Below are 72,089 nucleotides of genomic sequence, written 5' to 3' on the forward strand. Positions count from 1 at the left end.
TGTGTGCATGAGAAGGGCACGGGGATGATGTCACACAGTAGGACCAGATGCTAGACTATGAATCCTAGCTTTCCATCTGGGAGCTGAGGCTAGGATTTGACAGACTGTTTCTATGATGTATTGTGAAGATCATGGGCACCACAAAGGATTGTGAGAGGGCCACCATTTCTATCATGTTATTTGGAAAGTCCTGGGGTATCAGGCACCTGTCCACAGTAAAATATTATATTTGCTGTGGATGTTTCTCATTCACTACTGGAAGCAAAGACCTGTGTAATCTAACTTAAAGCAAGATAACTGAATAGAGAAGCTGAATTATAATGCCTGTAATAGACTCACGTTCTGTCTATCCAACCCCTGATCTGGCTTGATAAATGGTCTCTGCAGATAGAATCCAGTTACAGATCTTGAGATGAGACCATCTTCTTCTAAGTTACATTCTTTATGTTTATTTATTTTATTGCTATTATGTACTTGTACAAAGGGGTTTCAGTTACCATGTATCTTGATCAATGCCACCCCTTCTCTCCTTCTCTATTTTTCTAAGTTTCTAAACTTCTGTATCTCTGCTGAATGTCGGATTCACCCTGCTTTCAGTGTCCTTCCCTCCTTTTGACTCACCACAATTCGGCTTATCCCTAAAAAACCACCTCAAATCTCACTTTCCTCAGAGATATGTCTTTGACTTTCTAGGCTCCTATAACTTCCCCCTGCTCTGTATGAAATCATAGAATGCTTCAAATTGCTTGGTGTTGATGTGATTCCTTGGGTTGCCAGTTCCTTCTTATTCTAAGTAGATTAAACTCTAGAGGGAAGAGGTACATCTGTCCTTTTATACTTCTCCACAGTGTCCCCCCCTACCCCACTTAGTAAGAGTGCCTCCTCGTGGATTGAGTCAACTCCCACTGTGACTTCCATCTCTCACTTGGAAAATGACTAACCATAAAGGTGCATGGCAAGCCCTCTTTTTCATTCTTTCCTCAAATTGTTCCAAAAGGTTGACACAATTTTGAGATGGCCTAAGTTTTCTTCATTGACAGTTACAGCCTACCTAGTTTTGTTTAGCACTAAATGGTACCTGATCTTAGCAAAATTAGGTTAGCAGGCTATGTGGGTAGCTAGTTTTCAGTCACAGTCTGTACCACCAGCAGCCCTGTTGTCTAGATGTCTTTACTGCCTAGCTCATGGTGCTGTGGTTACTCTTGAAATGGAAGTTGAGTCTTTCCCTTTTGACTTGGCACAACCCTGAGGAATCAGAAAATACTAAGCCACTGTTCCTGCCCTTGAGGGCTGCCGTGTGTGTGGATATGTACTCTTTCAGGTGGTGGAGGGGATGTATTTCTGGGGTTGGGGACAGAGAATGAGAGCTTGGATAACATAATGGCCTTGAATCTAGGGCTAGAATGACTGAATTTCCATGAAGATGCTATTTCTCACTCAGTTCTTAGCTTCTTTGGTTGGGATGTCCCTCATTTATAGCACATAGAATTATAATGGTCACTTGCTACAAGTTTGAGTATTAAAGGAGATCATGGGCATAAAACTCTTAAAAGAGATCTGATCCATAGCAAACATAAATGGCCACATTGAACTCCAGTGTTCTTATTTTATGGACTCTTGGGTGTCTTTCACTACTCCCACTTGCCTAGTCTTTTCTATTTTTTTTTTTTTTTTTTTTTTTTTGGCCAGTCCTGGGGCTTGGACTCTGGGCCTGAGCACTGTCCCTGGCTTCGTTTTGCTCAAGGCCAGCACTCTGCCACTTGAGCCACAGCGCCACTTCTGGCCATTTTCTGTATATGTGGTGCTGGGGAATCGAACCCAGGGCCTCATGTATATGAGGCAGGCACTCTTGCCACTAGGCCATATCCCCAGCCCCTCTTTTCTATTTTTTTATGTGTGTGTGTGTGTGTGTGTGTGTGTGTGTGTGTGTGTGTGTGTGTCTCACAGTCTTGAGGATTGAATTCTGTGATTCATGTTTACTATTCTCCATCATTTGATCTATGCCCTCAGATCTTGTTTTATAAGTTATTTCTCAGAATGAGTCTTACAAATCTGCCCAGGCCAACCTCAAACTACGATCTTCCTTCCTCTGTCTCTTGAGATGCTGGGACCACAGGAGTATATCAGCATTCCCTGCCTGACCTTTTTGTACAATTTTCTCTCTCTGACTCACACCTTGGCTTTGTTATTTGCCTCCCATAACTGCCTGCTATTGTCCTTAATTCTTGGACCGCCTTCCTTCATTTGGCATCCTTTTGGTAATCCCTGCTTCTTTTCTGGTCAGAAAGCAGTCATCCAAGGGTGAAAGTCACCCCTTAGTCCTACTCCTCCAAACAGACATTTGCATAAATCTGTTTCTCTGGTGCAAGGGGCCCGCCACAGCACCCACTTTTGAGCAGGAGAGCTTCGTCTCAGTGGGGGTTCAATTCCTTGTCAGTATTCAAATATTGTCATCCCAGCATCCAGAGAAAAGCAACAATTTTCGGTCTATTTTGCCCTAAAAAAATTACAGCTTAATACAATTTAAAAAAAAAAACACAAACGTGTGCAAGCAGTGATAAAAAGTTCTAATCTCTACCAAGCATGAGAAGGAGTGTTAATACAGTGTGGGAAAATACCCGCACGTCCTCAATTTCCTGGCACGCTCCAGTTCTTCCCCAGTGCACAGCTTATCTCACAGAGGCAGCAGATGCCAGAGTGACACTTTATAGACCAAGCAACGGAATCTATTTTGTCTTTGCCTACAATTTTCAGTTGGATTCTCACAGGGAGTCATTTTAAAAGATTGGGCAAGTTCCTCTCTCCCTGTTCTTCCCTGTTTTATTTTTTCTTTTCCTTTTGGGGGGGCAGTTTTGCTGGTGACTGATTTTATAAGGGAATCTAATTGTTTTCAGAGACAAGAGCGAATGTGGAGAAGTTCTTCCTAGAAGGAAACTGCAGTATGTCGCTGGTGAAGAGTCTTCATTTTGGGTGTTTTCTCCTTGTAAGGTCTCAGAGACTATTTAGCCTGTGGAATTAATCTCCTGGGTGGTGTCAGGAAGAGTGGGGAGCGTGTCTTATTATTTTGTGAAACTCCCACATCTAGTCTGCCAGGGAGGCTTGTTGAGTGAATAAGTAAATATTGAGTTGGAAATTTACCACCAGCAGGTTTTTGTTTAGACTCAATGACCTTTCTGGTGGTGTCAAAAAGTGTTTAGGTAGATGCTTATTTGTGAGATATACTTGGCTGTTCCTTATGTGATAAATAATTTTCCCAATGCAGAGTGAGCGAGAGAGAGCGAGAGCAAGAGTGAGAGCGAGAGCGAGCGAGTGAGAGAGAGGTGAAAAACTGTTCTGAGATATTTTTTCCATTTTCCTCAAAACTATTTCAGATCTACATAGTTTCTCTTTAAAATACTTTTCTCACTCTTTTAAACAAAGAAATTCAGTTCAAAGCATTATAATAATTATAAACGCTGGCAACATTTGGTTATATTTACAAGAGCTAAAATAACTTCCAACTTTAAATTCTACTCCTATATGCATAGATTTAAGAGTTAAAGGATTAAAACTAAAATCATTGCTTAGTATTTATACTTAAGTGCATGAATCATACAGTATTTGACAGGCATGGTTGTGCATACCTGTAGTTCTACCAGGTGGGAGGCTGAGCTAAGATCATTGCAAGTTTATGGCCATTCTGGGCTACATAAGTAGCCTGTGGGGAGAGACAGGGTAGTGTGTGTGTGTGTGTGTGTGTGTGTGTGTGTGTGTGTGTGTGAGAGAGAGAGAGAGAGAGAGAGTTGGAGGGAGAGAGGGAGGGATGGGGGAGAGAGTAAGGGAGGGCAAGGGAGAGAAAGAGAGAATTTCAAATTGCAAAACCACTAAAGGAATACTTTGGGATAAATGCTCTATGACATTGTTCTGAGCAAGAAAATATTTTTGGACAAGTTATAAAAGCATAAGTAATGAATAAATAGACATAAAACTCAAAAGCTGCTGGACAGTGAAAGAAATAATCAGCAAAAAGATAGCCTATAAAATTGGAAAAATGTTTGCAAACTATTCTCATCTAGCAACATATTAATATCTAGAATATGTACAGAACTAAAAATCTTAACAACCAGCAAAGTTCCCAAATAACCAAATTTAAAAATGGGCAAAATGATCAATATTCACTGTGTTCATATAGGACTTTGGGGAATGGCAACTCATTTTACAACTACTTAAAGATAAAAATAAAATTGAAAAAAAGACTACTCAAATGGCTTTTCTTGACCTCTCCTTTCACCCAGGTATTTTAAAAGAGAAAATATGAAAATGACCAACAAATATATGCAACAAATATTCAACATCAGTAATCATCAGGGAAATGCAAGCCAAAATCATATCACCACATTCTAGTTAAAATGATTATCATCAAAAAATGACATGCTGGTGAGGCCATAGGAAGGGAAACTCTTCTACACTATCAGTGAAAAATGTAAGTTGGTACATCTTCTATAGAAGCTCCTCAAAAACAGAAAAACAGAGCAGGCATATGACCTTGGAATCTTACTATATCGCCAAAGGAAATGAAGCCAGCATTTCACCAAGACAAATGCAATTTCATGTTTATTGAAGCAGTATTCACAATGACCAACACATGGAATCACCCTCCATATCCATCAACAGAATGCAACACTAGTGAGCCTTAAAAAAAGAAGAAAATTCTGTCACGTGGGACATGGATGAGTCTGGAAGACATGTTGAGTAAAATAAGGCAGGTAAAAGACATAAACCGCATTCTGGCACTCACATAGGAAAGCTGAACTCGTGGAGGTGAGGAGAATGGTGGCTACTGGGGAGGGAAGATGAGGGGTGGGAGCTGAGAGAGTCTGGTTAACAGATACAAAGCCATTTCACAGAGGGTGATTTTGGTTAATGATACTGAAGCATGTAATTTAAACTAGCTAGCTGGGATTTTAAATGTTCTCTTCACAAAGAAATGATAAATGATATGCAACCCAAGTATTCTGTGTTGATCAATATAGATATGTAAATGTACCCCAACATCATACTGTACCTCATAAAGATCTGCACAAAAATTTAATAGCATCCTCCCTCCCCTCTCAGTAAAACAAAATTCTATTTGAACCATATTTCTACATACAGAATATATAAGCTCAGAGAAAAGATGGATTTCTGACCATTTACCAGATAAAATATAGCTGTGAAATTATACTTCCTTGAAAGCCCCTGGTTTAACAAGAATACCGATGAACTCAAGTATATTTGAGGAACAGTAATTCTTGTGTTGAAGGCATTGCCAGAATATTCTAAGACAACGATGAAAGAATTAGAGACTGTTGTAAAAGGTGATCAATTAAATTCTGACATTTGTGTGGGTGTATATATATGCTGGTCCCTGGGCTTGAACTCAGGGCCTGAATACTCTTTCTGAGATTTTGTGTTCAAGGCTAGTGCTCTGCCACTTGAGCCACAGCTCCACTTCTGTTTTTTTTTTTTTTTTTTTTTGGTGATTGACTTTCCTGCCTGATCTGGCTTTGAATCTTGATCCTTAGATCTCAGCCTCCAGAGTAGCTAGGATTACAGGCATGCGTCACAAGTGTCCAGCTAGATTCTAATCTATTGAGGGTCAGAGATCCTGTCTTCTTCTTTAGGTCACAGTACCATATACCTGTTATGTTCATGAATGCTCTCAGAATAACTAATAACCTTCAAGGTCACCTGATCCCACTCATCCCATACTTTTTTTTTCAAATGAGACATCAAGGGGCAGACTTTCTTTAAGTTAAATACTTCTAATGAAGTAAACCCCAGTTGCTCTGGGAGAAAGGTCTTTCATCTTTGAAGGCTCTATTTGCTAGAAACGTTTTCCTTATATTCAGCCAAAGGATTTTCTCAGAGTTTGGAGGTTTTAAGTTGATGGTGAGCACTAGATCTCCAGGATTTTCTCTGTATTGCTGTTTGTAGGGGGTGTGGGAATGAGAATCAAGGAAAGTGAAGCAAAGAAATTGGGACATGGAGTGAGAACCCCCCTCCCCCAAAATAATATCGTTCCTATGACTCCTGGAGCAACCAAGTAGCCATCTCATCCAACCCACTGAAAACAATCCCTCTGTGGTTTCTGCTGGCATTGATGAAGATGTCTCCTGCTTGGAATAGCCAGTTCAGTGCTACCTGGAAATGCTGGATGTCACTGGCAGAGGAGAAGACAGTGAGATTACTACATGGTTACAAATCTTCCTCTTGGCAGTTCTGCTCCTCCCCAATTTCCTTTCCTGTAAATTCAGAGGTGTGAAGCAGTATGAAACTCTCCAGAAGGTTGGTATATTTATTGCTACTGCAGTTGCTGAGAACTCTGCAGGGAATTCCTGTGAACATTGTCCACTTGCACATTCCTTGCACATTGTCCACTTTTCTCCTGTCACCTTTCATGTGCCTTTGTAAGGAGAAGAGATATTTATAGAAAGGAAACATCTTTTGGGCTCTTGTACCTTGCTTTCCTGGGCTCTCTTTCCTGCCCATTTATCCAGAAGGTTTAAGGACCAAATGTTACCCCCTGTCTCACCTGGGTTCCCTCAGAGTTAGGAGGTGGGTAGGACAACATAACCAGGGAAGCTTTTAGGAGAAGCCTTCTTTGTTTATGAGCATTGGACAACATTTTCTTGGGGAGCCAAGGAGCTGCAGTGAGTTTGTGAAGCACGCACATGCATTGTCCACCCAGGTGTGTCCAGATGCTTTGGAGTGTGCAGTAGGACAGAGGATAGGTCACATGACTTCCAGGCAAGAGTCTAGAAAACTTCATAACTGAAACTTATACTGTTGTTTTATGACTCACAGGCTGCTGCTCAATCATGCTATTGGGTAATGTATAATAAAATCCCTTTCCATATGCCTAGGCATTTAAAACATCCCCATCTTTTATTCACAGATGCCCTGTGAAGCAGATGCACATGATGTCACTCCATCTAAGAATTATGTCTACTTGAAAGGCCAATTACTTCCCAAAGCAGGGTCGATATCTCTAAAGAAGTTTAAATGGACACCTTAGGTTCCAGTTGCGCAGGTATTCAGAGAAACATACCATTCATCATTCCAGATGGCCATTTTGATAGCCAAAGGGAGTGTTTTGAGTAATAACCTTAAGAAGGCAGGTGCAAAGCAGGACTATTTCATGAAATTGAAATTTCCGGTCATTCTCAGTATTAGCATAAAGGAAACGGAGGGAGAAAGGAAGGAGGGCAAAATCAACATTTCAAACAGTGTTAGATGTTGCTTGTGCTAAAGATTGTACACAATGAAGCTTATGAGACAGGTACAGATTTAGATAAATCAATTGACAACAGACTACTCACTGTTGTACAGTCAGTAGATGAAATTCTAGGAGGCCAGTGCTGGAATGTAGTGAGCTAGAGAGGGTGGGAAGAGATTGAATGTGAGATGAGACCAAGGTCTAGATTGCTAGAGGCCCAGAAGTACTAGATTGTACATCCTTAGCTAGAAAGCTGTTGGGATGTTTGAGCAAATAATAGTGGATATAATTTGCAAGTTCTCAAGAAAAACTGGCTGCTGTGTAGAGCTCTGGCCCATGGTAGGAGTGCATAGATTCTGGATATATTTTGAAATTAGAGCCAATATGTTCTGCAAGTAGACTGAATTCTAATTACAAGAAAAAGATAAGAATCAATGTTCCAAGACTTTTAATCTAAGTAATTTGAAGGCTAATATGATCATTTCCTAAAATGGAGATGACTATGGAAAAGCTGACTTAGGGGGCCAAAATCAGGAGTTTTGTTTGGGCAAGGTAATTCCTGGTTGTACACTATGTTTCCAGATAACAAAGTCAATCATTTGCTTCATAGCTATTCTTTAAAAAAGTATTGCATTTGATATATTTTGAAATACATTTAATTGTCCATAGTAGCTGATTTCATCATGTTTCCATACATGCATATACTGTACTTTGATCATATTCTTCCTCTGTGTTTTTTCCTTAAGCTGTAGTTAGACAATTCATGTACTCTCCTCCATATAAAACACAGCTCCAATAAAACAAAGAGAACAAAACATCAGAGCAAGGTGAGCAGAATTGGAGATGATGACAGACTATGTTCTCTAGAGATTTCCTATAAGGGAGGGCAGAGAAAGGAGTGGTTTGTTGGAAAAGCTTGTGGGAAGAGGGTTATTTTTCCTTCTATTTTTTTAAGATAAGAGGTATGTTTGTGCAGAATATATAAAGAGACTAGGGACATAGCTCAGTGGTAGAGTGCTGCCTTGCATACAGAAAGCTCTAGGTCTGTCCTGGATTTGAATTACTGAACACACAAGCAAGAATTATTGATGCAAAAGCATTAACGGCAGGTTGCTGGAGCCATGCCCATAAATAGACAAGAAGGATGGGGGCCTAGAGGGCACCGTGAAGTGTGAGAAAGCAGATCCACAGATGTATTAGATGCAGATAATATGTAGTATTATAGGAGAAATTTCCAGACATTCAGTTCTGATTGCTTTAGTTGTCTCTGTACAATACGAACCAAGTTATCAACTGACTGAAGAGCAGGGAGGAAATAGAGGTTAGAGGTGAGTGGAGGGTTTGGAATAGTAATTCAGAAGAGTAGGAAGATTAATGGGCTAGATTCACAGAGGAGCCCAAGTGAAGCTAAGGCATATGCATTCAGTATACCTGTGTGTGTGTGTTTTCCTCACCATGTGCATGGAGCAGCACAAAATAAGTATAGAGTTATATTTAATCAAGTTTGAGGTTTTGCCAGGTAAGAGATGGGCCAGGGAAATGAGAATCTATTCAACGGAGTAATTACAATCTCATGTTTGGTGAGAAGTAAGCACATGAGGTGAGCATGGAGTGATGGAGGCTGGTGATGGGGGCACAAGAAAAATGTAATCGATTACCCTTCTCAGTGGCTCACAACACTGTTGGAGCACGGGATTAGTATGAGGGGGCATACACAGTGAGTGTAGGTTGCCTGTAATTCAGATCATGTCAGACATGTAGTTAGGGGTAACAACAAGATTTATATCATAACCAAGGGAGCTGATTAAGTGAGATGAAGTAAAAGATAAGATAGTGAAAGGTGAAACAAGGAAAGAATTGAGACGCCAGGGATGTTTTAATGCAACAATTAGAAGGATTATGTCTATACTATTGAAATAACGAGGAATGATGACAGAAGCACTGTGCTTGAGTTAAAGACAGTAACCCAAGTAATAAAGTTATCCTGAGAGTAGGGAGTGATTCAGACTTTCAGTTTTGTTGGAGAGACCAGGGAGTGTGATAGAAATGCCAAAATATCCCCCGGCCTCAGCATCTACTGAAGCATAGCCTGTAGTTTCCCAAGCTCTCCAAGGGCTTCACATGCACATGGAAGTGTGAGAAGCGCCTCTCCACACAACTCCACCAAGGAGAGAGTCATGGTATCAGCATCAAAACACTTGAAAATTGCAGGAAGGAGAGAACTATCGTCTGAAAGCCATGGATAAGGTCACCTATCCCAATTCTACAATGAAGGTAATTGGGGGCACAGAAGAGAAAAGAAGACACAGCTTATGAAGGCTGTGGGCAGATTCCCATCCTTAGTGAGCAGATCTGGGGTTCACTTAGGCCAGCCATAGATGTCTGAAATATAGGAGAGTTTGCTAATGATTAACGGAATTGGAGTTGGAAGATGGATGCCAAAGAGAGGCAAGTGGTGGGAGGGGATTTGATGAATCTGGAGATACAAGAGCAAAGGCTAGGGCTGAAAGATGATGGATGGTCTGAGGCTTTGTGTGAATGAAGGAAGTAGAAGTAGTAGCTATTACCAGATAAAGCCCAAATGCTTCTGTAGGTAGCTGTGGATACTAGGATTGAAGAAGCACATGTGAAGATCTTGGCTAGGAGCTCAATGGGTTCATCTGCATATTCCAGCATGGCATAGGGATGCTTATACATGTAGACTTGTACGTAGGTATGTTGAGAGAAGTATGCATATTATATCAGAATCAGAGGGAGTACCTGCATTTCATTTCTGGTCCTCCTCCTTACTGGCTGTATATTACTGAGTAGAAGCATTTCACCTCTCTTAGTTTCACTTTCCTCAATTGCCCAATTGTAATTCTAAAGAATAAAATTGTATTGTTCATCATAACATTGTACTATGGCATTTTATAGGACAACAATAGACCTTGAGCATCTACTTTATGATACATGTTGTGAGCTATAACTGTGAATTAGCACTAGTTCTTTCTCCTCAGATGTGATGGAAAAGCTTTGGCCTAATTGAGCAAACTAATATACATGACCCTGCTGTGTACTGCCCTGTGTAATTGCAAGGTGCAGTAACTAATGGAGGGAGAGAAGAAAGTGAATCGCCGTTTGAGATTAGCAGAATGCGTTGAAGAATTGATTTGCCAATAGGCAATTTCTTATTCATTAGGATCACCTAGAGAGTTTTGTTTTTAAAAATTTGAATTTATAGATGTAAATCCTAGGCATTCTAATAACTGGAAAATGGTTTAAAAATAGGCAAAACCACATCAGATAATTCCAGTAGAGTTGAGCCCTGCTTTGCTTAATGATTTGCCTACATGAGAGGAGAAAGGTTGTGTTACCGGGTCCTGGAATCATATTTAACCAAGAGCTCACATGGACTCTTATCACCTGACTTTAGGCTTCTGACCCTGAACCCCAGGCCCCTGTGGGCATAGGAAAGGTGAGGATTTTCACTGACCCTTTGAGTTAGGAAGATGTCAAGAATGCCTGAAGAGCCAGTTGATTAGGTACAGAAGTTTAAGGCAGATGGAGTACTTCCGAATAATTCTCCCCAGCAGCTGAGCTGCCACGGGAGGCAAAATGAGCAAAATTAGTCAGCAGCAGGAAAGGAAAGGATGTTCTGGAAAAAGCGGTTGGAGACATGTTTCTGATAAAGAGTGAGAGGCTCTCATAGCAGCTGCTGGAACAACCTGAGGATTCAGCAGATCTGTCTAGCCGCACTTTCTCTTGCTGGGGTCTAAAGAATCTGGGAACCCCAACAGGCAAAGAGTGACAGCACATTCTGAGTGATGCTTTGCACCCTTCTGTGAGAGACACTGCTCCCCGCCCCAAGGCTCTCCCAGCTGCATTCCCAGAGTACCCTGCCTGGATTAGGAAGGATGGAAGCAGACAAGTAAGAATCAAGATGACAAGTCACCTGCCTGTTCTGGCTGGCCCATCTTTACCTGCTTCCTGTCAGTTCACTTTATTGACCCTGGCACTTGTTTTGGTGTTTCTCTCACCCACCTGTCTGTTCTGACCTTGCCTGTGGCAGTCTAGAAAAAAAGGTACCACATTTCAGATTGCTCCCAAACCAGACAACTTCATTGCTGTCACCAGGACCTTTGCCCTCGGCCTTTCCATCCACTTGAAACACAGTCCTTCCATGCAGTAACCTTATTGAAGTCTGGAGTCTCTGTGTGAAGCATTCCCTCGTGCCTACCTCTGCCTCTTCCATATTTCATCTGTTTTCATCAAATTTATCACTACTGGACATATACAGATGTCTGTGGAGGCTATGTCCTCCTCCAGGAGACTGTAGGGTACTTGGAGGTCAGACTGGATGATCAGTGCTTACAACAGTGCCCATTCATTCCTCAGTAAGTCCTTTAGTGGCTGCTTACTGCTGTCACTACATGATTGAATGAGTGGATCCATTTTGAAGATAACAACACCAAACCAGCTTCCTAGCCAGTGGGTGCTGAGACCAGGACAGGACTGAGCAGTTCTCCCAGGTTAGTCCATCTTGGATTGTCTAGATTTCTTGCTTTAAATGATTTCCAAGAATGTGTGTGTGTGTGTGTGTGTGTTGTTGTTGTTGTTGTTGTTGTTGTTGTTGTTGAATGCATTCATTCAGCCCACATTCTACCCAGGTTTCTTTTTTTTTTTTTAAATATCCATTTATTGTTTGCATAGCATAGGACCCAGAACTGGAACTGGTACATTGTCATTTCCACACATGCCATCTTTCATTATTTTTTTTTAGCTAAACTAAAATTTCCAACTATACTCCAGGCAATGTGCGGACCTTTCAGGTCTATTTGGAGCCATTTCTTTTTTTTTTTTTCTTCAAATTTTTATTATCAAACTGATGTACAGAGAGGTTACAGTTTCATACGTTAGGCATTGGATACATTTCTTGTACTGTTTGTTACCTTGTCCCTCATGCCCCCCTCCCTCCCCCCTTTCCCTCCCCCCCCAGGTGTTCAGTTCACTTACACCAAACAGTTTTGTAAGTATTGCTTTTGTAGTTATTTCTCCTTTTTTACCCTGTGTCTCTCAAATTTGGTATTCCCTTTGAATTTCCTACTTCCAATACCAGTAAACACGGTTTCCAATATACTCAGATAAGATTACAGAGATAGTGTAGGTACAACCATAGGAAGGTGATACAAGAACATCATCAATAATAGAAACTACACATACACATGGGACGTTGAAAGTAGTTACAACTGTGATATAACAATTGTTTCCATAACATGGAGTTCATTTCACTTAGCATCATCTTATGTGTTCATATGGGTATAGCTATTGGGCCTTGTGATGCTCTGCTATGGCTTGCCTAAACCTGTGCTAACTATTCCCAATAAGGGAGACCATAGAGTCCATGTTTCTTTGGGTCTGGCTCACTTCACTTAGCATAACTTTTTCCAAGTCCTTCCATTTCTTTACAAATGGAACAATGTCATTCTTTCTGATAGAGGCATAAAATTCCATTGTGTATATGTACCACATTTTCCTGATCCATTCATCTATGGAGGGGCATCTGGGTTGGTTCCAGATTCTCGCTATGACAAATTGTGCTGCGATGAACATTGTTGTGCTGGTGGCATTACTGTGATTTTGTTTGTGGGCTTTTGGATAGATACCCAACAGTGGGGCTGCTGGGTCATAGGGGAGTTCTATATTGAGCCTTCTGAGGAATCTCCATACTGCTTGCCAGAGTGGCTGAACCAGTTTACATTCCCACCAACAATGAAGTAGGGTTCCCTTTTGGCCACATCCCCTCCAACAATTGTTATTATTAGTTTTCTTGATATATGACATTCTTGCTGGGGTGAGATGGAATCTCAATGTTGTTTTGATTTGCATTTCCTTTATGGCCAGTGATGTAGAGCATTTTTTCATATGCCTATTGGCCATTCTCATTTCCTCATCAGAGAAGTTTCTTTGTAAGTCTTTAGCCCACTTGATGAGGGGGCTATTGGTTCTTTGCGGTTTTGTTTTGGAAGAAGGTAATTTTTTTAGTTCTGCATATATTTTAGATATGAGGCCTTTGTCTGTTGAATGTCCGGTAAAGATCTTCTCCCAGTCTGTGGGCTTTCTGTTTATCTTGAGAGCTATGTCCTTTGCCGTGCAGAAGCTCTGCAGTTTGATGCAGTCCCATTTGTCCAACCTTTCTTTGATTTGTAGCCTTTCAGGGTCTTTGTTAAGGAAGTTCTGTCCTGTGCCAAGGAGCCCAAGTGTTTCTCCTACTCCTTCCTTTAGTGTTTTCAGGGTGCCTGTTTTGATTTCAAGGTCTTTAATCCATTTCTACCCAGGTTTCTTGCCAGGTTATACTGTCATACTCTTACAGATAATGTGTGGCTCTGAAGCAAACCCCATTATACCTTCTTCTTGGAGGTACAGACTTAGAAGAATGGAAGAGAAGGATGAAGTGGTTCCATCCTTCTCACAGGCCCTCTGTCAGGAAAGCTACAGTCCCATCTCTTCGCAATGGAACCAAAGGGCACTTGGACTTGGGGTTTATGTATGGTTCTGGGTATTACAGTGGAGGAAGAAGTTATTCTTGCTTTTGCTCTCCAAAGGGGTGGTGATATCACTGTCAGAAGACATCAGTGGACCCCAGACCACACTGCCATTGAGAGCACCTGCTATTAGAGTGTATGAGATTGAGTTTCTGGCATGAGTCCTTCCATGAAGTCTTCATATAGGACTACATAGCATTGGGGCATTTATGGAAGGGTGCCACATGGGACAGAATCTATGAGAGCATTTACCTGGAACATTGAACAAATACTCTATTGCTAGATTACTTTAAAATGGTCTGTTCTTGTTTTCTGCTTATAGCTCATCTCTCTCCCTCTCTCTCTCTCTCTCTCTCTCTCTCTCTCGTGTGTGTGTGTGTGTGTGTGTGTGTGTGTGTGTGTGTGTGTGTGTGGTTTCAGCCACAACAGATGCAAATCGTTGAGAATAAAATAGCCATGACTAGGCAGTGTCATTGGTTGTCTTAATAACTGCTTTCAGTCATTAGGATGCCCGAATTGGATTTATCACCAATGATCCCATCGATTACTTGGTGCTCAACTGCAATCTAAGTCTTTCTGTGTTTTCACTTTAGTTATTTCATTAAGATGGATGGGCTGGTAATGCTACCTTCTTGAGAGGCTGGGCTAGAAAGTTGTGCCTGAATGAAGCCTTAGAAATAAAAATAATCTGAGTGTATAAGGGGCAAAGCAGTGGAGAAACAGGGCTCTTTGTTCACACTCTCTGATGCCTAAGAAGCCACCCATTCTGCAGCTAGTGGGGACAGCTTGTCCAGAGGGGCTGATGGCTTTCAGGTAGGAATTCTATGTTTGTTGATTGTGAACGTTTCGTGGATGTTGTGAAGATCTGTAGAACTCTGTTTATTTTTTCAGATCTGTATTGTCTTCCTGCACAAAATTTATCTTTGTTATGATATGTGTAGGCCTCTATCAAGTATGTGGGACCATCCTGCTATGATCAAGAACTGACTTTTACCAGAGAAACTAAAACCTTCAGGTCAGTAGCTTGTGCCTCCTACCAGAGGAAGCCACCTGCTCTAGACTCTTGTCTTTAGGACTTGGAATCTACCAATGTGGTGTTCTGGTGAGGTTCTTGGCCATTGCAATAGAGTGACCCATCACTTTTCACTAACCATTCACCACTGGGACACCCTGGGGACCTTTGCTGCATTTAAGCTATGGCTTACCTCACTTCACAGGATTTAGGGCTCTAAGAGGCTCCATGCTCCCAAATCACACAGTTCCACTTTGGGTGCACTTGCACTTGTGTAGCCCTGAGCAGCCCATACGGTATCCAAAACAGTAGAATTTCTCACTAATTTTCAACAGTCTTGCTAGTAGTTTAGGGGGCCTTGGCCACCATGAGATGATATGATACTATCTGTATTTGTAAGGATTTTAATACAGCTTAAACTTGCTATAAACATTTCCAGCAATTTTATAGGCCTTTTCATCCAGGATCAGCCATAACCCTTAGCACTTTGTTCAGGGCCTTTTTGCCCAAATAACTTTCCTTCCTTGCATAGGCCCTAGACTTTTGACTCTTTTTTCCCTCTCTTTCACTTACATTTTGTTTTTAAGTTATCTTTAGGTACAAAGAGGTTTCAATTCACCATATCATTCATGAGTCCAAAGTGTCCTGATTAATGTCAGTCCTTGACTTTTGAGAGAGATATCCATTAAAAACTTCCTGTGGATATTGTACTTCTCACCCTTCCTTTACTGGTAGCCTACCTGTCGTGGTGCCCACCCTCAAAATGTTGTTGTTGGAGAATAGTAGTATAAGTAGATATCAATAGTAAAGATAGACAGAGCCATATTTAATCCATATATTTACTTCTGGTTTGAATGTGTTGCACCAGACTGAACCAAATCACATCTTCCATATTTGTGTTCTACCTTGCACGTGTTTCTAGCATAGCACTTGCTTGAGACCATGAATGGATAGAAGGAGGCTTCATTCTGATCACTATGAATTGCTCTATGTGCTGGGTCTTTTATAGAAGGGAGAGCCTGGTCACACCCATGTGCATTCTTTTACTCAGTTACAGACTGAGATATTTTTCTTTTTGTCCCCCCCACCTAAGGAACAGAGTATTTAATTTTAATTCTCTCACCAAAATGTATAAAATATTGATTATAAAAAGCCATTTGATATTCACAGAGCCATTGGAAGGTTTTAATGAGATTTTAAAAGTTTTCTGGACCGCAGAGATTGTATCTCACTGAATTTGAACAGTCTCATTTGAAAACGGCTAGAAGATTGTTTCAGCTGAGGTTCTTCTTAAGCCAAGTAGAGAGATGATTGCTTTTTATGGACATGGGCATACTCTTCTGTGACTGGAGGTGGCCATAACTATGGCACAGTTGTGCACTTGTCACAGGCTGCTGCTAGTCTACGTGCTTTACATGTAAGTTATCTCACAGAACCTTTTTGTCATCCCCAGTCACAAGCTAGATGTCACAAGATTGAGATTAGGTCCTTTCCTTACCATACCTATAACTCCTAGTTCTCTGACTAAATGACATGGAAATTTGTCCAAATGTTTGTCACATGAATAATTCTTTCCTCTCAAAATCCAAGTAAGCATAGTTTTAGAAAAAATAGATCACAATGAAGGAATTTCTTCAAATACTAGCCTTGCTACTTCCTGGCCAGGTAACCTTGGGCAAGGCACTTAGTGTTTCAGAAACTTGTTCATTCCTAATGCCATTGCTGAATGCTCTCTATTTAAGGAACTGGGCCATGGACTTCATAGATACTTGGTAAAGAAGCTTTTGATAGGTATCATTGCAGTTACCACTTGTTGAAACTGTATTGTATGTTAAGGTACTAGGTGAAGTGTTTTTCATGCCACTTTTTATTTGGCTCTTCCATCAATATGATAGACAGTATCTCTGTGGGAAAACTAAGATTGAGGAAATGTAATTAACTTGCCTAAAAATCATCCTGTTTATAAATGACACAACAGAGAAATGGACCTCAGTCCTCTTGGACTTCAAAGGCCATGTTTTTTTAACCACCAGGCCACCAAGATGACTCACATGGTAATCCTTGTTTAAGGACTTAGAGATCCTAGATGAGATATTAAAGCTTTGTAAGTAAGATTGGTGTCCTTAGAAAGATATTAAGCTATTAGACCTCAGACACCAAAAATTCAGACAGAAGGAGATTGCCTCCAACTGTTGGGACCTAGGAAGACTTTGTAAAGAAGCTGATATTTTGAAATTCACTTGTGATTTGAGAAAGCGACTTGTGTGTAAGTAGTGATCAGGATGAAGACTCCTTCCATCCATTCATGGTCTCAAGCAAGTGCTATGCTAAAAATGTGTGCAAGGTAGAACACAAATATGGAAGATGTGATTTGGTTCAGTCTGGTGCAATACATTCAAACCAGAAGTAAATATATAAATTAAATATGGCTCTGTCTATCTTTACTATTGTTATCTACTTTTACTACTATTCTTTGACTTCTACTCCAACCTCTAGACCCCTCCTTCCATCTCCATCGCTCCATAATTTTATGGTAGCTCTCACCTTCTCCTCCATCTCCACTTCTATATTTCCCTTTCCACTTTGATACCTCCCCCTCCACCTTTTCCTTCACCTTCATCTCCATTCCTTTCTGTCTGTCTTGACCTTCACCTTCACTCAATATTTAGTCTACCTTCTCCTTCCCTTCTACATTTTACTTGAACCCCTTCTCCTCCCTGCCACTCACTTTCTACCTCCAATTCTATCTAATCAGCTATCTCACAGTGCCTAATCTCATCCCTGGAAATAGGTCTCTTAAACCTCCCAAAGCTATATAAACCTGTTCTTTGATGTTTCCACAGCCTTGTGTGTACGTGTGGTGGTATGATGTGAGAGTGAAGAGCACAAGGCAGTGCAAGCTCTGTTCCAGTAGCCTCCCATACTCTACATGTACATGTACATCAGAAGAGAATAGTGCCAACAAACAGTACAAGAAATGTATCCAATGCCTAACGTATGAAACTGTAACCTCTCTGTACATCAGTTTGATAAATAAAAATTTGAAAAAAAAGAAGAGAATAGTGCCAAGTGGAGAAAACGAATGAGATGTACAATGTGATATTAATTATGGTAGGTGAAAATATATGTACACCAAATAACAGTACTTATTCTAAAATGACACTTAAGATAAAATAGTAAACAAGCAAATATGATTGCTTGTGGGAAAATAGGAATGGAAATAGAAATAAAATGAGTAGTTACATAAATCAAGGATCTGTCCAAATCAAGGATGATAATTTATCAAGAATTAAGGGACATAATTTACCCAAACCTTCTGAATGAGAGAGGTATCAAGGAAGGCTGTACCCTGATGGTAGATTAGGTGCCTATCAGGTGTGCCAGGATTTATATGACCCTTAAACATGAGTCTGCCTCACAAATTCTAGACAGTGTGAGTAACAAATAGCCTAGAATTTAAGGGCGTAATAAAACAGAAGGATTTTATTTGCTGCTGTGGCAAGTTTCCAGAAAGCATGAGAGAGCAGGAGGACAAAGAGGAAGCTTGACAACGGGGCTGGGTAGTACCTCAGCAAGTGCTATGGATACTGAACGCTTTGAGTGTGTTGCTTAGGCAGCAGCGGCCTTGGAAAAAGCAACTCTGGCACAAGTTTTGTCTCTACCACTAAATCATTGGCCCCACTCACTGCTTGGCATAGCACAGTGGGCTCTTCTATTTACTCAGGGACACCATTGGAGGCTGAGAACATGCTAGCTCGCAGGTGATTTCTTAGTTTTGAGTGTTCCTACTGTCTGTGGAGGCTATTTCCATTGCTGGGAGTCTAGGCCTGTTTTACAGAAGCCTAGAGTTTTTCTTTCTTATTCAAAAGAGTTTGCAGATGTGGAACCAGCCACACTAGAGGTAGCATGAGCCACTCACTAGCTAAGTCTTCTGGTATCCATTGGACTATGAACCAGATAATAAACTTCGTGGTTACACATATGTGAGTTTGTTATTCATTTCCAGATTTTGCTGTTCTAAGTGAAATCAAAACAGTCCTGAAATCAGGATCAGTTACAACAATAATGGAGTGGTTGGATTCAGTCCTAATGATTTCAGAATTTTGGTAAACCAAAGTATTTCTTGGTAGCAGGGCTGGATCTTTCCACAGAGTGGATCAGCTAGCCAGGTACTTCACTTTAAGTAATGAAGCCAGCCCATCAGAAAGCTCAGAAGGCCTTTTCACATTATAAACATGCAAAAGGGGGCTTCTGATTGGCAGGTTCTTAGTTGAACTCTGAGTTTTGTTCTCCACACACTGATCTCTCATACCCACTCAGGGGGCCCATCTCTTTTTCTTAAAGGAAAAGAAAATACACTTATTAACAGAGGAAGGGGGATTCCCCAAATATTCTTAATATCAGAAATTAGACTTGTGGGTTCCAGTGACATGAGCAAGAGAGAATAGTAGAAGACAGGGTTCAGAGGGAAGGGCATAGGAACCCACTAGTAGCCAGGGGTCTCTGCAAGAACTTTGGCTGCTATATGATTATGATAGAAAGATAGGATAGAACTTAGAGAATTTGATCAATTTTGAAAAATAGGGGTCCTGAATCAGTTGCCTTTACATTGTCAACATTAACATTCTCTGGAACCCAGGAAATGATGACAGAATGAACAGAATGGTAGTACCTCTCTGAAAAGAAATAAAAAACAGAATACAGCACAGCCCACAGTCATTAATAAGAGCTCCAGTTCTGCTCTACTCAAAGTTTTTACATACTCTCCACTTTGTAGTTGTTCACCCTCAATGACTGGATGAAAGTCAGCTCCTCAGAGAAGCTTCCTTCAACTTTACATCAATCTCTTACCTCTGTCTGTCCAGTAAAGACAGTCTTGTTTGAAATCCTTACATTGTGAGAAATATCAAGCAAATTCAGGTAAGAATTGTCTCGATAATCCTACTATTCTTAGAAAATTATGGAGCCCAAATGCCTAGGTTTTTTTTTTTCATTTTGTAATACATGGGTTTGAACTCAGGGCTTTGACCTTTTTCACTTGCTAGGTGGTGCTTTACCACTTGAGCCAGGCTTCTAGACTTGCTTTAGGCTTGTCAAGTTGGAGACAAATCTAGTAAACATTTATGCCGGGACTAGAACCCTAGCTCTCAGCTTTCTTTCTGAATAATTAGGGTCACTGGTGTAAGCCACTGGATTCTGATCCAAATAGCTTTTTCATTTATGAAAAAATAAACCTTGCTGGACGCTGGTGGCTTATGCCTGTAATCCTAACTACTCAGGAGGCTGAGATCTGAGGATCATGGTTCAAAGGCAGCCAAGGCAGGAAAGTTGATGAGACTCTTATCTCCAATTTAACCACCAGAAAACTGGAAGTGGTTCTGTGGCTGTGGTAAATGTTGTGGTAGAGTGCCTTGAGCTGAAGAGCATAGGGACAGCACCCAAGCCCAGAGTTCAAGTCCCATGACTAACCAAAAATAAATAAATAAATAAATAAGTCAGCTTTATCATCTCTCTCTGCTGACATACTTTTTTTTTATTACCAAACTGAATTACAGGAAGGTTACAGTTTCATACCTTAGGCATTGGATACATTTCTTGTACTGTTTGTTACCTCAGCTGACATACTTTTATAGAGAGCTTATCTTTGATATATTATCTTTCATTTATCTATTTATTTTATTGCTATTGTAAAGGTGATATTTGGAAGGGTTACTGTTATATAAATTAGGTAATGACTACATTTCTTTTTGAACAGTGTCCTCTTCCTTCATTTTCTCCAGATTTTTCCCTCCTGGCCCCCCTTACAAGTTGTGTATTCACTTTTCAACATAGTATATCTTTGGATTATTTGGGATGAGTTTGTTTCCTCCTCAAGTCTATGAGTTCACTAGAGACAGACTTCAGAAGTGAAAGTGAATATGTTCTCACAGAAAATTCCCATAGGCTCTCAGCAATTTCAGATTTGCCCTCTGTCTCAGGATCCTAAGTACTTTGGGTGGAAACTTGGCTGGGGAGACCCCAGAAAGTATTGTGTGTTTTAAGGCCAGAGCTATGAATTTCAAGGAGTATTTGACTCCGTTTTACCTAACCATCAGTTGGTGACCTTGGGCAAATCCACTCGTTACTTAGTGGGAAAGAAAAGTGAGACGTAGTCACTGAGTTCAGCCTTGGTCCAATTATTAACAAGGAGTGACCATCCAACCCTAATAACAACTCTATGAGCTGAACATTTCTCCAGCTTATAAGAAAGGACATGAAAGCTTAGAGAGTTTCAATTTGTAGCTCAAAGACACATGATGAATTTTTTTTTTTTTTGGCCAGTCCTGGGCCTTGAACTCAGGGCCTGAGCACTGTCCCTGGCTTCTTCCCTCTCAAGGCTAGCACTCTGCCACTTGAGCCACAGCGCCGCTTCTGGCCGTTTTCTGTATATGTGGTGCTGGGGAATCGAACCTAGGGCCTCGTGTATCCGAGGCAGGCACTCTTGCCACTAGGCTATATCCCCAGCCCACATGATGAATTTTGAAACCAGAATTATCAGGTTTCCAAAGACGATACACTTTTGGAACACCTCCTTCTTAGCCCAGACCTATTCTTATGTCACTTGAATCGATTGGTTATCCTCCAAAGTCCTTCTTGCTCCAACAATTTATGATTGAGTGGGTTCATTCTGATAGTACAGCAATTCATCATGTAGTACATACAACTCAACTGTGTGCACAGAAAACCCTTCCCCATTTCTCACCATGACATTCCATTCCTAAAAACTGGTTCCTACCGCCCACCTGGAACTTCAACCTCAGTCTTCATCACTCTTAGCACCTCTCTTTCCTTCATCCTAGCCATTGTCATTTTGGTTTCCCAAGTGTGCTTACTTTTCCATTCACCTTCCTCAACACCTCCCCCATCCTACTTTGTCTGTGGATTTTCCTCCTCCAAGAATTACCCCTATCCAAAACTCACTCCCCCTTTCCAAGTTACCTCATTTCTATGTGGAACATTTCTTGGCTCAATAAACCATTTGAGTAGCTTTGGAAAAGTCACTTTAGTCTGCACTTTGTTTTCATTTGTAAAATGAGAATGCTGCATTACAAGTCTTTTTAGCCCTGTCCAGTGCCAGCATTCTATGACTGTAAATAAGCCCCCAATCCCTTCCTTTCCTATGTGTTCCTCTAGCTGTGGGCTCTGTTTTTAATATGAGGCCCATTTGCAGTTTCCAATCACACTACTTTGTTTTTGTATTTGGACTTTTGCCATGTGCAACTTTGGATTGTTCTAACTCCATGGCAAACTGTTAGAAAGAAGGGACCATGTGGTTTCCTTCTCCCTTGACACCCCCTCTCCCCAACTCCTCCTCAGAGTTTGCATTACTAATCTACCACTCAGGGGTTATGAAAATAATGCTGTCAACCATGGGCAGATTACAGATGGCAAGTCCCATCAAGAGCCTTGTTTTTCTGGTATCCCTTCCATCGTCCTCTCAGCTCTCCCTGAACTATCTTGAGTTACCCATTAGAATGGCTTTATAAACATACAGTAGCTGAAATATGTGTTTATGCCGTTAAATATGAAGTGAGATTTGGATAGCACTGTCCTTGTGAAGCCTCCTGGATTTCAGGAATAAAATATGTGTTCCCTTTGATTGGGTAAAATGCATAATGCTTTCACATTCATCAGCGAGCTCCAGAATGTTAAGTTCAGATTTAAGTGTTTCTTTAAATGCTGCCATCCAGGAGGTCTGATGTTTGTATTGTAGTGCTGGATGAGACTTAGTTAGTCATTTGAAAATCATTTTACTGAGCACTTCCTATGTGTTAAGCTCTGAGAATAAAACAATAAGTAAAACTTGGTTCTTACCATTAAGAAATGCTTGGCCAAAAAAACAAATAGGTTAAGGATTACTGTAACAGAAAAATGTGAGAGGTTGCAGAAGAATATAGGAGTTTCTGAGAAGGTATGCATTGGATATAACCAAAAAAAAGATGATGTAATGGGGTTCGAGGGAGGGGATTCCCCATCCCTCCAAGAGTCCACCACTCAGAGACAGTCTCAAGTAAAAAGATGGATTTATTGGGGAAGTTCCAGATGGACAGGTCCCAAGTTTCAGAAAAACATATAACACAAAACAGGACAGTGGCACAGAGACTTACTTCTGGAAGATTTCTAAGTACCAACAAACCAATTCAACTCCAATGGAGAGCTGAACTGGTTCACCATGGGGACTACAGACAGAAGACTAGAACATGTGGCATGGCATAATGGCACCTGAGCTGGCTTGCCCCTAAATAGGGTCAGGTCAGGGGGCTGAGTCACAAGAAGCTCCTAGTTCCAAGCACTTGACTGACAGGTTCAGTAACCTATAGGTCATGTGCCCACCCCTGTCCCTTGGGATTTAGGAACACCCATTACCTGGGGATGGGACTTTCCTTCCTGTAGGAATCCAGGCACAACCATCAAGACAAGATGCTAGAAATACTACATGGTCAAGCTTGCCACACGCAGGTGGCCAATGAGGTTCCAACACTTAGTATCTGTTTGAACCAACCTATCATTCTAGTTAGAACTGGCGTGCTGATTTGGCTGGCTCACACAATGCAAGGGGGTTGCACTTACCCATAGGGGCGGGGTACTATTGTTTACAGTGAATCTAAAAGTATTATCACATGTTTTTCTGCAATCTTTAAGCAGCTTCTGTTTTTTTTCCCTTTTTTTTTTGCCAGTCCTGGGCCTTGGACTCAGGGCCTGAGCACTGTCCCTGGCTTCTTTTTGCTCAAGGCTAGCACTCTGCCATGAGCCACAGTGCCACTTCTGGCTGTTTTCTATATATGTGGTGCTGAGGAATCGAACCTAGGGTTTCATGTATGGGAGGCAAGCACTCTTGCCATTAGGCCATATTCCCAGCCTTTAAGCAGCTTCTGATCCTGGTAGCTGTTAATATTAGCTTCTCTAGGATTTTCAGGCTTTTGGTAACAAATTTGGTAAGTATTCTAGCACAGGAGATAAATTGCTCCTTTTTCCATTAAAGTATTAAAGACATAAGTATCTTTCCTATATTAACTCAGACTCAGGTGTGTGTGTGTGTGTGTGTGTGTGTGTGTGTGTGTGTGTGTGTGTGTGTGTATGTGAGACATGCCCAAATGTATCCATGCATATAAACACACATATAGGTGTTAAATGTGTCTGTCTGTCCCTTAATTAAAAGGCATTTTTCAAACATGTCAGGCAGTGTGGATAAACAGGAGTGATGTGGCTAAATCCATTATAGGACATATGTATGTACATGACCAAATTGTTGTATTGACAGGGAGAGGAGGAAAAGAGGAAGCTGAATAAAACGGAAAAGTTTAAGCTGTGATCTGTTCCTAGTAAGGATGAGTTCACACAGTGGTGTGCTGGTAAATTGGTCCTCTGAGGATGCAATGACACATAGCACTTGCCACTTCCCATGGTGTAAATACTTTCACTATGGATAATTTCACACTACTAGTACAATGACACTGAATGTAAAGCTGGTGAGAGAGGTGTGAACAGTTGGCACTTGCAAGCTCATATGAGCCAGATCCAGCACACCACTGACATATGATGTAGGAAGAGAAACTGAGGCACTGATCCTCATGCATCTATTAGCTGCAACATTTTCCTCACCTGTACAACATCAGCAGGTGATGTTAGAGGCAATGATCTGCCTTCTCAGGAATAAAATACAAGGTATTTATCACCATCACAAATCCAGGATAAGCCAAAGATCTTGACGATAGGTTATGACCCCAAAGAGGTAATAGAAAGGGATGGTTAGCTAGCCAGGGTGAAAAAAATGTTCAGAGAAGAAATAGAAGGATATTAAAGACATAACTTTTCCTATATCATGATTTTGCTTACGGTATAGCCTGCTCCTAGATCACAGCTCTTGCCAAATACTGTCCATGCTCCATTATCCATTCTAATGTAGGGTAGTTGAACAACATAATTCAAAACAATGGGCAACCTTGAAAGAAATATACAATTGGACTTGCAGAGGAGATAATGTTTGATTTTTAGTGTCTTTACCATCCTGGTAATGACCTACCTATTGTCCTTCTGGAGCTCAGCGAGTGTATTGCAAAGCTTATATATCATTTGAAGCTTTTTTGTTATTTTATTACCCTTAAGTAGTTGTACAAAGGGATTTCAATTCAACATGTCAGTCTGTGAGTACAATGCATCTTGACCAATGTCACTCTTGTCATCTTCCTCATCTCTCCTAATGGCAACCATCTCTTCAAGTTACCTGGTTCCATTCCCACATATATACTCTGAATATTATGATTGTGTTCATCCACCCTTCCTCTTTCCATTTGTATGCACCACCTCCTCTTGACCTGATAGCAAAACATATTATAAACAACTGAGAGAAACCACATGGTTGTGACCAATCTAGTCCTTTGTGTATGAATGAGGGTGGGACTTGCATGGTTCTGTGTCCTCAGAAGCAATTTAACAGTCTCCTTTGAGTTCTAATTAAAGGTATATAAAAAGGTTATTTTTTTTTGTCCAGAAATAAGCTTTCTTTCTGAGAGACACTTAGATTGTAAGCTTATTTAGGTTGTAAGCTTAATTAAAATATACTGTGTGTGTGTGTCTGAGTGTGTGCACCCATGTGTGTGCATGTCTGCATGTCGCCACATAAACACACAGCTCAATTGCCACTGACTACAACAGCAATCCATACTTGGCAGTTGTGAGCCGACAGTTGTGAGCTGTTACTGGGCACCTATGGGTGGCAGGCCACAAGAAGAATGGCAGATGTGCATGCTGTCAATATTTTATCTGTACCAGTAAGATTAGGTCCAAATTCTTTTTTGTCACTCTTGCCTCTGGAAGTAGAAGGTGACCAATGAAAATAACTCTTAGCCAACCACATCAGTGCATTTCCATGCCTCAGAGCTAAGTCGCAGAGTAGAGGGAGAAAAAGAGGCAAATGCTTTCTTAGTTGTAAGAGGCATTGGGATGGACATGGGTGGGAAATGCAAGCTGAACATTGGCTTCTGTGGGAAAGGTTGCTGTTTTGATAGCTTGCAAATTCACATGCTGAAGTTTATTTTTTTGTTGTTGTCACTGCTGAGAAATACAGTCAGAAAATCAACTAGTTCCGTGGCCCCAGCCTCCAACAATCTAATCAGTGACCGAATTTAATCCAGGACAATCTTCTCATAAACTCTCACTTTTTGGCAGAATTCTTTCCTAATGGATCCGGCCAATCCCTATTACCTCTTTCTTAAGAAAACACAGCCCTCAAAGAATATTTGGAACAACTTTTGGTCACGCGATTCTTCCTGTCCTAGCTACCATAGATCTCCAGTTTTATTGAGCCTGTGATCAGCTAAATACCACATCTTTTTCATCAGAGTTTTAAATTTCCTTGGTCATCTGACAGTAGGCCTTTATAATACTATGATGAAAACTATGAAATAGAAAAACCAAGCCCGGCATTGGTGGCTCATGCCTGTAATTCTAACTACTCAGGAGGCTGAGATTTGAGGACTGTGGTTCAAAGCCAGCCTGGGCAGGGAAATCTGTGAGGCAATTTACTCCAGTTAACCACCAAAAATGCTAGCAAGTGCTTCAAGTGGTACAATGCCAGACATGAGCATAAGATCTAAGGGGCCACACCATGGCCTAGAGTTCAAGCCCTAGTATTAGCACCAAAAAACAGAACAAAACAAAACAATAAAACATGTAATCCCTCAAGAAAACTAACAATAACAATTGTTGGAGGGGATGTGGCCAAAAGGGAACCCTACTTCATTGTTGGTGGGAATGTAAACTGGTTCAGCCACTCTGGCAAGCAGTATGGAGATTCCTCAGAAGGCTAAATGTAGAACTCCCCTATAACCCAGCAACCCCACTTTTGGGTATCTATCCAAAAAACCACAAACAAAGTAAAGCCACCAGCACAACAATGTTCATTGCAGCGCAATTTGTCATAGCGAGAATCTGGAACCAACCCAGATGCCCCTCCATAGACGAATGGATCAGGAAAATGTGGTACATATACACAATGGAATTTTTTGCCTCTATCAGAAAGAATGACATTGCCCCATTTGTAAGGAAATGGAAGGACTTGGAAAAAATTATACTAAGTGAAGTGAGCCAGACCCAAAGAAACATGAACTCTATGGTCTCCCTTTTTGGGAATAATTAGCACAGGTTTAGGCAAGTCACAGCAGAGGATCACAAGAGCCCAATAGCTATACCCTTATGATGACATAAGATGATGCTAAGTGAAATGAAGTCCATGCTATGGAAACGATTGTTATATCACAGTTGTAACTACTTTCAACGTCCCATGTGTATCTGTAGCTTCTACTATTGATGATGTTCTTGTATCACCTTCCTGTGATTGTATCTACACTATCTCTGTAATCTTATCTGAGTATATTGGAAACCGTGTATACTGGTATTAGAACTAGGAAATTGAAAGGGAGTACCAAAATTGAGAGACACAGGGTAAAAAAAGACAAACAACTACAAAAGCAATACTTGCAAAACTCTTTGGTGTAAGTAAACTGAACACCTCAGGGGGGGAAAGGGTAAGGGGGAGGGGGGAGGAGGGTATGAGGGACAAGGTAACAAACAGTACAAGAAATGTATCCAATGCCTAACGTATGAAACTGTAACCTCTCTGTACATCAGTTTTATAATAAAAACTAAAAAAGAAAAAACAAACATGTAATCCCTGTGTAAATATAGATTACTCTACCAGGTGCTGGTGACTCACGCTTGTAATCCTAGCCACTCAGGAGGCTGAGATCTGAGGTTCGTGGTTTGAATCCATGACAGGCAGCAAAGGCTATGAGCCTCTTATCTCCAATTAACTACTCAGAAAAAGCTGGGAGTGACACTGTGGCTAAAGTGGTAGAGCACTGGCCTTGAGTAAAAGAAGTTCAGGGCTAGCACCCAAGGCCCAGAGTTCAAGCCCCAGGACAAACAACAAAGACAAAAACAAAAAAGATAGATTAACTTTAACAGTTTTCTGAAAGCTATTTGTAGACTATGAACCATTTAACTTAAAACCTACATTCATCTGCCAGAAATTTTCATGTAGAGCCAAGGAGTTCTCTGGTTTACTGATTCAAATTCATAGTGTGTGTGAGTGTGTGTGTGTGTGTGTGTGTGTGTGTGTGTGTGTGTGTGTGCGCGCATGTGAGGCTTGAACTAAGGGCCGGGTACTTTCCCTGAGCTTTTTTACTCTAGGCTAGCATTATACTTTTTGAGCCACAGCTCCGCTTCTGAAATTTTGGGTGGTTGATTGGAGATAAGAATCTCATGGACTTTCTTTCCCGTGCTGGCTTAAAACCTTGATCCTCCAATCTCAGCCTTTTGAGTAGCTAGGATTATAGCTACTGGTGCCCAGCTCAAACTTCTCCTTTTCATTTTTGCCCTATTTATACTAACAATGAACAATTCACAATTTCTAAGTTGAGTTTCTTGACCATGGAAGAAGTCATAAACATTACCAATGCAATCTAAGCTCAGTGACTATCTAGTGAAAAGTTCCCCAGTCCTCTATGACTGTCTGCGAGTCCAGTTGTAGTTTTTTAGTTACACTGTATAGCAGAACAGCTTCTTGGCTCCTGTGGTCACTGAACACTTGAAATGTATCCAGTCTCCAGTAAGTTGTGCTTGTGCCAGAAGTGTAAAATGCTCACTGGATTTCCCAAAAGACGCATGAAATATTCCATTGTATATGATTATGGCTGGAAACAATACTTTAAATAATAGCATAAGGTTATTATAATAGACTAATTAAAATAAATTTAATCTATTGCTTTATAATTTCCATGTGACTACCAGAGCATGTATTTTATTTCTATTTGTATTTTATTTTATTTTATTATTGTATTTTATTTCTATTGGTTAGCAATACTTTAGAGAGTCATGTTTACTGATTCTTTATAACACACACCAAATGCCACTTTCATAGCTACAACTACTCTCTTTGTTTCTTGTATTCCTGAAGTGTATCCAATATTCAATTAAATTGCCTCATTGTAGTAAAAAGTACAACTGTCATAATGAAATTTGGAAGCAAAGACAACTGAGCTGTGACATGGTCACTTTTGTAGTTTGTGGGAGAGAGAATCCATGAGCATTTTAGAGAGTCATCTCCCCATGTCTTTAGGCACCATGGCCCATCAGTGTGCTTATGTGTGAGTGTGATTTATTGGAGTTTGGGTAAGTTTGTTGTTATTGGATTCTGTTTTCCTGGCATATAATGAGTAACAGCTTGGAAATACTTGATTTGAGATACAGTGATCATATCACAACTCTTTTTTTCTGTTAACATCTTTGACACAATGGTAGACTTGAGAAAAAAAAAAGGAAGTATCCTGATTAAAATGAAAGCAGATTCTTCCCATAATGGAGCAACCAAGAAAATAGTGGTTGACTTAGGACAATGGCTAAGCTATTCAGGATAAGTGGTTGTTCATGACTTATGAACAAGTTAGTCTTTAACCAGCTGCTAGGGTTTGGTTTGCTCCCAAGCTGTTAGGGCCAGGAAATGGACACTGCTCTATTAGAGAGGAATGTGCATTTGGTCAGAACCTGGCCTACAGTGTTGTTATCCCTCTTCTAACATATGCCAGTGCTGTCTGTCAGAGTCTCTACTGTATAAGAGGATAGCCCTTGGAACCCACAGCCTTGCCTAACTAGAAAGGGGTGAATAGCTTCCAAGTTACGTGATGTCTGTAAGTAGGAAAGAGAAGATTGTGGGATCTGCTTTTGTATTCTAGTCATGACTATGATGGGGAAATGTCTGTATGGGGTATGGGGATGGAAAATAAGGATGCATAAGTATTAATCCATACAGCTGCCTCATGGTGAGGGCCTGTGCAACAAGCAGTATAATTCCAGAACCTAAAATATGAAATTTGAGTTAATCAGCTTCCCTTCCCTTTCCTTTGCTTTCCTTTCCTTTCATTTTGTAGGTACTGGATTTTTAACTCAGGGCCTAGGTCGTGTCCCTTAGCTTTTTTGTTCAGGGCTGACACTCTACTAATTGAGACCCAGCTCCATTGCTTGTTAGTTGGAGATGAAAGTCTCTCAGATTTGTCTGTCCAAGCTGTCTTTAATTGTGAGTCTCTGATTTTAGCTTCCTAAGTAGCTAGTGTTACAGGTGTGAGCCACTTGGCTTATAGCTCCACTTTGACCAAAATAAAACCAATTGGAATGGTACATGTAGGTAAACCTAGACTCTGGAGGAGGAGGCATGAGGATTGAGAGTTCAAGGCCAGCTTGAGCAAGAAATTGTTTAGCATGATAGCTTATAATAATACTACTTATAGCAATTCCATTGTTAGAATTGCAACAATTTACTGGGTTCCAAGACTGGCTAGACAAGCTTTATGCAAGAATCTATCTATCTGTCTGTCTGTCTATCATCTGTATTGAGAAAATGTCTTTCTCTGTTGCCTACACTAGTCATAACCTCAATGATCTGGGCTCAGGCCATCCTCTCTCAATCTCCCAAGGCCTTGGCACTATAAGCACACATCCCTGTCCCAGGTAAGCTCATCTGTCATCTTTGCAGCAATCCAAAGGGAAAATATTGTTGTGTTCCTTTCTCATTTATTTGTCCAAGGTCACTGAACTTGGAAATGATAGAATTGAAAATTTAACCTAGATCTTTCTTTTCTTTTCATTTTCCTTTCCCTTCCCTTCCCTTCTCTCCTTTTCTCTTCTCTCCCTTTCTCTTCTCTTCTTGTTTCTTTTTTCTTTTCTTGTGCCAGTCCAGAGGCTTGAACTCAAATGCTGCGTACTATCGCTGAGCTCTTTTTGCTCAAGACTAGTGTTCTACCACTTGACCCATAGCTCCATTTCTAGATCCTTATATTCTTAACAATTACATGCTTTTACATTAAAACTACTAGAACCACTAAACAACAACAACAACCAATAGTTCAAAGAGTATTTAAAATAAAACTATAAAAGTCTCAAGGACAATTTCCAACCTGATTTCTTCTTGGTTCGTAGTGAGTAAAAATCGGTAGCCTTTTGTTTAGAAAAAGCATTCCATATGGCAATGGAAAACATCTTGATGTCCGGAGTTGTCTCATGTTTGATGTTAAACTATAATGGCCCAAAGCTATTGTCTTAGAGTCAGGTTTATTCATCACACATTAAGTGCCAGAATTTTCAGTCCCTTCAATGGATAGAAAGGGCTGGCTTTACTGTCACCAAAGCACTCCTGCATACATAAATCTACCCACTCAATCCTAGAGACAACTTAGTTTTTGTGGCACAGAAAAGGAAACAGAGTCTCGGAAAAATTAAGATCCAGGCTTTGACAGTATAGAATAGAGGCTTCACATGAGATGTCACCTCCCTGTCTAAAGGCTAACCATATTTCTTGATATTTATAGGAGGCAAGCACTCTTGCCACTAGGCCATATTCCCAGTCCGATTTCTTGATATTTGTTTCCTTCTTTATGTTTAAAATAAATTTTATTGTAAAGGTGATGTACAGAGGGGTCACAGTTACACAATTCAGGTAATGAGAATGCCCTCCCTCATTCTCTCCCAATTTTTCCCCTCCTGACTTCCCTCCCCCCAAAGTTGTCTCACTAATTTCCAACATAGTGTCTAGTGAGTTAGTTTCACCCAGAGTTTACACATACCTCTTCTTCCTTTCCATTCAATTTTCACTCATAATAATCTTGCGTTTTCAGTTTTTATTGCTTTTTGACATATTATTTCCATTTGTTCATCTAGCACAAGTAGTGTTGGTTTGAAATGCTTTACTTTACATGTTGCTAATTGATGCATAGTATTTTTTTTTCCTTTAAAATGCCATTTAGTTGGAATGACAGGACTAAGACATTTTTGTTTTTTTCTTTAAACTCCAGGATCTAACAGGGCTTAACAGGATGACAGTGATCAAAATATGTTTTATTCATAAACTGCTTTGTTTAAATGGCAACTCCTTTGTACAACTAAAGATAACATAAAAAAGGAAAATAAAATCTGTGGTTAACTGCATCCCTGAATATACTGTTTACCTAGTTTCCTTTTATTTTTTTTATGACTTAGTCTCTGAGAAACCAAGAAATTATTTAGCATTCCAAGAACCCTGAGTGGTCTCTACAGCTTTATGTGCAGTGTCTGACTTTCTATCTCACCTTCTTCCTTTATTGGTATGATACTTTGCCAGTTAAACTCTTCAAAATTTTTTCAATTAAATATTTTCTTCTTCTTTTTCACAGTGGAAAAGTTTGATGATATTCAGAAATATGCTAATATAATCATCCCAATGTGCCCAACATGAGTGATATTATTAATATTACTTCAATATTATCAATATTCATCTCATAGGTAGTATTCTCCCATATATATTTTCATTCACTCCTTACTGACTGGTTTATTTGGAAATAAATCCCAAATCAGCTTTTTTTTTCATCAGAGGACATATTTTAAATACATCTCTAGAAAATGAGGGCTTTAAAAATTGTAACAAAATTATCACACCTAATTAAATCCATTGTGATTCCTCACTATAATTAACTACCCTGTAATTATTCAAATCCCATGAGCTATCTGCTTAACGTGTTTTAATTGGTTTATTTAGATTGGTGTCCAAGAGATATCTTATCTGTGTCCTATTTGAGAAAACACTTAAATGTTTTCCACTTTACAGCTTCTTCTCCAGCTCATTCATTTCTAGTGGTTGATGATGGAAGAACTTGGCTGCCATTGTTACAGAGCATCCATAATGAATTTGATTCAGCAGAAATCGTGTCTAGCTGACAACTGCTTACCATGATTTCTGCTTTCAAGGACTGTCTAGGCCAACTCTTGCCTTTCGTCCACCTTTCCTTCATAAGCCCTGATACTGGGAGAGCTCTATAGCTGTCAGTCTTTAGTCTCCATGGTGTTTTAGTTAAGGAATTAAGGAGAAATATTTCCACCTAATTTTGTCATTGCAGTTTCCAATGAATCTTTAACTTTGCTTTTCTATTTGCTCAAGGGTTTGTATCAGATTAAACCATTTATTTTATTTAACACAAGAAGTAGTTGTACAAAGAGGTTTCAACTCAACATAACAGTTTATGAGCACAATGCATCTTGATCAATGTCACTCTCTTAGATGGAGGAAAAAGATTAAACCATTTCAATTACAAGAGACAACAATAAAACTCAGAGAGATTTAGTTGAAATGCTGCCACTTTTTTGAATGGAGTGATTCCAAGCATCTAATATAAAGTTGCTTTTGCCATTAATCAGAATGTTTGAAAAGTACCTGTTAATATGCACTAGAACCTAGGTGGTCAGCAATATTTATTGTTTTCTGGTAGGTTTTAGTCTAAAATGTGTAGATGAATGTGTGAATATATGCCCATTTGTGTCCTTAAGAAGGCATGTGATTGATTTAGTTAGACCACCAGACATTGTGATTGAGTGTGTGAGTGTGGGTATTTGTTTGGGTGGGTTAAAGAAACTGATATTTCTTCAACTTTAGCTCTATAGTTTTAGGGGCTGAGCTTTTGGACTTTAAGCTGGTGAGACTATTCTACTCAACTGCTCCTGTGCTTGTTCTTCTGTAGGAAAATAACAGCCATGCTCTGGAATTAAAATTCACATCACCTGAATCTTTGCTGTCAGGCCCTAGGTTCTTTGTATAGATCAATATAGAGAGAGAAGATTAAGGTAGAAGAAATACAAGAAGAGAAACAGTATTTTGCTGAGATAAATATCGACTGAAAATGTGAAACTTTAAAAAAATAAAAAAGGGACAACTGAGATAGAAAGGAGTCTATGGAATATGGTCCAACATTCAACTAAAGTCTTTTAAAAAGAAAACCCAAATGAGGGAGAGCAGAGAAAATAGACCAGAGGCTATAGGAAGGGCATGGAATGGTCTCTCTATAAGAGCTCCCAAGAAACTAATACACACCTTGATTCTGGACATCTGACCTTGCAAACTATGAGGTTTCTGTTATTTGAAACTACTCACTTAATAGTAATTTGTCATGGTATCCATAGGGAGATAGTACACATAGCTCTATGAAGAAATACTAGGAGGCACGATTTCTGTGCACATCAAAATCATTTTCTTGTTCAGAGAAGAGGCATCTATAAGAATGAAGAACATGGATACCTTCTGTAGAACTTGATGACTATCTCTTCTTATTTACATCCCATGATAATGTTTGAGATGATAATGTTTGCCTTGCAATAATTCCTTAGTTCTATAGCTAGTGTGTGTGTGTGTGTGTGTGTGTGTGTGTGTGTGTGTGTGCATGCATACACACTACTGTTGTTATTGTTTGGTCCAGGTCCCATTTTCAAAGGCTTTAAAATCCACATGCAGTCCATCGGTGGTGCCACCCCTTATAAAGTTCCTTCCACTCCTTGCTAAGTAATGCATGTCTGCTAAGTTTCTGCCACTTCCCTATAGACCAGAGGCTGGCAACCAAGCCTTTAGCACATGGACATTTAGAGGTCAGTTAAGAACCAAGCCATAATATCACATGTCAAAAATATCATTAACTGATTCTAGTCCTCTGTTGGAATTTCTTATCCTTTTTTTTTTTTGCCAGCCCTTGGGCTCAAATTCAGGGCCTGAGCACTATCCCTGGCTTCTTTTTGCTCAGGGTTAGCACTCTACCTCTTGAGCCACAGTGCTACTTCTGGCTTTTTCTGTTTATGTGGTGCTGAGGAATCAAACCCAGGGCTTCATGCATGCTAGGCAAGCACTCTACCACTAAGCTACATTCCTAGCCCCTTCTTCTCTGTCTTTTAAAGAAGTGACTTTTTATTGTGGCAGTCAGCCCACTTCCAACTAAATGCATGAAAATGCTCTTTGCTGAGTTGAACACATCATATACAAAAGCACTTCTGAATCACTGTCTTCTCTAGTCCAATTTTTAACCTTCCATTATAAATGATGTATACTTTTTATCAGATCTGACCTTTAAAACTGTTATCAAAATGTAGACTAAAAATAACAACATTAAGCATTTGCCCTTGAGTTTTTAGTATTACTAACTGATTCTCTTGTTTTGGTCAATTGCTAATGGGTGATCATGAAAATAAAGTGGTCATTGGGTGTCTGATTACATATGTTGGTCATTGGGTGTCTGATTACATATGTTGTTTATTGTATGTGTACAGTATTTGAGTTACCATAAAAGTCACATTCCATTTCCCTAGAACCATGCTGAACTTTGGCAACAAATTTTCTAGCTCATGATGGATTTAGCAATCTTCTGAAAGGAAGTCTATGAGCATCATGGAGCTTTCTATGCTTATTGACTAATATTACAAAATTCATATGAGAAGGCCTTTTGAGAACTGACTTAAATGGAAACAAAACCGCAAGTAATTCTCGACCAGATGTAGTGTTGCATGGGCTAACAAATCCACTTATTATTGATTCTTATAATACTTTTCTTAAGAATCTCTTCCTCTCTGTCTCTGTCACTGTCTCTCTCTCTGTCTCTCTCCCTTTCCCTCTCTCCTAATATTTCAGTGGAAGAGAAACACAATAGATTAGATTGGGTGTTGGATTCTAGACCTGATTCAATTTTACTTTGCTGTGTGATTTTCTTCTACACCGTGGGTATTGGCTTTGTCATGTATGTTCTAGTTTAGGATCCATTTCTTCAAGTGGTTCTTCTTCAGAAGTCCTATAGTAATACACACACACATGAGTATGTGTACATGTATGTGCATGCACATGCATGCTTACTGAAAGTGGGTTGCCCAAAAGGTCAGCTTGATCAATTGTATTCCATCTCACATCCCTGGTGCAGTACTGAGCCATCCGTATGTGAAACCAGTTCTTTAAATGCATTCTACTTGAGCATATGAATTGGTAAGTTCGTTTTGTAGACTTAGTCATGTACTTGACCAAGAACATACTGATTTAGAAAAATTCTAACCTACACTTCCTTTTTTCTTTAAAGCATATCATTTTAGAATCACAAATTCATCACTGAAGATAGAGAAACTAGGAATATAAAGGTATGATATAAAGGACTTAGGACACACACACCATTACCATCACCACCACTACTGCCACTTCTTTACACAATTTGCAACTTCTTTGAACATGACACATAGGTCTATGCCTGGGACAGACTTCAAAGGCCAGCCTCCAGCACTGTAGCTCAAAACTTGATTATGTCTTTGTAACCAGAATTGAAGATTATGAAGCTACACACTTTTTTTAGTGTGTGTGTGTGTGTGTGTGTGTGTGTGTGTGTGTGTGTTGAAATAGGATCTCACTGTCGTGGAACTTTGTATATAGCTCGGGTTGACTTGAACTTGTGATCTTCTTGCTTCTGCCTTCCGGGACCATCTGTGTACCGTCATACCAGGCTGGCATGGTTCTCTCAAGAGAGCATGGCATGAACCCAAGTACAAATTTACAGACATGTAAACTTATAGTCCACTGGAAAGCATGTGTGTGTGTGTGTGTGTGTGTGTGTGTGTTTATGTGTATATGTGTGTGTAAAGGGGGCTATGGGGTCTGAACTCTTCTTATGCTTGGTCAGAGCATGTTTTACCACTGAGACACACATCCAGGCTTGTCTCCTCTTTCAAAAAGTATTTTTAAAATTTTTTTTATTGTAAAAATGATGTACAGAGGGGTTACAGTTACATGTTAGGTACTTAGTACATTTCTTTTGAAAGTGTCATCTCTTCCCTCATTTTCTCCCAGTTTTTCCCTCCCACTCTCTCTCTCCCCAAGTTGTATAGTTCATTTCTAACATTGTATCTAGTGAGTATCATTGCTGAACTAGTTTATCCTTTCTGTCACTGTTTCTCTGCTTCCCCTTTCCTTCCCCAAATTAGATACAGGAAGGGATAGGGGAAACACAAGGGCTCCTGGGCATGGGTTGAAACTTCCTAAGTAAAGATCCAGAATCACAACAAATAAAAAACTGGATAAATGGGATTGGATCAAACTGAAGAATTTCTTCATGGCAAAGGACATGGCTATCAAGATAAATAGGAAGCCCACAAAATGGGAGATCTTTACTAGTTATGTATCAGACAAGGGCTTCATATCTAAAATATACTTAGCACTCAAAAATTTACCCCCCACCAAAACAAATCCTCAAAGAAACAACAATCCAATTAATAAATGGGCTAAAGACCTAAATAGTGACTTCTCAGAAGAAGTAATTTTTGATTATTTAAGATTGGTTCCATAAGAGAATCTGAATTGGTCTAATTAGGTAGAAGTGTCATTGGGCTATATAACCCAGTAAGTTCATCCTACAAGTTGAATTGTCAACTCTGAAAAAACACTACAGAATTTTTTTTAAAGTTATACAGCTACAAGCAGGATATCTCTGGGCATTTCATTCCATTGGTCTTCATGTCTGTTTTGGTGCCAAAATTATGTTGTTTTTGTTAGTGTTCTATAGTACAATTTGAAGTCTTGTATTTTGATACCTCCAACATTGATCTTTTTACTCAGAATTTTACTTTCACTATTCAGGACCATTTATGATTTTTTCTTTCTATTTCTGTGAAGAATGACATTGGGATTTTGATGAGTATTTCACTGGATCTGATTGGTTTGGCTAAGGGTTTTCCAGTATCTTTTGTCTTTTCCAGTAACCCAACTTTTTGTTTAATTGATTCCTTGTACTTTTTAAAGTTTCTATTTCATTACTTTCTGCCATACTATTTATGCATTTTTGCCTACTAATTCGGGGGTTAGCTTGGATTGCTTTTTCTCAGTGTTTGATGCAGATCATTGTGTTATTTATTTGAGATTGCTCTCTATTTTTTTTGCCAGTCCTGGGACTTGAACTCAGGGCCTGAGCACTGTCCCTGGCTTCTTTTTGCTCAAGGCTATCACTCTACCACTTGAGCCACAGTGCCACTTCTGGATATATATATATATATATATATATATATATATGAGAGAGAGAGAGAGAGAGAGAGAGAGAGAGAGAGAGAGAGAGGAATTGAACCCAGGGTTTCATGTATGCAAGGCAAGCAAGCATTCTGCCACTAGGCCACATTCCCAGCCCTGCTCTATATTTTTATGTAGGCACTCATAGCTATAAACTTTCCTCTTCAATATACCCTGATGATTCCAGTAGGCTATGTTTTCATTTTCATTATATTCTTGGAAATTTTTTCTTCCCCCTCTATTTTCTCAATGACCCACTGAGAGCCACCAAGGTATTACTCATTCTCTACTCATTCTCTATGTGTCTGCATGATTTTTGTAGTTTCTTTTTCTTTTCTTTTCTTTCATTTTGCTGTACTCCAGAGTGAAGTACTGAGTGAAGAACTTTTGATGTTGATTTTTAGTTTTATACCATTGTATATGATAGAGAACAATACTCTTCTATTTGTTGAGATTTGCTTTAAGTTCTAACAGATGCTCTGTTCAGGAGAAAATCTCATGGGCTGCTCAGAAAAATGAATATTATGCAGCTGTTAGATGAAATATACTGTAGGTATCTATTAAGTTCATTTATCTCATTGGTTTCATTAAAATCTGAAGTTTATTGGTTGGTTTTTGGTCTGTGTTTGATTTATCTATTGGTGAGAACTGTGTATTGAAATCTCCTACTAATGTTGTGTTGATGTCTTCCTGTCACTTAAGTCCTCTAAGCATATAGTTTCTATTGAGAAATCTGCTGTTATTCTAGTGGGTTTGCCTTCAAATGTGACACGTCTCTTCTCTCTTGCCTTTTTTGTCCTGTTGATTTAGTATTTTAATTATAAGATGTGTTTCATTTTGGTTGTGTCTGGAGTCCTAAAAGCCTTCTGTATCTGGATAATCATTTATTTTTAAATATTTTGGAAGTTTTCTGCTATTATATTATTGAATACACATACACACGTATTTGCTTAATTGTACCTCTCCTTATATACCCATGATTGATTTTGTTTTTCAGCATCAGGATTTCAAATCAGGAACTCATGCTTGCTTGGCTTACTTGTTTGGATGTCAGTCTACCACTTGTAAGTGAGCTGTACCTCTACTTGACCTTTGATGGTTCAGAGATGGGCTTATATCCTGTTCTGCCCAGTCTAGCTTTAAGCAACAATCTTCTCCCAGTCTCTAGCTAGGATCACAGACATGAGACATTTGTGCTCTAAGTTTGATCTTTTGATGGTATCCTGGAGATCTTGCATATTTTATTCATATTTTCTTAGTATTTTTCTCTGTCTTTGATTTAATTTATATCTTTTGTCTTCCATCCTTGATGTTTTATTTTCAACTTGTTTTATTATCAAGATTATCAAGGCTTTCAACTGAAGTGGTTTTTTTTCTTCTATCTTTAGTAAATTCTTCTTTCATGTCCTGCATTGTTTTCTTGATTTCATTCAGCTATTTGTTTGAATTGGCTTTTATTTAATTCAGTTGTTTATTTGTATCCTCTTTGAATTTACTAGGGTGCTTATACATACCTTATTTATTTTTGTTATTATTCTTTTGAGTTTATTATTTTAAATTTCATCTGCTGCACTAACATTCAAGTGGTATATTGTGGAATTGTTGACTTTTGAAGAAGACAGATTGCTTTGTATTTTGTCATGCTCCTTATATGTCTACATTGGGAATTATGCATCTGAATCCAAGTCATTGGTTGGAAGTTTTTAATCACACTCAGGTCTTTCAGTTGAAATAGACTCAATGTGAAAATATAAAATGTAGTGGATAATCTGAGGGCCTCAGTCATGATCTCTAACACTGCTCATACTGAAAACTAGCTAGAGTCTTTTGAAGAAGGTCCATTGCTTCTTCTGGTCTACTTGCACTAGAGAGGTTTTCATTCTCTATGTACTGGGAGACAATATTGTCTATAGCTTTATAGCCCGAGGAGTGAGCAGGTTTCCATTTGCATTACAAGGCCCCCAGTTTGAACTATGGAACCTATTCTGCTTATTTAGTCTCACCACTTACAGACTTTGTCCAGCAGGGCACTTCCCTAGCTCTGACTCTGGACTCTCAGGCCTTATTGTCAGGAAACACATGCATGGTTTTAGCCCTGCCCAGTAATTCACTTCCTGTGGAAAGAGGGAACTCTGGGTATCTCATGATTTGAATGGTCTAGACCCATGGTTCTGACATATCCAAGTCAAAATACATACCCAGGAGGCAGGCCCAGAAGGACTAATCCTAAACAAGCCGTCATCTTGATCTTTGTTTCTACCTGAGTCTCAGGTAATGGGACTCTCTCTTTGTCAGGGAATGTGGAGCCTGTGAGAGATCTAAGTACTTTAACTTTTCTTTGGGTCATATCCAAGCCTCTTTTTCTCTTAGATGGTATCTACAGCCTTCTTCCATCCAGACTTTGTGACAGGGTTTCTCAAGACTTCCTCAGCCAGAATGTCATCTTTTCAGGCCCTAAGTTTCTCAGCCTCAGACAACAAGCCTTCATGATTACTGCCCTCTGAGATATGAGGAGTGGCAGAATGTCTTTTGTCACTATGGCTAGTTACCTGCATTGAGTGTAGGGTGTGGACACTTACCTTGAAGGTAGATTTGACAGTCTGTTGCCAAGGCCATCTGGTTATAGTGCCGTTTTGTGTGTGTGTGTGTGTGTGTGTGTGTGTGTGTGTGTGAAATATACTTACAATTTTCTCCCTTAGCATGATATACAATAAATGTCTTGAATTTATATTTCCTTTGTGACTGAAATTGTAGATTCCTTCACCAACATCTTCTTAATCCACCTCCTCCATCTCTCTCTCTTTAGGGAATTCAATAATGACTTATTTCTATTTAGAATTCAGTGGCTAATTATGTCATTAGGTATTTATAATGCCCATGCATTTTCCAGAGCTCTTCATGCTTTTCAGAAAATGAAAAAAGATTAGCTGCTGCCAGGCAGAAACATAACAATTGTGACCTAACGTTATTGGTTAGGCTAAAAAGTAGAAACAACATTGAACTCATTCAAAATTGCTTTTAGAGGACTGGCGCTAATAAGAGAAGGAGCTTCTGTCGAGGTTTGGTATTTCATCAGGTATAAGCCAGGGATTTCAACATTACTACAACCCAGAGAAAATAAGGACTATAGAGCTGAATATTTCGGAGTTGAATTCCCAATTGTGCTTCTGCACAACTGCATTTCCTTAAGCAAATTACTTAAGTACTCCATGGAACAGTTTACTTATACATAGAATACAATTTAATAATTACCTCAGTTGCAAATTCATTGTGAAGTATAGATGAGAGAACATATTTACAGTATCTAGTTTACTATGTTGCTTATAATGGACATATTTCATAATACTATTTACCTTTTCCTTCAATAAAAGATTGGACAGGTTAGGCATTAGCCTAATGTGAGTTTTCTTTCCAGGATATAACAAGAACGTTTTTCTTTCTGTCTACTTATTTTATTTTTTTTCATTTTGGCAATATCATAATTTGCTTCATAGAAACTCTGATTGTTGTCAATAGTAGTGACTTTTTTTCTTTTGCATTTCTGGGGAGCAAAGTCAGGGTCTTTTATACATGTTAGGTAAGCACTTTATCACTTAGCTACCTTCCCTTCCGGAAAATGGTTATTTATTCTTTAAGGGAAGAAATCAGTTCTGTTTTATGAAGAGGTTTTAAGTGCCTTTTAGTAAATTCACTTTAAAAGGGTACAATGACAAAGATCACAAATAATAACTACTTGAGCTTTTTCTATACATTCTGTAGGTAAATAATACTGAGAAACAGTCAGAAAGTGGAGCCTCTAGCTGTGGTGCTATCACATCAAGTTGGAGGGTCATTTTACATAGGATGAAAAAGCTGTGCCTGAAGTGTGCAACTCAGGACTTCATCTGGTTAGGCTAACTCTGTAATTGAATACCTCACTATTTCTCATCTCTGAAGCTGGAATAGCAATAAGTGCTTTGTTTACTTCAGTGTGTGATCAGTCATGATAATGCAATTGTCTTTCATTATTTATGGACTCTGTATTTGCAAATGCACCCACTTGCAGAAATGTATTTTCAGCTCTCAGATTAGTCCTCACTGTGCTTTCTCAGTCATCCAGGGGTATGTGCAGAGCCATAGAGAATTAGTGCGGCAAGGACATGCTCTGTTTTCATCTTTTAGTTGTCACACTAGAAATGTCTTTTCTCTCATCTATTTAGTGTCACATGTTTAGCATTTTCATGCTTCTTGTTAGTAATTTTATGAGTTAAGAGAGGCCCCAAGTGTAGTGCTGAAGGGCTATCTAGTTTTTGGAATGAAAGAGGATTGCAATATGCCTTATGGAGAAAATATGCATAAAGATAAGCTTCCATCAGACATGAATTATAGTACTCTTGGCCATGAGTTCATAACTAATGAACCTACTATATGCGTCTGTAAGCAAAAACACACATAAAGTAAGGTTATATATTGATTAGTTAGTGAAAACCTTGTTAAGAGTTACTCACAGCGGGTCAATCTTTTATCTCCCTTAGGAAAAATGAATGCAGTTTTCATGACAACTTTCTAGAACGTAACTATTATAACAAGAATCAACTCCAAGTATACACCATCTTTATCAAGCAGTGTGCTAGCAGGTTTTATATGCATGTTTTTATTTTAACCATGATAAGATCCAATGGGCAGGTGCTATCATTCTGATTTACAGGCAAGGAAATGGAAGTAATAACTTGTCCATCCTCTCCCAGTACAGGAAGAGGAGCCAAGTTCAAGACAGAAGTTCATCCGTAGATGCTGCACCTTTTGTGTGTCAAGGGTGTATGTTCAATCAAAACCCAAGGATTTCTGCAATAAAAGGGTTTATTATAAGTGCCAGACAGACACATCTCAGCCTGGTGCTGAGATGAGGCCTGGAAAGTAGTTGGAAAATACTTACTACGTCAGAGCTAAGCACACTTTTTATAAACCTAAGGAAAGGAGAGATAGTAACGCCCATGGATGGCAGACCACATTTTAGGATTGGAGGATAGTCTACAGGCAGAAGCTCTTGCAGTGATTAATGGTCCAGAAAGCTCATGTATCCTAGACAGGGTATGGTAGTCAGTGGTGATGGGAATAAGTCAAAAGTTTCAACATAAACAGTTTTGTTATTGGATTTGCCTGTAGTTGTTAAAGGGTTAACTTTAAATTCTCTCATTTCTTCCCCCATCCACTTTTTGGGCTTTATAATGAAATGTGGGGATTACCAGACTTTTTTTTTCTTTTCTCAGATATTGATGGAAACTTTTACATATATATACACATGTGTACTGATGTGTGCACACACAGTACTGGGGTTTGCACTCAGGGTTTCATGCTTACTAGGCAGGTGCTCTTTCACATGCCTCCAACCCTTTTTTTGCTTTAATGCTCTTCCAGATAGATTCTTCTGCTTTCACCCCAGACACCCTCAGACCTCAGTTCGACTACTTAACACTTCTTTTAAAACCACAAGTGCACATCATCATACCCCTTATTAGCTGAAATGGAATCTTAACTTTTTGCCAGAATTGGCCTTAAACTATGGTCCTCCTTATTTTCACCTCCCAAGTAGCTAGGATTATGGACACGAGTTTACACACTTGGCCAACACACATATTTTTTATTAAAAAGTGATTTAATCCTTATCATATTGACAGAAATATTCAATGTATCTCATATTCTCTGGTATTTAAAAATCTCTGAACAATAGGTAGATGGCTAAGAAGATCTATGGGGCAACGTTGCAAGTTCACAACTATAGTCATCAGGATTCAGCTCTGAATCCCTGGTCATAGGAGGCTGAGACGCCAGTGGTCTGAAAGTCAGTTGGTCTGAGACTGAGTTGTAAAATGGCTGCCTTAGGAGGAAAAAGGAACAAAAATAAGAAAAGATCCCTTGTCACCAGTGTTTTGTCACTTCCAGAGTACATCCCTCCTCCTCTTTCTACCAGCCAAGAAGCCTTTCTAGCCCAAGCTTTTCAAAAGCCACATGTTGTCAGCAATTTATGAATGTGAATAATGTGATTTACATTCTTTTGATTTAATATAATGATTAAACTTCTTTTGTACTCTGTTCCAAGTCGCTGAAATGAAACAATACGTTTTCTTTCAAATCCTTTGTCCTTTATTAGTAATTTTCTCCTTCCAAATTTGCTCAGCTTTGGCAAATGAAAGAAAGATAAATTTTGCTTTGATTTGGTAGCATGGAAAGCGGCAAAGGGGAATTAAAGCATTATTTAAAAAGCACAAGGGGATTTGAACAGAGAACAGGAATTAACATAGTTGAAGCAAATTACCTTATGTTTGTAAATCCACAGGGGTTCAGACCTACCCCAGGAATTTGTTTTTGCTTTCGTATAATTATTTTTGGTTTACAACAATAACCCTCTGCTATTTTTCTGTGGGCCTTTAGGCATGCCATAGCCAAGTCTTAATTAAATGGAGAGGCCTCATCTAACTCTCTAACTTGATTGGTTTATCATGGAAAGGGTTTGGAAATGATCACAACCCATCAGTCTCCCTCTCGAACTTTGTGTGACCCCGAATTTACCCGACAGTGAATTTTTCACTTAAGCAAATAGGAAAGCAAAAAGGATGTAATGACAAGCTTTAGTCAGTGCTGACAAAAAGACCACAAAAGGCCTTATTGCAACAAATCCTTTGAAATGGAGACAGGGAAGACTGAGTTGGGAATCTGGAAGCAAGAAACTGAAATGTGTTTGCTGGAGAGAGTTCCTGTATTGCAGCCATTTGGCTGAGGAGGAAGAAGATTTGCAAGGAGGAGGAGGAGAAGAAAAAGGAGGGGTGTTTTGGAGCTTTGGTAGTTGTGCAGAAGTGAGAACACAGAATTGGATTCCCCAGGACAACTGGATTCATCAAGATAATCAGATTCATGAAGAGAACTAGATTCACCAAGACAAGTAGAATGCCTCTTCCTCTCTCGTTGTGGCCATTCCAGCTTGGTTAACAAACAGATGCTAGACACAGCTGCACAGCCGGAGTTTGGTCTTTTGTCTGTGAAGCTCCACAAAGCTCCAACCTCTTTGGTCTTCATTACTTTTCTGAGAAACAAACTTTGATATTTGGTGAGGATCCATGAGGACAGTGCCTGTGAGAATGTTTTGTAAGATGTTTGCAAAGATGAGAACTTAAATATCCTATAAGAACCTGACTTTAAAAAATGTAATTCAGGGAGGAGGTAACAAGTTGAACAAGAAATGTACTCACTGCCTTACATATGAAACTGTAACCCCTCTGTACTTCACTTTGACAATAAAGAGGGAGAAAAATGCATCTCCTCAGGGTCTATCTCAAAATATAGAGGGATGGGGCTTGGAAAGCAGTCAACAAAACAAAACAAACAAGCCCCCCAGAACTATAGGAAGGAAAAAAGAATTCCCACAAACTGGTGCCTAGTGGCTTATGCTTTGGAGACTGAAGTACTTTGGAGACAAATTCAAGAAACTCTTATCTCCAATTCACCAGCAAAAAGCAGGAAGTAATAGTGCAGTTCAAGTGATAGAGCACCAACCTTAAGTAGTAGTCAACTGAGAGCATGAGGGCCTGAGATCAAGTCCCAGTACTGGCACATTCACACACACAAAGGAATAAAATAATGCAAATGTATCGGGTCTTGATGATGATGATTGAAAGGATATGTCCCAGCCATCCCAGGGGACCATGCAGTGATAGTCACAGACAGAAGAAGTTTATAAGGAGGTTTATTAGTGGGGCCATATCTCCCATGGGAGAGGGAGTAACATGGCATCGGCACCTTATCCAGGTGTCAGCTTCTCTGGGGCTAAAGGGGAAGTAGGTAGGTCTTAATAGAGAGTAGGAGTGGCTCATTAGGTATGGGTGGATCTGGGGGCTAATGGGAGGAGCTGAGGAGCCGAGGCGGCAGGGGAAATGCTAACAATGATTATAAATATAACTAAAATAGACTTTGAATGAGAGGTGAGGTTGTTTTTCCTAATTAGACCCCAGTCTCCCCCAAGCTCTGATTCCTAAAGAACTTTTTTGTTTTTAAGATAACAGGCTCTGACTATTGATGGTAGTCCTTTCACAAAAAGGAAAGGCAAGAAAAACAGACATATTTTAGGGGGCTGTTGTCTGTACTAGGAATTCAAGTAAATTTTTTTAGCACTCAAGTGGCCCTCATACATTCTCAGGCCATGGGACAAATAACTTGGCTGACCCACAGAGTGACAGAAACCTGGCTAGAAGAGGGAAAGTGTCTTTCTGAGCAGAGCTGAAGGTTCTATTGAGCAAAGGCAGCTTTTGTTAGGCAGGCTGCCTTCTTACACTTCTGTGTTGAGCTGCTGTGTCTGCCTTCTTGCCAGGGGACCTTAACACCTCTCTTCTTACAGCAACACAGTGCTGGATCAATTAATTCTGTTAAAAACTTGGAAGGAGAGGCAAGGTATTGTGATTGAAGTTTCCGCAATCTCAAGGAGAGAAAGGAAGAGAAATGTTGTGGCCTCTGCTTTAGTCTAGAGATCAATGCAGAATTCATGTGAATAGCCCTGCCAAAATGCACCATCCCAGCATGCAGGGCTGTGCTTGCAAATTGGCTTCCACTTAAATCTAAAGATCAGAGCAGCTTAGAAATGTTTGGTCTCTACCTCTCCCCACTTATTCCTTAAGGAGCACAGCTGACTGTTCAAAGGAGCCGCAAACAACTGTCTATTCATCCGCTCCGGCAGCCTATGTGTGATCAGTTCCTATAAGGCTTCTCTCCAAAACCATTTCTTCTATTAGAATCACAAGGGTCACAGCAGGACATTTCCAAAGACAGTTCTCCAAGAACATTTATAAACAGATTGCAAAGGCACATTAATTACTTCCAGTTGCTTTAATTTTTTTCTTAATCTCATTATTTTTCTTTTTAACAAAGTAATGGCTACAATATCCTTTGGTTAAAAAAATGTACCCAAATCATATTGCACATCCTTTTCTCAAAACAGGAAGGGAATGTGAAAGAAATACACCAACAGAACAGTCAGATTTGAAGAGCTAGTTCTATACGGCTGTACAAATCAACAAAATTATTTTGAATTCAAGAGATGGTGACTGTATAATAAGCTTGTAGGTCCTTTTCCTGTGGCTTTGTAATCTCCATGAATCTCTCATAATTATCAGTATTCAAACATATTTAAATCATAATGATCTATCCTTTCTTCTGATCTATCATTATGTTAATATATATGTTTGTATATTCCTTAGTTTAATATGCTCACTTTGTAGTCTTCATGGTCCAATTTAATGTTCTTTGTTTGATATCCTTTCTAACTATTAAGTATCACCCAAATCTATCATCGTTTTTTCATTTCTACTAATGCCTTCAGTTTTCTCTTTTCACTTGGAGTAGTACACTTGTAGCCTCTGTGAATACTTTCTCCTTGGCTGCTTTGGCTGGCCTCACATCTCCACTTCATACCATAGTTATATAACCACAGTCATCTAACCCATGAGTTCCTTCTAGAACTCTTTGGGTTTCTCTTTCACAATTTCAGGACCCACATATCTCAGTTCTGCATACATGATGCTACAGGAAACCATCACTAACAGCATCTTCAGTTTCATTTCCTATTGTGCTCCTTTCATAATAACCATCTTGTAATTTATAATTTCTCTTTCCTCCCCACACTAAAACTATTTTACTACATCATCTATTCTCTCCTTTTCCATCCAGTTGAGACTATGTGTGTATGTGTGTGATCACTTCACTTAACCGGGTTGTCCCTTCTATCCATTGTTCTTTGGCTTTTTCTCTTCAGCTGATCACCTCAGATAATGGTCTCTGTATCAGCCCATTTTCCTCAACATGTTCTATACTGACACAGTGATGTTTTATCAGCCAGGGTTCTAGGAGTTCCAAGGTATTAGTGCCTTCAGCCCTCAAGGAGGTCAGAGAGCAATTGGATTTGTCATTCTTGATGTGAAGGTATTTGGAAAGCCCATTTGAACCTTTCCTCGTTGCTCAATGTGCTAGTCAGCTTTCTATTACTGTAACAAAAACAACTAAGATAATCAACTTAAAAAGAGAAAAGTTTTATTTTGGCTCATGGTTTTGGAGGTTTTAGTGTATGATCCATTAGCCTTGTAACTTTGGGTTTGTCTGTTACAATACATTATAGCAGAGTAGATGGTGGAAGTGGCCCATTCATCACATGGCCCTCATGCAAAGGAGGAAAAAGAGTTTAGGGTTCTGTATCTTCTTCGATGACAAAACCCAGTGAAGACCTCTCACCAGGTCTCCCATCTTAAGAGTTCTACTATTCCTCAGTTATCAAACTGGGGAGTAAGCCTTTAACACAAGTGCATTGGGGAGAGGGGATTTCAGTTCAAAGCTCCAGCACTCACTTGCCATTCAACTCTGTTCCCTGCCAAGTAGAAGGTCTGTGGAGTGACATCCTAATGGCAGAAACCAAGGACTATTTTTGGCTTACTTGAACTGTCTTTATTGTTTCCCACCTTGGTGTCTTCACATTTTTTCCCCTTTCTAGTTGTTATGTGAGGCAGAATTCCCTTAATCCTGCTCCTCGGCTTTTCTGGTACCACATACTTCACAGGGACCTCTTCCCCTCCCCTTCCTCTGGTAAGACCTACTTAGTGATTGAATCTATCTAAAAGGAACCATATACTTAAAAGTCATTTCCTCTTCTTGGAATGGATATAAGAAGATATGTGTGTGTGTGTGTGTGTGTGTGTGTGTGTGTGTGTGTGTGTGTGTGTGTGTGTGTGTGAAATCCTATATTTGTTTGATTCTAGAATACAGAAGCCCCTTGATCCAATTAAGGACAAGTGAGCCATTCCAGTTCCATAAATCACTAAATGATCTAAAACCTAAATGATCTAAAACCTTCATGGTAGCTTTATTACGGCCCAAATTCCTTTCTGCCAAATCCTACTTTCTCCATAGGCATTGATCTTGAGATTGCTCCCCAGGAAAGTTCCCTCATGCAGATGTCTGTCTCAGAGTCTACCACTTGGCAAATCCACTTTGTAAAAGCAGCAGCCCTCCTTGAATTGTCTAAGAAGAACAACTGAGTACTATTTGAGTTGCTATTTCATTTTGCTTATATGTGTAGAGTAGCATTCATCACATTCAAACAAAGTTTAGTTTAGGCTTTTGTCCTTGCACTAGATTTTCAGCCCCTAGAAAGCAATAAGTATACTATCTCAAAATCATCTACAATGCTCAGCAGTAGACACTTGACAGCTGTTGGCTGAGTAGGAGTACCCTTTGCAACAATTCCACTTTAAAAATAAGTTCCCTCTGACCCCACTTCTAATCTCACTTATTTTATGTGTCAGTACAGTTGAGTAACAACTGAAAAATTCAGTGTAGTAGAACAACAGAAATTTGTTTCTGATTCACGTGTCTATTGTAATTGAGCTAGACATTTTGTTCTATTTTACTCTCCTTCCAGGCTGACAGAAAAAAAAGCTATGCAAAATAGCACTTAGGCCCTGTAACTGAATAATAAAAGTGATCTCTGAAAAGTCTCACTGCATCAGTGAAATATTCTGGCTCAGAGTGGTCACATGACACTTCTTATTCACAAGTTATTGATTGGAAGTGGTTGTACCACCCCACCAAATCCTAAGGGTTTGGAAGTGTAATCTATGTGGCTGGAGTGCAGAAAGCTGAAAACATTCAATAAAACTGTTGTCTTCACTGCTGTGTCATTCCTAGGCACTAAGAGCCCAATCCTACATTGTAAATGTTAGTATATATACAGACATAGTTGCTAATCTGGCAAGTACAAGGGTCATTTAGAAATCCAGAGGAGCAAAAGAAAATTGCTAGGAAAGAAAGACTGCCCTAACAATAAAGGCTTTCCAAGGGAGATAGCTGGAACTCTCACTGAAAATTTGCTTTGACCAAGGGAAAAATTAGTGTGTTGGTGAAAAGTTTGCACTTTAATCATGTGCACATGTACATATTCATACATCATAACATTCTCAAACAAAATTTTTGAATACATTCTGAACTCAAAATGAGGCCCTAGCGGCATCTGTGTCAGTAATAGAAAATTAGCACAGCCATTAGGGTTCTAAATTATTATTAGTTATCCTTTTAGAGTAGTTAAAATCAGATTTAAAAATTTTGTCTCTTCAATGGAACTTACGTATATAAATTTGCATTACTTGTAAAGAACGGAATTGCTGGTCAGTGGTTCATTCTTGAGCATTTGATGATGTGTGACTTTTCCTTTTACCATATGAAATGTAATTTACATGAACAAAAAGGATAAAGCATTCTTTTCCCTATTTCCAGAAACACTTCTAGGCTGCATATAGAGGAAGAACAACCCTTTTTTTTTTTTTTTTTGAGAATTTTTGAAAACTTGAGTAGGAAGTTTCATTCTGAAAGTACTACCCCATAAGGAAATAGGATTTTTAGATATTTGTACTTTAAACTAGTGCTGTCCAATAGTACTCTTTTTTCCTTTCTCTTTCTTTTCTTTTTTTTTTTTTTTTTGGCCAGTCCTGGGGCTTGGACTCAGGGCCTGAGCACTGTCCCTGGCTTCTTTTTGCTCAAGGCTAGCACTCTGCCACTTGAGCCACAGCGCCACTTCTGGCCGTTTTCTGTATATGTGGTGGTGGGGAATTGAAACCTTGCCACTAGGCCATATCCCCAGCCCCTCCTTTCTCTTTCTGTGTTGGTCATAGGGTTTAAACTTAAACCCTAAGGTTCAATTGCTCAAGGCTAACACTTTACCACTTGAGCCACAGCTCAACTCCCAGCTTTTGGGGTAGTTTATTGGAGATAAGAGTCTCAGAGACTTTCCTGCCTGGACTGTCTTCAAACCACAATCCTCAGGTCTCAGCCTCCTGAATAGCTAGAATTACAGGTGTGAGCCACCATGGCGCTTGGCTCTAATGCGCTTGGCTCTAATAGGACTCTTTTGATGATGAAAATGTTCAATACCTGTGCTGTTCACTTTGATTGCCACTAGCTTCAGGAGATTATCAAACATGTGAAATGAGTTTATTGAAGTAGCAGAAGTGATTTTTAAGTATAATTTTGATTTATAAAACTTAAATTTGGGTGGCCATATTGAGCAATGGCTATCATATGGAACAGTACAGAAACCTGGCCTAGAATTGGAACAGTCTCACATTTGAGAGCCTTGTTTCCTGAACTGATCGTGGGTGCAGATGTTTGCCTGTCTGCATTATAGATTCTGCTTCTCCTCTGCCTCTGCTTTTATCTTCCTTACCTCTGTATACATGCAGAATCCAAAGTTCAGATAAGATACATGGCTTTCCAGTGTTATTTCAATGAGCTAATTCCTTGCAGTTCACTTAGAATTCCTTGGTCTTCTTAGACAGCCATCCTTCAGGGACTAGAAAAGTCTTGACATACATCACACAGTGTCAGGAATCAGAAGAGCTCCTTTTGAACCTTCTCAGTTCCTGGCTAGGTCACAGTTCCATTTCCTTTGCCTGTGACATTGCTTCTGTATGCCAAGGGAGATGGATTTAGGTTCATTAGACATTTTGGACACAGTTTAGGCAGGCAAATTTCCTTTTTCCTCTTGCTCCCCTTGGTGGAAATTAAAATTATGAGACTCTTAGGAAATATGGAGGGAGGTAAGATTTTGCACCGGGTCCTCAGTACTCTGACTCACCCAACTCCATTTGCCAAAACTAGACCAGAGGGCTCTCCAGGGTCCAGTAAACAGATAACCCATGCAAATCCACAGGACTCCAGTCCATTCAACTAAAAAGATGTCAGGGCACATTTGCCTTTACACATACACACACACCAAAGGCGTGATTCTTTCCAGGTGTTAGGAGGATAAGTTTGAAGGCAAAATATCCTATGCATTACTGGCCCTGAAACACAGAATGTAATTTAAAGCTGTCCTTGATTGAGCATGGCTCATGAAATAAAGTTCCTTAGCACTAAACATCATTAATTACAAAGTTCTGACTTTTATATAATCATCAGAATGTAGTTTTCCTCTTTAACATGGACAGCTCAAGAGGGCATCTACTTAATTGTTAACAATATTGTCCCTGATAAATACATTGTGTGGCTCTATCTTCTGGGCATATGGTAAACAAATGCTTTTGAATAGTATCCCAGATATTAAATCAATTTCACCCTTGGATGGGGAATTCGATGCGGTGGAGTAGCAAGTGGTTATAAGAATGACATGCAATCACAATGAGGTTTCCTTTCTTTTCTTATTATTTTTTTTTTTATTTTTAATTTTTTTTTTTTTTTTTTTGGCCAGTCCTGGGCCTTGGACTCAGGGCCTGAGCACTGTCCCTGGCTTCTTCCCGCTCAAGGCTAGCACTCTGCCACTTGAGCCACAGCGCCGCTTCTGGCCGTTTTCTGTATATGTGGTGCTGGGGAATCGAACCTAGGGCCTCGTGTATCCGAGGCAGGCACTCTTGCCACTAGGCTATATCCCCAGCCCTCTTTTCTTATTATTTTTGAACAGCCCGAGCTCTATTTGCAGTCACTCAGTGAAGACAAGGGAAGGAGTAAAACAATGTAGCATCACTTTGGCCAAATACTCTGGGCTTAACTTCAAGTAATTTTCCCAGCAACTATCCATGAGGGGAAATGCAGAGGAGAGTATTTTTCCTCCAGGTGCTCAGCCCAGGCAGCATAGTGCTCACTGGGCTGGAACACCAGCAGATGAGTCACTGTGTTTTAAAATAGTGGTACTCTTGTGCTTTCCTCCTGTATATGATGGAAAGTGTAAGAGAAGAGGTCCTTGCACTTGCTTACCATATAAGGAAGCCCAGTTATCCTGATTTTTTTTTTTTTTGGCTCTTTCTTTTACACTTGTAGCGCAGAATTAACCTTGTTACCTCCAACCAGGCCTGGCCAGATCTTTTACATGCATTTCCCTCTCCAGTCTCTTTTCTTTTACAGGGTTGGAGGGTGGGTTGGGTGAACACATTCTGGGATGTGATTTCAGGCTTAAGGGAATGGGAGGTAGGATGAGTCTTCACTTGAGATGCCTGCCTTGACTACAGGATTCAATTTACTTTATCACAGCCTACCCAATTCTATCTGGGTCCTGTGTAAATACAATGTTCACTGGCCTGTCTTTCCTAGCATGCTCTGTATTCACAGCTCCTTTCAGAACATGAGGAGAGAGAGTTTTCTTACTTATAGCCCTTTAGTCCTGCCATTATTCTACTAATATCTTTTCTACTTTACAGAAGTGGGCACCAGTATTCAGGAAGGATAAGTGGGTCACAAATCATTACAAATTTATAATGTAGGGTCAGATTAAGGTCTACTGACAGGGCTGTGCCAGAGTTGGTGGCACTGAGAGCCAACTATCACCCTTTCTTACCAACTCCATTTGAAGAGTCAGTATGTAGATATTCTGAAATGAACCACCACAACAGTATTTATACCAGGGGAATGTATAAATGCTACAAATGGTTTCTTCTTTCCTTTCTATTGAAAAGTTTAAAATTTACCAGAAAAAAATCACACATCACTACCACCACCAAGAAACAAAACAAAAAATACCCCACCTTTTTACTAGCATACTGTGGGTTTAAGAAACCCACATTCTTTTCATTGTTCCATGGTTGTTCTTTTGATTAATGACATAATGGTCTTGAAGGAGTTGGGTTTCTACAGGCTGGCTCATTTTGGGTTGCATGTATTATTTGTGAGACCAGGCATTTGCCCCTTGAGAACTGGGTGGGTAGCTGGCCTTGAGAAGTCTGCCCTTTTGCCTCAGCCATCCTGGCTTTGTGTGCATATGCTGACCACAAGGGGAAAAAAAAAGATCAGGGGGAGCCTGGATAGCTGTGTGAACATGCTTGCGCAACTTGTGCTTCACTAATAGAGATTTGTGGGGAGTTTTTGCTGCTCTTTTCACACACATAAACTACTAGGAGGTGAACAGTGAGAATGGAGTGTGTGAGGAACAGCATGACTCCAAAGCTGAACTGGATCGCTAAGTACATGGCCTAGGGCAGGCCATTTAACTGTTCACTGCTTCCGGTTCCACATCTTAAATAGAAAGGCATTATCATTCTTGAAGTAAAGACTGTTAGGGAGAGTGAATGATAGAGGACAAATAATATAGAAAGGCATGGTGTCTGTGGAAAGATGGTATTAGGAAACTTACTGAAAGCCATTGAACAATATGGAACTAGAGAGGATTGGGAAAGAGGGAAAAATAGAGGTCAAGCTGACTAAATACAATATGGCACATGTGAATTACTATGGTGCCACCCCTTTGTAAAATACATCTATGCTGAAGAAAAGAATGATAGGAAGTGAAACAGGCTATTTGGAGAAGGTATCAGTGGGAGGAAAATGGCCAATGGAAAGGATGGATGGATCAGAGTGAACATGGTTGAAATACTTTACATATATGTGTGCAAATAGAATAATGACATCTTCATCAAAAAAATCATACACCACAATCAAACTGGATTCATTCCAGAGATGCAAAGTTGGTTCAATACACGCAAGTCAATTAATGCAACTCACCACATCAACCGGAGCAAGATAAAGAACCACATAGTTATATCACTCCATGCGGAGAAAGCGTTTGATAAAATCCAGCACCCATTTATGCTAAAAGCCCTGGAAAAATTGGGATTCCAGGGAGCATTCCTGAAAATAATCAAGGCAGTTTATGACAAACCAACAACAAGCATAACTCTAAATGGTGAAAAACTAAAGCCATTCCCTTTAAAATCAGGAACAAGACAAGGATGTCCACTCTCTCCCGTCTCTTCAACATAGTACTAGAATTCCTAGCCAGAGCAATTAGGCAAGAAGAAAATATAAAGGGGATCCAAATAGGAAAAGATGTAGTTAAACTTTCTCTCTTCGCAGATGACATGATCCTATACCTAAAGAACCCCATAGACTCTACCCCCAAGCTACTAGAGCTGATCCAAAACTTTGGCAAAGTTGCAGGATATAAAATAAACCCTCAAAAATCAATGGCTTTTCTCTATGCTAATGACCCAAAGACCGAGGCTGAAATCAGTAAAACAACTACTTTTGCAATAACCTCAAAAAACATAAAGTACCTAGGAATAACCTTAACCAAAGAAGTGAAAGACCTCTACCATGAGAACTTTAAAAACATGAAAAATGAAATTAAGGCAAAACTAAGGAAATGGAAAAACCTCCCATACTCCTGGATTGGGAGGATTAATATAATCAAAATGGCAATATTGCCAAAAGTTAGCTACAAATTCAATGCAATACCCATTAATATCCCAACACCATTCTTTAATGAAATAGAGGAAGCAATCCAGAAATTCATATGGAACAAGAAAAGACCTAGAATAACAAAAACAATCCTAAGCAGAAAGAACGGTGCTGGAGGAATTACAATACCTAACTTCAAGCTGTATTATAAAGCTATAGTAATAAAAACAGCTTGGTATTGGCACTAGAACAGGCCTGAAGACCAATGGAACAGAATTGAAGACCCAGAAATGAACCCACAGAACAACGCCTACTTAATCTTTGATAAAGGAGCTAAAACAATAGTCTGGAAGAAAGATAGCCTCTTTAACAAATGGTGCTGGCAAAACTGGTTTAACACATGCAACAAACTAAAACTAGATCCTTATATATCACCCTGCACCAAAATCAATTCCAAATGGATCAAAGACCTAGAAATCAAAACAGACACCCTGAAAACACTAAAGGAAGGAGTAGGAGAAACACTTGGGCTCCTTGGCATAGGACGGAACTTCCTTAACAAAGACCCAGAAAGGCTACAGATCAAAGAAAGGTTGGACAAATGGGACTGCATCAAACTGCAGAGCTTCTGCATGGCAAAGGACATAGCTCGCAAGATAAACAGAAAGCCCACAGATTGGGAGAAGATCTTTACCGGCCATTCAATGGACAAAGGCCTCATATCTAAAATATATGCAGAACTAAAAAAAAATTACCTTCCTCCAAAACAAAACCACAAAGAACCAATAGGCCCTTCATCAAGTGGGCTAGAAACTTAAAAAGAGACTTCTCTGATGAAGAAATGAGAATGGCCAAGAGACATATGAAAAAGTGCTCTACATCACTGGCCATAAAAGAAATGCAAATCAAAACAACATTGAGATTCCACCTCACCCCAGTAAGAATGTCCTATATCAAGAAAACTAACAATAACAATTGTTGGAGAGGATGTGGCCAAAAGGGAACCCTACGCCATTGTTGGTGGGAATGTAAACTGGTTCAGCACTCTGGCAAGTGGTATGGAGATTCCTCAGAAGGCTCAATATAGAACTCCCCTATGACCCAGCAGCCCCACTTTTGGGTATCTATCCAAAAGACCACAAATATAATCACAGTAATGCCACCAGCACAACAATGTTCATTGCAGCACAATTTGTCATAGCGAGAATCTGGAACCAACCCAGATGTCCCTCAGTAGAAGAATGGATCAGGAAAATGTGGTACATACACACAATGGAATTTTATGCCTCTATCAGAAAGAATGACATTGTCCCATTTGTAAGGAAATGGAAGGACCTGGAAAAGGTTATACTAAGTGAAGTGAGCCAGACCCAAAGAAACATGGACTCTATGGTCTCCCTTATAGGGAATAATTAGCACAGGTTTAGGCAAGTCACAGCAGAGGATCACAGGAGCCCAATAGCTATACCCATATGAACACATAAGATAATACTAAGTGAAATGAACTCCATGTTATGGAAACGATTGTTGTAACTACTTTCAACGTGCCATATGTAACTGTAGCCTGTATTATTGATGATCTTCTTGTATCACCTTCCTGTGGTTGTACCTACACTTTCTCTGTATCTTATCTGAGTATATTGGAAACCGTGTATACGGTATTAGAACTAGGAAATTGGAAGGGAATATCAAAATCGAGAGACACAGGGTAAAAAAAAAAGACAAACAACTACAAAAGCAATACTTGCAAAACTGTTGGTGTAAATGAAAGGAACAACTCATGGGGGGGGAAGAGAAAGGGGGAGGGGGGAGTGTAACAAACAGTACAAGAAATGTATCCAATGCCTAATGTATGAAACTGTAACCTCTCTGTAATTCAGTTTGATAATAAAAAATATATATAAAAAGAATAATGACATCTTTTGGAACTGTTTTAAACAGGTAATAAGAGATGAAGAAGAGAAATGTTTGAGTGGGGTACATTGTGTGTATTTATGAAAATGTCATAATCAGACAGCTCTTTGTACAACTAATATATTTTAATGAAAATCTTTTTTTTAAAGGAGTTAGCATATAAATGAAACATATCTACCCCAGTGGTTTTTATTAGGACCTAGTAAATGCTAGTAGGAACCTAGTAAATAGTGGATTTTAAATGTAAGGGATTCACAAGCTAAAGTCACCTATAGTTGATAGTTACATATAAGTATAGTTGGATAATTCATGACATATCAATATTAATGCTCCTATCTAGAAAACCAAGTGGTAACAAGGACCATATCCAGGAAAAAGTACTACCTAGATGAGTGTGCCATTAGGGTTTTTTTTGTTGTTGTTTTTTGTAGCAAACAGAAGGGGCTCTGAGGCATAATTTCAATTACAGCTGTGCTCCTAATCTTACAATCCTTGTCTTTCTAAATTTCATTTTCTTCTCTGTAAAATGGAGATAAATAACTTCATGTATCCTTTATGCTGTTATGGTTAAGTGAGATTTTATGACCATGTAGCACACATTTCTTGATATATAATTCAGTGGTTATTTTTTCTTGCTACTGACTGTTGGTATTTTTTGTTACCATTATGGATTTTTAAAGTCTGATGTGACAGTCTAAACAAGCATATTTCCTCTCAGCTAAGCAGAGAGAAGACCACTGAAAGTTGAAAACAGTCTACAGAGGCTCTCCCACCCTGCAAACTTGGGAATGGCACAGGGACAAATCAATGAAGACCCACACTGCCCTAATTACAAACAATTGCTATGCAGTTATTTGACAAAACAAAGGAAGAACAGCAAGTGGACAATGTAAGATTGCCCAGTCATCTGTTATTTTGATTTATAGTTTGGGTGATGGTGTAGGAATTGCTCTTGCTTTTTGTGTCTGGTGCTTTCTGGAAGCTGCTAAGCTGAAGGGAGGAGGAGTCATTCAAGATAATTGAAGCAAGGCTTACACAGAGAGCCACACAGTCCGGAGAGGCTTCCTCTGTGCTCGTTTCCACATGGAAAATGCATCTGCTTATAATTTAATAAAGATGCCCTAGAGGACAAATGATGCACTGCCAGTGCTTTTTTTTCTTCCCAGTCTCTTTGAAGAATTCCCCAAGTGTTAAGAGACTTTGAAATTAGACAGAGAAGCTTACATAATGACTAATTTCATTGCAGCATTCTGCCGGTTGTGTTTAACTGGCTACTGCTTGCTCTTGGCCCCTCTATGACCCAAGCTGATGGCAGGTTTATCGCATTGGTACTGGACACTCCAAGACAAGAGCTGTGGCTAAACTTACACAGGGATTCCAGACTCTCTGAACTTAGGGAAGGCCTTGTGAGACTGGACTAGAAGTGAGACACCAGAGTTTAGGCAAAACTATGGCATGAGAATGCATTTTTCCGAGTAGCCATTTTTTTCCCATCTATAAGTCACAGGTGTTGTAAACTCCTCCGGCCCCAATGGGCTTCCCTCCCCAAAAGAAAACACATATTTTACTTCATGACTTCTGAAACTCCAGGCTTAGAATCTGTAGCACTTAAATTATTACAGGTGTTTCTTTTGATTCTTGGGTCAAGGGCTCATTTACTTTCTTTGGAAAAGTTGAGTGAGTCCTTGCATTTCCCTGGAGTGAATTAGATAACCGAATGGTACAAGTTAATTTCATTCCCTTGCTTCCTCATTCTGCAGGATCTATTCCAATGGATACCTGCTTCTTTCTCTAATAATGGTTAATAACTTACAACTACCAAAAAGGGAAGGATTTTTCCACCTAATCATGATGTCTATCTTGTTTTGTAAACTATGCATTTTGAGAACAAACACATTGTATAATTTTGCTGTGTCCATGCAAATAATTGATCTTCAAGTCTTGGCTTGTGTAAAGAGGTTATTGTCCAGTGCAATCTAATTGGGGCCCTGTGACTTGAGCTTTCAATGCTGTGTGTGTGCGCGCATGTGCATGTGCACACGCGTGTGCGCACATGCACATTCTGCTAAACTCAAGGTCTAGGTTCTATTCCTTATCTTTTTGGCTTTGGATGGTACTCAACCACTTGAGCCACACCTCCACGTCTAGCTTTTTGCTGATTAATTAGAAATAAATATCTCACAGATTTTCCTGTCCAGGATGGCTTTGAACCAGGATCCTCAGATCTTAAGTCTCTTGAGGAGCTAAGGTGAATGAGCCACCAGCACCTGGCTCTTAAATGCTTTTTGAAATGTTGTAGGTTCTTATTAGGGGATATACAAGCCCTTTTTTTTTCCCTTAGGAAGACAATTTGGTGAGAATAATGCTTATAGGAGTAGGACCCACGCTGCTCATTGGTTTTGAGTTCAAGTCCACTTTAGGTCTAGATGGAGCCTGGAAGCCTGAGCAGGCTGTGTCCCAGTTTCTATGCTGAGTCCTCACATAACGACATACGGTGCCACTGGATTTGTGCAGGTAGTGGAAATGCAAAGCCCAGCTCTCCTGAGGTTTCTGCTGGGTCTTGTCAAACCCACTCACACCAAGTTGGTTTTTATAAAAGCTTGCTTCAATGTGGAGATTTTGCTGATATGTGCCAGGTCACCATGAGGAAAAGCTCAGGCTAACTGGAGGTTTCACGTTCCAGCCTGAGGGATCTGTACACAATGAGGTAGAATGCTGCAAGTTTGGTGGAGGCATGACTAACTCTTCCCTCTGGCCCTGGGTGGAGGGTCACAAGCAGAGTCAAGCTATATCCCACTCTCTGACTTATTCTCCCACTTCCTCACTCCAGATGGTTTTGATTTGGACAGAAGGACTTCCAGGGAAGAGGCCACAAGTAGCTGGAAGATTAACAAAAATAACATGACAGTGTTTCACACACATGGAAGATGGCCAATGTATTGCAGTTGAAAGTGGAGCTGGAAACAGTCCCTAAGTATCCTCTATCATTTTTATCTGAACTTGCATTAAAACATAACTGTATTCCTATTGAAGTGAGGACCAACCACTGAAATTTAACAATGGCTCCAGAATCTGGCTTAGGTTTGAGAAATTCCAATCTTAATGGGATGGGTCTGCAATCTCACCTGGATAATTTGACCAAATTAGTACTCTGTGTGGAACAGCAGTACTTTGTAAATGTACATTAGGTGAATTTTTAGAGAAATCTCCAGTCTTTTGTTGAAACTACAAGTTATTCCTTTTGAAATACACACCACCTCAGGCCTCTATGTGTGTGCATATGTGTGTGTGTGTGTGTGTGTGTGTGTGTGTGTGTGTGTGTGTGTAGTGGATGAGGTAAATCATGAATTCATTTGACAATTTTTGCCTACATAACTAACTTGTTTGAAGTCCTGAGGACCTCTTCAGGGTAGAAGAGGAGAATAAGTCAGGGAGTGGACCTGTGGCATCATGTTTTCTAGGTGAGGCAGCCAGCAAGTTTAAATCACACCTAGTCTGTTGGAGAGATCCAAGTAAGAGGAGCTGGCAGAGTAGATACCAAAGGTTAAGAACCTAACAGTCTTTTCTTCTCCCGACTAAGAATCACAGTAATGTAAGAACGATAACAAAAAGTCAGTAGAAAATATTTTTATCTTTCTTGTTGGATAAAAATATTTTGGAGGGAGAAATGAGGGAGGAAGTAACAAACAGTACAAGAAATGTATCCAATGCCTAACGTATGAAACTGTAACCTCTCTGTATATCAGTTTGACAATAAAAAAAAATATTTTGGAGTGCCTATGTGGTAGTTCTTGCTTGAAGACCCAGTAACTCGGAGGCAGAGACAGGAGGCTTGTTGTTTAAAGATAACCTGGGTTAAAAGTTAGAGCATTGCTGATGAGGAAATGAGAATGGCCAACAGACATATGAAAAAATGCTCTACATCACTGGCCATAAAGGAAATGCAAATCAAAACAACATTGAGATTCCATCTCACCCCAGCAAGAATGTCATATATCAAGAAAACTAATAATAACAATTGTTGGAGGGGATGTGGCCAAAAGGGAACCCTACTTCATTGTTGGTGGGAATGTAAACTGGTTCAGCCACTCTGGCAAGCAGTATGGAGATTCCTCAGAAGGCTCAATATAGAACTCCCCTATGACCCAGCAGCCCCACTGTTGGGTATCTATCCAAAAGCCCACAAACAAAATCACAGTAATGCCACCAGCACAACAATGTTCATCGCAGCACAATTTGTCATAGCGAGAATCTGGAACCAACCCAGATGCCCCTCCATAGATGAATGGATCAGGAAAATGTGGTACATACACACAATGGAATTTTATGCCTCTATCAGAAAGAATGACATTGCCCCATTTGTAAGGAAATGGAAGGACTTGGAAAAAATTATACTAAGTGAAGTGAGCCAGACCCAAAGAAACATGAACTCTATGGTCTCCCTTTTTGGGAATAATTAGCACAGGTTTAGGCAAGTCACAGCAGAGGATCACAAGAGCCCAATAGCTATACCCTTATGATGACATAAGATGATGCTAAGTGAAATGAAGTCCATGTTATGGAAACAATTGATATATCACAGTTGTAACTACTTTCAACGTCCTATGTGTATGTGTAGTTTCTATTATTGATGATGTTCTTGTATCACCTTCCTATGGTTGTACCTACACTATCTCTATAATCTTATCTGAGTATATTGGAAACCGTGTTTATTGGTATTAGAAATAGGAAATTCAAAGGGAATACCAAATTTGAGAGACACAGGGTAAAGAAAGAGAAATAACTACAAAAGCAATACTTGCAAAACTGTGTGGTGTAAGTGATCTGAACACCTGGGAGGGGGGAAGGAAAGGGGGGGAGGGAGGGGGCATGAGGGCCAAGGTAACAAACAGTACAAGAAATGTACCCAATGCCCAACGTATGAAACTGTAACCTCTCTGTACATCACTTTGATAATAAAAATTTGAGAAAAAAAAGTTAGAGCATTGTACAGATATGGATTAAATTAAGATGAAGTCATCCTAAATTGGAGGTGGGCTCCAAATCCAGTGGCTGGTGTCTTTGTAAGATGGTCATGCGAGGGCACAGAGAGAAGGGTGTGAAGACAGAGGCAGAGACTGGGACAATACAACTAAGAGCCCAGAAACATCAAGGATTACCAGGAGCTTGGAGGCCAGCCCACCACAGATTCACCCTCACAGACCACAGAAGGAACCATCCTTGCTCACACATCGATTTCAAACTCATGGCTTCTAGCACTGTGACATGTTACTGCTACTGTTTTCACACATCCTTTTGTGGGGTTTTGTGGCAGCATTCCTAGCAAGCCAATGTACCAAAGATGCTCCCTTCCTTCATGGTGTGTATTGACTGACTTTCCTAATAAATAACCCTCATGGAATGTTTATAAAACACTTATTCTACCATGTGGCATTAAGTATTGCAAACGTATTTGTCTTTATTTGCCTTCTCTTTCTGGGTGCAGATGTGTTTGTGTGAATTTACAGGGAGGTGTGACTCCTTTGAATAATGAACTTATAACTTAACAAAATAAATACCAAGTAGCTGGGACATGCATGGTCCAGGGGGTGAGAATGAAGTGTGGCGGGGGGGGGGGGCGTGGAAGATGGGGAAGGGTAGACAAATAGAGAGAAGAAAGGTGGGTGAATGCAGTTCTAATATTCAATGTACATATGTATAGATGGAACCAGGTAAACTGAAGGGATAGTTAGGGTAGGGAGAGATGGGGGAGAATGATCAAAGGGGGAACATTAATCAAGATGCATTGTGCCCAGCAAACAAACATGTTGAACAGAAACTCATTTGTTCAACTCTGCTTAAAGATAATAAACGAAATTCATGCATGTAATCCAGCCCTTTAAAATATTATCAGAGACTGTTCTTGACAATTTTTATCCTTTCTCTAAACCAGACATGGCCCAAGAGGTTGTCCCTCTCTTGGGACAGATGCTAACAGATGTCTAGTAAATTCAGCACTTAGCTGTAGCTTCTGTTTGAATACAGTGCCTAGGAGATAAGACGAAATTGGTAACAGTGTGTGAAACCCTTGACAGGCTTTAAATGCCAGGACTTAGCATGTCTTTATCATCAGTTCTGTTTGCAAAAGAAAGTCTTTTGAAGATGTTCCTTGTGGAACTGGGTTGTTTCAAAATGGTATGTGGTGAAAAACCTCATGTGAGCTGCAAGTAGCCTTGACTGTTCCCAGTAGCTTATAGGGAGAAATTGCTCTTGGCAGACCAAAATAGTCCTTGAACTTGGCCTATTAACTTTCCGGCTATGGTGCAGTGTTAGCTGTGTCTGCTGTGGGCAGTAGAGGGAGGAGGAGTGGAATACAAAAGCAGATGCGTTTGCACTGGAAGTCCTGCCTTTGTAACTTCAACCTTCCCACCATAAAGACAGTCAGGCAGAAGGACTGCAGCAAACAAATCTACTGCAAAATGGCATGTTTGCTGAGAATTCCCCCAAAGCCTTTCCTCAGTGTCATGACTTCCTAACACCACCCACTTATTCAGGCAAACAACTTGGCTAGGCAAAAAAAGAGAGAAAGAGAGAGGTAGGAAAAACAACAAGGCTTGTTTTGCCAAAATGAGGCTCATACAGAGATAAACCAAGTATCTTCAAGACTCCCACTAGCCAGCAACACTGTGCCTGTCTCACTGATAAACAGAGACTTCCCAAATAAGTCTCTTCAACTTGAAGGATTTGTGCTACAGGACTCCTAAGGCCCTCTACAAGTCTGCTAGTGGGTAGACTGAATCCACTGGTCAGGTTAGAAAAATGAGTTGACAGAACATCTATATTCAGAGACAGGCTGAGTCTGTCTGTCCCTGATCTGTCATGACAATGTGAAGAGCAGGAGGAGGCCAGACATCTTGAGCACATATCATGCTTGGTGATACACCTATAAGCCTTCTTTTAGATACCTTAGAACTTTCTTGGGGAAAAAGAGCATTCAGCAAGAACATAGGTCAGACATATAGGCCCCTTTACAAATAATAGCCCTGTGGGTTTACAGGAACAGATCTTATATGGTTCTATTTTAATTGAATCAGCCACTTGGCAACTGAGACACAACAGTAAACTGCTTGTTGCTGGCTTGTCTCTGTCCAAAATAAAAGCCTTTGGATCTTTTCATTTTATTAAGAAACTTTATTAAGAAACTTACATTTATAACTAGCTTTCTTATATAACCATAGGGTCACAGTGAAAATACAAGAGCAAAAACTATAGAGCTTTTTATTTTACTTTGATTAGAGAAATCTAAAAAGAAACGGTGGAAGGGGAAAGTGTACACTTTCTTCACTCAATTTCTCAGGTCTAGATTTCTGCCCCTCGATAGCTGTGGTGCTATTAGACTTTCCTCCCTGGGGCTCTTGCTCAGAGCTTCTCAGAGGCCTTTGCTCATGTGTGCAACCTTTTCAGAGGCCTGTTGACAGGTTTGAAAATAAAGCCAGTCATGTAAAGCATAACATGCAAGTCATAGCTAGATGAAAACCAACCAGTTTGGCTCTACGGAGAGGGGATTAGCAAGGATCAGCTGTCCAGCCAGGCCCCTCAGGGAAAGCAGGCTTCCTTTTGGTCAGGGCTAGGGCAGCTGGGCACATTGCGCCTCAATGTCCACCTGCTGTTCTGGGCTGACTGTGTCCATCCTCAGACACTCTGGAGCTGTCATAGAATTGCCAGAACACCGCGGCTGCCAAATTGTTTCGATGAGCTCCAACATGGCAGAGGATGTGTTATGTGGGGAGGGATCTTTCCTTTTCTTCATAGAGAGGGGCAGAGAGTTGGCTGGGCTGAGCCTTGGGAATGGAAACTCAAGTGGGAAAGGCAAAGAGAAGACCGCATGAGGGCCACAGCTGGGGGACTGCTGGATTTGTATGGGGTCCAGCTATTTTCATCCAGATACGAAGAGAAAGAATAATCTATGATCTAAGACAGGAATTTTGAGACTTACAAGAGCTGGTAATATGAGACCCCTAGAGGTGGGCAGTGTCTCTGTGATGACTTAGCATCCACAACCTGTCTCTTCTGCTATAGAGATTGGTCTGCCTGTATGACTGGTTCATTCTGGCACATCCTAGAAAAGGCAGTGGGACTGAGGAGATTATAAAAATGATCTTGGGACCTCACAATATCTCATCAGATAGAAATTTTACAAACATGTGCTTACCCATAACCAGATTGAGTGCTTGCAGTATCATTTTGGAACTGTTCCTCACTGTGTCCACAGTTGTCCAATGACTATTGAACTTGAAGAACTGATGAAGCAAGAACAAGTTGAAAACTGGAATAGTAAATAATCCCCCTGGAGAAAAGAAGCCTGAGGTATTCTGTGAGGATTTACAGCGGAAAGAATTCTGGTCATTAGAGAACTTATGAACAAGGTAGAGAGGTTGGATGAATACTGATGGAAATCACATGACTGTAAGGACTACTCAGAGGATATTTGAGGGTCTGTTTTTTTCTTCCATGATATGCTCTATGATTCATCAAATGAAGCCACTTGATACTCCATAAATAGTTCTCTCCATTCCTTTGTTTGCCCAAATAGTGCCCTCTCCCAGGAATACATTTCTTATACCACTTGTGTAGCATAGCAACTATCTCATCTAATCTTCCTTACTATATTAAGAAGTAACAAACATCATCATTCCTGTCTGAAACTTGCAAGAACTAAGTGTAAAAGCTTCAGTAACATGCCCAGGGTTACTCTGGTACTAGAACAGTTGAGTTGCTGTCTTTGGCAGCCAATTACTATTTGCTATGCTCTCAATCCCTAAATGTACCAGTAGAGAGAGTACCACTGTCCTAAGAAACTTTCCAGGATCAGCCTGAGTTTCTGAGATTGTCTTTCTCCATAATAAAGCACTCTTTTGCTAGTGACTTTGAAGACCAGGCCTGTGTCTCAAGTTCATGAGGCATTCCATGTTGCTCTGCACCAGAGCCTTTTGTCCTTCTGTGTGTCAGTGTACTTGGTTAACCTTGTCATGTGTCATTTATACTGCCTTAGTCAGTGCCCAACAAATGGTCTTACTGAGAAAATCGAATTAAAATTAATGTGATAACTTATTAGGCTTTTGAGGTACACATAAATAATTTCATTTCATCCATACAACTTTCACTGTTTTTCTTGATGAGGAATCAGACTCAGGAAGATTAATGGCAAGCCTAAAGTCACAGAGGTAGAGGAGTAGGTTGAAATAATACTCTATGCACATATGTGAAAATGGAAACAGGAAACTCAAAGGAATGGGTAGGATTAGGATAGATGGGGAGGAATGAATGATGGAAGAGGAGACATTGATAAAGTTGCATCCTGCTCATAAATAGCCATGCAGAACTGAAATCCTTTTGTATACTTTTTAGAGATATAGATATATATCACCACATATATGGTATTTAGTCATATACATGTATCTACAGGGCGTTTGTACCCTATACACATAAATATCCTAGCCACATATGCATATGGAATAAAAAGATGAATCTGCCTATTTGTCAGATTCTACCAGAAAACTTTCAATACTTTCACCTCCAGTTGACTGGGATAATGGATGGAAGGATGGACAGGCATGGCTTGAGAATACTTTTGGGAGCTGAACCTCTCATGAACAGGGCTTCCTGAGACTTGAGATTCTGCCTTAGATGAGTCATACCAAATCTTGGAACACTAAAACATCAATCGTGTGAAAACAACTCCAGCCCTGAAAAAGCTAAGTGAGATTACAAAAAGAAAGAAAGAAAAAGCTAATTGAGCTCAACAATCCCAAGGCCAGTTTACTGTCTTGCTTCTAAACTGAGATCGAACACATGAAACATCATATGTAATTAGAGTACATGAGTGTTTGTGTGGCTTTGCACAATTAAAACTAGGTTCTGCTATTCCTGGGAAACATATTTTTAGTTTAAGCTGGGGTGTAATGGGATCTCTAAAAATAACATCGTGAAAGGTGAGGCTAAGTGAAGGGGGCTGAGTTCACCCTGCTGCTGAGGCAATAAAACATTATTCATGGTCCATTTAAAGCTCTTTAGCCCTGGGCCAACTTTTTTGCTTGAACAGAAGTTGGGTCTGTCCAATTTGGACTAAACTCTCTTTCCGTCTAAATGATGGTGGTCTAAAGGACAGGAACTCAAGATAAGTCATCGGAGGAATATTATAGCTGTGAAAGCACCTTGGGGCTGGTTTCTCTCTGAGGGCTCTTGTTACATTCAGGCGAGAAGTTTGGATATTGAGTGTAAGGACCACCCCAGAGCCCAGCCAGCTTGCTGCTCTTCAGCATGATGGCTTTTCTCAGAATCATGCTTCCTGAGCCTTGGCAGCCCCTTTGCCTGAAGCAAATAGTAAGTGATCCTCTGGTTGGCAAGTGGGAAGAGTAGGGCATGCCTATTACTTCAGCCACAAAGTATGGCACCCACTAGTGTGCAGAAATTGTGATACAAGCCTCGGAGCAGAGGTGAGAAACTTCAAGATTTTAATAAGTTGGAGTTTTGATGGGGATTTAGTTTTCCTGGACAGAACAACACTATATAGAGGTCACCACCCACTTTTCTTCAACAAATACACATGTTGCATGCTCACAGAACATCAAACACAAAATGTGTGCCTTTTGGCAAGGTTCTTGTCCCCTGTACTTAAAGTAAAGCTGACACCAGCAGCAGATAGTTATTATCAACTTTCTTGTCTCATCCTTGTCACCCAGAATTATGATTTTTCCCGTCCTTGGGGCTATACTAAGGAAGCTGATGGGACAGGCTGGATTTTGTTGATGACCCAATTGACTTCACCCTCTTTCATGGCCATTGATGTTGTTTCCTTGCTTGTTGATTTGTGTATTTGTACTCAGCCTCCACCAAATACAGATGTGAAGTGAGACAATCAATGCTTTCCTATTTACTGGCTCACAGATATTGTGCTTTGACTGCTCATAAAGTCTAGCACAGATTATTGCCCACAGTCCAGTATGTTAATGAATTGAAGCTGAGATGTACAGTCAATTAAAAGGGCTAATGAAGGCTTCCTGTATAGAACCACCCCTAACAGAAGGAAATCCAGGGAAAAAGAAAATGAAGAGATAGAACATGGCTGAGAAGACCTAAAAGAAGGCAGAAAAAAAAAAAGACCCAAAATGAGGCTGGAGAAGTTGTCAAGGGCCAGCTTGACCACTTCAAAGGTAGAACTTTGAGGCCACGAATAGAATTTCATATTTGAGCCCAAGTGAGAAGACACACTGTAGGCAGGTCTACAGCAGGAAATCTGTCCAACAGAGCCACACAGGGCTCGACCTCAAGAAAGTCGAGTAGAGCCTACACAACTCCACAGTTAGCAGTACAAAATGCCTGTGCCTGTGGTGCCCTGAGAATATGTGTGGGCAAGGAAAGGAATCAACCTTTTCAGAAGGTGTTAATTTTTAAGGCACTGTTTTCTTTAGAGTAACTTTGTGTTCACAGTAAAATGGAGAGGAAGGTGCAAAGAGTTCCCATATATCCTCTGCTTCCCACCGCCTAATCCAACACCCATTAACAGCATCTCCCACCTAATTATGAACACACACACATACATTATTACTGAAGGCCCAAAGTTTACATTTGAGTCCATTCTTTATATATTATATATAATATAATATACATACTATATATATACATTCACCATTATAGTATTATACCAAATAGATTCATTGCTGTAAAATTCCTTTGGGATCTGTCTATTCATCCTTCATTTCCTTCTCGTCTCTTGTCACTGTCTTCGTAGGTTTCATTGGCTCTTTCAGAATGTCATATAGTTGAAATGACATAGCATGTAGCATGTTCAAATTTGTTTCTCTCACTTAATAATCTTCAAGTAAAATTTCTTTATGTCTTTTCATGGCTTGGTATCTCATTTCTTTTTAGTGCTGGGTATTATTGCATTGTCTGGATGGGCCATGGTTTATTTACTCCTTTACCTGTGAAGGGCCTCTTGATTGCTTTAAGATTTGTTTTTCCAATTACAAATAAAGATGGTATGTATAAATTTCTGTGTAGACATAAATCTTTAGTTATTTTGAGTATATCCCCAAACATACTCTGTATTATATGGTAAGAGTATGCTTAGTTTTGTAAGAAATTGCCAAACTGCCTTTCATTGAGGCCATTTCTCATTAGTACCAGTAATCAATGATAGTTCCAGTTGCTCCACATGCTTGCCAACAGTTGATATCATCAGTGTTCTGGAACTGGACATTCTCAGAGATGTCTAATGTTACCTCACTGGTGTTTTATATATATATGTATATATATATATATATACATATATATATCAAACTGAATTACAGAGGGGTTACAGTTTCATACATTAGGCATTGGATACATTTCTTGTACTGTTTGTTACCTCATCCCTCATTCCCCCCTCCCCCTCCCCCTCCCCCTTTCCCTTCCCCCTCACCCCCATGAGTTGTTCGGTTGTTCAGTTCATTTTCACCAAACATTTTGTAAGTATTGCTTTTGTAGTTGTTTGTCTTTTTTTACCCTGTCTCTCAATTTTGGTATTCCCTTCCAATTCATTGGTGTTTTCATTTGAAACTTTCTGATGAACATCTGAGGTGGAGAATTTTTCCTTATGCTTATTTGCCATTTGTTTTTCCTCTTGGAGAGGTATTTATGAAGGCCTTTGGTCTGTACTTTAAATAAGGTATTTGGTTTTCTTCTTGATGAGTCTTAAGAGTTCTTATGTATTTTGGAGGAGTTCTTCATGAGATATGTTTTCCTAGTCTAGTATGTGTCTTTCCATTCTGAAGGCTTACTATTCTGCTGTGAATCAGTGAGTATAAACCAAAGACAAGGGCCTGATGTAAAGGTGAGAGGAAAGCAAAGGGAACTCCCAGATTTGTATCTTTTTGCTGTACTGTTCTGAGAGGTGGTTTTGCAGCTAAATAGAAAAAAGAAGCTCGAGTAGTGTAGAGGGCAGAGTGGAGGGGTCACAGACATGCTAGGTTCTGTTTGAGTGGAAAGGGAGAGTCTCATTCTCCATGTGCATCTGTATTTCCACAAGAGGAAAGCCAGACTCTAGAAGATGAAGTCACTTGCTCAAGGTCACAGGGCTCATGAGATGCAGGTTTATAGTCTAGATTCTCAAAGGTGATATAAAAAGCAAAAAGAACACTTGTTTCAATTGAACTGATTTAGGAAAATGTCCATAAACTTCTTAAGAGTTGGAAAAGGTTTTGCAGTCAATATATATGTTTCTTACAACATATGTATATCTGGGTTCATTTTTGCTCCTAATAATGCATGCACAAATGGATTTTTCCAAAGGAATTCATAAATAGCTCAGCTCCCCTACTCTGCTTTGATCAGTAAAAATTCTAAGGACTAGAGCATGGCTCAAGTGTACTTGACTCTTGACTGTTGAAAGGCCCTGAGTTCAATCCCCAAATACTGGTGGTAGGGGGTGAAGAGGATAAAAGATTAAAAAATAACTATTATTAAGGAGTTGTACAGAGGTTTAGTTCTATAAATCAGGTTATGAGTATAATGCATTTTGATCAATGTCATCCCTTCCATTGTTCTCCCTCATTTTCCCCTTATAAAATACATAGTGAATTTTTAAATAATGTGCAGTTGAGCATAATGACTGAATTTGCTCACCTGAAAAGAAAGAATTCCTTATAAATGAGCAATTAATGCTCCTAACAACTGATTCATATTTGTCCAAGTTTTAAAAAGATGTATTAGTAGTAATCAAGATCATAGCAATAATAGCCTTGAATTATATATAAGATACTATTAATAGCATTAGAGACTGTATTCCCAATATTTATCACTGTTACTATAAGGCAGAAGAAATCTGTCATTCCTTCATGCCCAATCCAAATGGCCACTGGAATGGAGTTAAATAAATATCAGTACCACCCTTCATTTCCTGGCATGAAGAATTTAATCTCTCAATTTTTCGCATCCTACTCCCATACAGTGAAGCTGTGCTTACTGCAGTGTAATTTGGGAAACCTCTGTCAGCTACCCACATTTTAAATACAATTTGAACAATGCACAGACTGCCAAATCAGAGCTTCCAGACAGCTGGAAGAAATGTGTAGGAGGAACACACCCTTTAGGCCTGGGCCTGTTTCAGGAAACATACATCTTTGTTCCTAGAGCTGATGGGGACATTCAAGCTTCAATTAAACTATTCCTTGGTGTGGGAGAGAGCCATACTCTTGGCAAAAATCCATCCCCTTCTCTACATCAAAGGACAGCAAATATGTTCTGCAAACCACTGGACAGTAAATACTTTAGGCTTTGTAGGTCATCTAGTCTAGTCTTTGTCACAACTATTCAACTCTGTCTTTATAACACAAAAGCAACCAGAGACAGAGTGCAAGGAAGTGGCATGGAGGTTTCCAGGGCAGCTGTAAATTCCAGGTAGGCTGGATTTTACCCAGAGGCCAGAGTTAGACAATCTAATTTGCAAATCTTTAGAAAGGAAATATCCTAAACTTTTCTTTTTTAAAAAAAATATTTTTTATTGTCAGACTGATATATAGAGCAGTTACAGTTTCATATGTTAGGCATTGGATACATTTCTTGTACTGTTTGTTACCTCCTCCCTCATTCCTCCCTCCCCCTCCTGCTTTCCCTTTCCCCCCATGAGTTGTTCAGTAGATTTACACTAAACAGTTTTGCAAGTATTGCTTTTGTAATCATTTGTCTTTTTTACCCTGTGTCTCTCGATTTTGGTATTCCCTTTCAGTTTCCTAGTTCTAAACTTTTCTAAGAAATTTTCATCTTTCATGGCTAGATACTTAAGTGTGTACTTATACTTTGGCTATAATATCACGTCTTCTGTCTTCTGAGGATGTTTCTGTCTTGGGGGCAATGGTCGCAACTTACTACAAAAGGTTTGGTAGGAGCTCTAGAATCAGAGGACATGCGTCTATGTCTTGACTGCCATACCTACCTTGCTAACTGATCTTAAGTTGCCAAATCATTCCCAGCCTCAGATTTCCTATCAGTAACATGGTTGTAATCGTGGTAGGAAAGTCGTGGTGCTATTAAACTAGATAATGTGTTATAAAGCACATTAGCTGAGTGCTTCAATAAATGCTAGGTGACAAGAAAAGGATGGGGCTAGAGGAGAAAGATTAAAGTGAGATTCAGCCAAGCACGGGTGCTCACATGTATATTCATAAATACTCAAGAGGCTAAAATACAAGGATTGTACTTCAAGGCCATCCCAGGCAGGCAAATCAGTGAAACGCTCATTTCCCTTTAGTCACCAAAAAGCCAGAAGTGGAGGTATTGCTCAAGTGGTAGAATGCCAGCCTTGAA

This window comes from Perognathus longimembris, chromosome 11 (genome assembly GCF_023159225.1).
Source record: "Perognathus longimembris pacificus isolate PPM17 chromosome 11, ASM2315922v1, whole genome shotgun sequence".
NCBI classification, from domain to species: Eukaryota; Metazoa; Chordata; class Mammalia; order Rodentia; family Heteromyidae; genus Perognathus; species Perognathus longimembris.